The 72,089-nt window shown below is 43.9% G+C and overlaps 1 protein-coding gene and 1 non-coding gene across 3 annotated transcripts; one reads left to right on the forward strand and one right to left on the reverse strand.

The window, feature by feature from the left end:
* The first annotated feature begins 36,454 nt into the window (after nt 1–36,454).
* CX3CR1 (C-X3-C motif chemokine receptor 1) lies at nt 36,455–51,170 on the forward strand. 2 transcript variants are annotated; one of them, XM_059387940.1, is made up of 2 exons: nt 36,455–36,543; nt 48,350–51,170. In XM_059387940.1, exon 2 carries the CDS (start codon nt 48,359–48,361, stop codon nt 49,427–49,429), a length of 1,071 nt encoding a protein of 356 aa, XP_059243923.1. In that variant the 5' UTR covers nt 36,455–36,543; nt 48,350–48,358; the 3' UTR covers nt 49,430–51,170. The 2 variants fall into 2 exon arrangements, with proteins under 2 accessions (XP_059243923.1, XP_059243924.1); XM_059387941.1 differs by having other exon boundaries at nt 36,477–36,609.
* Nucleotides 51,171–63,995: 12,825 nt separating this feature from the next.
* On the reverse strand, nt 63,996–64,182 carry LOC132012589 (U2 spliceosomal RNA). Its single transcript, XR_009402627.1, has one exon. It is a non-coding gene; the product is annotated as a U2 spliceosomal RNA (small nuclear RNA).
* Between the last annotated feature and the right edge of the window lie 7,907 nt (nt 64,183–72,089).

Raw genomic sequence — 72,089 nt, forward strand, 5'->3', positions numbered from 1 at the left:
ATGAGCAGGCCAAATAAATTAACTGCATACATGGTCCTGTTTAATCTTCACCAAAACTCTAATTATTTTTATAATAATATAATTATGAGTTATTTGAGGAGTCAGAATCCTAAATCAGTTAAGTAACTTGTCCAAGACCACGGAAATAAGAAATGTCAAGATCAACTCAAACTCCGTTGGTCAGGCACCAAAGCTCTATGAAAGTGTGGATTTCAGTGGCCATTAGGAAACCTGTTGCAGATTAGATCACTCACCCTAGCCAATCCTTTTATATCCAAGTCATGTCTCAACACTAGCCAAAACACTATGCTCCCTGTGGTGAAATGGCATTCTCTCTGGCCCCGATAACTGCCAGGTGGTAGAAAATTCAATGAAGGGAGGGAAGAATCACAAATTCCTTCACATGAGCAATAGAGATCTAGAAATTTCTGAGGTCATAAATGTAAAGACCTCTTCAGGTATGAGTCAGAGGGCTCACTGAGAACACCAGAATAGATTTATTTCTAGATAAACATTAGAGCAGAAAAAAAAATAGTCATCTGACCTATGAAACATATAAAAATGAGCTCATAAGCTTTTCTGTATATGCAGGGTTTTCAATACTGTTTTTTTTTTAAAGATTTTATTTATTTATTTGTCAGAGAGAGAGCGAGAGCGAGCACAGGCAGAGTGGAAGGCAGAGTCAGAGGGAGAAGAAGGCTCCCCGTGGAGCAAGGAGCCCGATGTGGGACTCGATCCCAGGACGCTGGGATCATGACCTGAGCCGAAGGCAGCTGCTTAACCAACTGAGCCACCCAGGCGTCCCAGGGTTTTCAATATTGTAATTAATTTTTATTTTGGGGGTGCCTGGGTGGCTCAGCCAGTTAAGCATGCCTTTGGGTGATGTCATGATTCCAGGGATTGAACCCCACGTCAAGCCCATCAGTTGGGCTTCCTGCTCAGTGGGGATTCTGCTTCTCCTTCTGCCACCCTCCTCCCATTTTGTGCATGCTCTCTCACTCTCTGTCAAATACATAAATACATAAATAAAGTGAAGGAAGATTGTATTTTGCAAAAAATTTTTTACAATTTTTATCCCAGTAATACATGCATGAGGCTAAGCGGTACTAAAAGTTTTTTTTTCAAAGATTTTATTTATTTATTTGACAGACTGTGGTCACAAGTAGGCAGAGAGGCAGGAGGTGGGGGGGGGGGAAGCAGGCTCCCTGCTGAGCAGAGAGCCTTATGTGGGGCTTGATCCCAGGACTCTGGGACCACGACCCGAGCCAATGGCAGAGGCTTTAGCCCACTGAGCCACCCAGGTGCCCCAACGGTGCTAAAAGTTTATAACAAAATATAACTGTTCCTTGTCCCCAACTCTCACATCGGTCCCACATTCCAGAGAAGATCACCAAAAATACTCTTAGCTACTTTTCCTCTCTGGTATTTACCATTAAAATTTCTAAATAGTATGCTTATTCTGCTATTTATCAACTCATAAATTTTATTTTTGATTTTCTGTTGCGATGGTTGGGGATTTAGTTTTGTTATCCTCTCCCATTACTTTCAAAATAATTATAACATAAAAAGTGTTGTTATGTTTCTTTTTTTCTAATGAATGTGACTGTTACAAGATTTCTTCTCCCTTAGTGCCCATGGTTCCTGATCATGTCCCTTCAAAGAATGAAGAGGAGACCAGACCGCGAGTGGTGGACAGCAATGCAGTTTATTGAATGATAAAATAGCTTATTATTGAGTGAGAGTACAAAGCTCCAAAGAGGGAGGGGATCCAAGAGGGCTGCTCTGTTCTTATGTTTCTTTTCTTAAAATGTTTTTTCCCTTTATTAGGTATTTTCCTCTTATATATTTGCTTAGTATTTTGTGCATCTTTAATTAATTTTTCCAAATGTTCCTATAAATCTGACTTTCAGTAATTTTTCTTTTCTTTTCTTTTTTTAAAATTTTTTATTTTTTATAAACATATATTCTTATCCCCAGGGGTACAGGTCTGTGAATTGCCAGGTTTACACACTTCACAGCACTCACCAAAGCACATACCCTCCCCAATATCCATAACCCCACCCCCTTCTTCCAACCCCCCTACCCCCAGCAACCCTCAGTTTGTTTTGTAAGATTAAGAGTCACTTATGGTTTGTCTCCCTCCCAATCCCATCTTGTTTCATTGATTCTTCTCCTACCCACTTAAGCCCCCATGTTGCATCACTACTTCCTCATATCAGGGAGATCATATGATAGTTGTCTTTCTCTCCTTGTCAGTAATTTTTCTAAATGCCCATTTTATCCTACCCCAGACCAGCCCTGATCCACCTTCATTCCTCCTGCCCCAGTTTGCTCTTTAGGTTATAGTTATTATCCTTGGAGTTCCCTTTTCTGCCTTCCTGAACTTAACTCCTGTTTCTGGGATCCCACGTCATAGTTTCTTAGTTTCCTCTGTTTTGCTGAAGCACACCCTCCAGTAACTTCCTATGAAAGGATGCTTGGGAGGTAATTTCATTTAGTTCTTGCATATCTGCAGAGTCTTTATTCTATTTCTACACTTCCTTGATCATTTGCTGGGTAAGGAGTTCTAGGTTGAATATTAATTTTCTCTTAACATTCTAAAGACTTTGTTCTGGGGCACCTGGGTGGCTCAGTGGGTTAAGCCTCTGCCTTCAGCTCAGGTCATGATCCCTGGGTCCTGGGATTGAGTCCCTTGTTAGACTCTCTGCTCAGCAGGGAGCCTGGTTTCCCCCCTCCCTCTCTTTTCCTGCCTCTCTGCCTACTTGTGATCTCTGTCAAATAAATAAATAAAATCTAAAAATAATAATAATAAAGACTTTGTTCTACAGCTTTCAAGCATTTACTTCTGCTATTGAGAAGTCTGAAAGCATTAGGATCCTTCCTCCTTTTTGAAATGACCTCTCCCTCCCTTGTGGCCTTTCTCCCTCTCTCTCTCCACCACTCTCTTCTCCTCCTCTTAGATTTTTCTCTATTTTTAAAGTTTTGAAATTTTATGATGTGTGATCCTTTGTTATTCATTGTCCTTTATTCATTTGGCATTTTCAACCTGGAGATTCATGCCTTTCAGTACCAAGAAAGCTTTTCTGTAATATACAAGGTTGAATCATATGAAATTGCTTATATATAACTTTTTTGAGCTTATAAAAATGCCAATTTCATGTTTTTCAAGCCAATATCTTTGATAATTTTCTTCCTTCTGTTTTCTCTTTTTCATTTCTGGAACTCCTAATAGTCAAATGTTGAACTTCCTGCATTGAAGGTGCTCACGTGCTCCATCAATGCCCTAGACCTTCCAATGAGAACGAATCTGTTGCAATCTTTCTGAAAACAATTTGGCAGGGAGTACCCAAGATTTTTAAAACATGTATGTACTTTGATTCACTAATTCCATGTCTAAGAATCTCCAAGAGATATTGAAATATGATTTTAAAAAATACATGTTCAAGGGTATTTTTGCAACATTATTTACAACAGAAAAACATTGAAATAACCCCAAATCCAAATTCCAAACTAAAGAATCAGTTAAAGTTAGAGGTTCTGTATGATAAGTTGTTAGGCACTGAAATAAAGAAATTTTCGATGACATAAAAAAAAAAATTCCCTAGGGCTTGGAAGTCTATATATAGTATGATGTTAATTTTGAGGCGGAAAAAATAGCCACAGAAAATACTCTGGATGGTGTAAGGGCAAATAAGAAATAAAAATAAGAGGCTTAATTCTCCCTGTTGCAAATAGGGAAGAGACTTCTCTGCCTTTTGCTTCAGAATTTGCTTTTTTTGTTTGTTTGTTTCGAATGTGTGTAAATCTTCATGATGGCCAGTCTCACAACTGAGGACCAGTTTCCTCAAGGACTTGAGAACCATCTTTTTGAAATGCCACCATCATCAAGGGAGATTGCTCCTAAATTTTGGAGACTAACCTAACATTGTTTTAGGGCCCTTGTTCCAATTTGAAATGAGAAGTTCGTCTTTCCTCTGGATAAAGCCAACACAGGGGGTCCCCAATTACTTTGATAAAGTTATAATGAACTATGTGTGACAAAAGATACTGGAAGACTAGTTATTATTTACCTTGAGAACCTGTATGTAATGGGTTGTATCTGACTGGCTGTGTAAAGGACCTAAGACTGCTGTCTTTGCAATTTTTTAAATGGATTGTCTATAGTGCTAATCACATCCTGCCTATTCAATAATAAAACTGTTTCTGTTCTCCACTACGTTTCCAGAGAGGTTTTTTGGGTCAGGAGAAGATTTTGCTTTTTAAAAATACCCTCCCCCAACAGAGGCATTCTGTTAAAATGATATTAGTGGTTGCCTTTGGGTGAAAGTGGAATCCCACCTGTAGATACCCAGCTCTATGAAGAGTTTTTCATACCAGAGAGCACAAGTTTGCATGTGCACCTGGCCTTGGAAATCTCGTGGCTTAGCATCTCATCCTGCTGCTTTTCAGACCATCTTTTAAAGTAGAACAGCTTCATCCTTTTCAGTCTTGTGTGTGTTTCACAAACATTAGAGATGCCACTAGACGTCTTGTCCATTTCTTGCCTGGTCTTCTCCCCACTGGGAAACAGCTGCTCCTTACAACTTGAAACTGAGGCAGTTTTCACCTCCTGTCTGAGGACATTTCTCTCAAGCACAGAATATGATGAGTTTCCAAAAGACCCCAGCTACAATCCCTTATCAGACCCTATGAGGAAAGAGTCTATCCAGAGTCTGTTGGCAAGATGAATGTGACGATCTAATGTGACATAATCCACAGAAATGACATTCCATCACCTTTGCCATATCCACATGCCATTGGCTAGAAGCAACTTACAGATCCTGCCCACACTCAAGAGGAGGGGATCACACAAGCAAGCCAATAACAGCAAGAGGACTATGGGGTCTGTCTGCCACAGTTTCCTCTGAGACCTTGATTACATGTAGGCTCGTACCTCCTCACTCCATGTCTCCTTCATATTTTCTATCCTTTTTTCTTTCTGCACTGCATTCTGGTAATATCTTGATATTTATTCAACTGCATAAATTCTTTTTCTCCTGTATCGAATCTTGATTCATCTGTTGCATTTTATATTTTCAGTCATTCTGTCTTTTTTTATTTCCAGAATGTCTAATGTTTTTCATTTTACCCAAACTATTTCTGATAGCCCTTCATTTCTTCATCACAATTCAGTATCTTCCTCTATTTCCTTAAATGTACTAATATACCCATTTTATTTTATTTCCTCTCAGTAGTATGAAAATGCCTTTTTTTTTTCATGGTGATAAGAGTATTCTTTAATCCTCATCCCCTATTTGCCCTATGCCCCACCCAACTACCCTCTGATAACCATCAGTTTTGTTCTCTACAGTTGAGAGTCTGTTCTTGATTTGTCTTCCTCTCTTTCTCTATTTTTCCTTTGCTCACTTGTTTTGTATCTTAAGTTCTACATATGAGTGAGATCATATGTTATCTTTCTTTGACTGATTTTTTTTTTGCTTAGCATTATACTCTCTAGCTCCATCCATATTTCAATGGAATGGCAAAGTTTCATTCCTTTTTTATGGCTAGAGAATATTCCTGTGTGTGTATGTGTGTGTGTGTGTGTGTGTGTGTGTGTATGTATACCATATCTTCTTTATCCATTCATCTACCAATGGACACTGGACTGTTTCTATTTTGGCTATCATAAATAATGCTGCAATAAACATATGGCTGCATATATCTCTTTGAATTCATGTTTTTGTATTTTTGGGATAAATACCCAACAGTGTGATTCCTGAATCATAAGGTAGCTCTATTTTTAATTTTTTGAGGAACTTCCATACTGTTCTCCAGAGTGGCTGCACCAGTGCCCGTTCCCACTGTATGAGGGTTCCTTTTTCTTCACATCTTCACCAATATTTGTTGTTGCTCATGTTTTTTTTTTAAATTTTAGCCATTCAGAGAGATGTGAGGTGGTATTTTACTGTAGCTTTGATTTCCTGTAAGATGTGAGGTGATATTTTACTGTAGCTTTGCATTTCCCTAAAGATGAGTGATGTTGAGCATCTTCTCATGAGTCTGTTGGCTATCTGTATGTCTTTGGAGAAACATTTGTTCATGACTTCTGCCCTTTTTTTTCTTTTCAATGTTCCAGAATTCATTGTTTACACACAACACTCAGTTCTCTATGCAACATGTGCTTTCCATAATAACCACTACCAGGCTCACCCAAGTCCCCACCCCCCTCCTCTCCAAAACCCCCAGTTTGTTTCAAGGTCCACAGTCTTTCATGGTTCATCTCCCCTTCGATTTTCCCCAACTCATTTCTCCTCTCCATCTCTCCATGTCCTCCCTGCTATTCCCTATGCTCACAAATAAGTAAAACCATATGATAATTGACTCTCTGTGCTTGACTTATTTCACTTAGCATAATCTCTTCCAGTCCCGTCCATGTTGATACAAAAGTTGGGTACTCCAGGGAGCCTGCTTCCTCCTCTCTCTCTCTGCCTGCCTCTCTGCCTACTTGTGATCTCTCTCTGTCAAATAAATGAATAATATCTTTAAAAAAAATTATAAATAAATAAATAAATAAATAAGTTGGGTACTCATCCTTACTGATGGAGGCCACAATACTCCATTGCGTATATGGACCACATCTTCTTTATCCATTTGTCTGTTGAAGGGCATCTTGGTTCTTTCCACAGTTTGGCAACTGTGTCCATTGCTGCTATGAACATTGGGGTACACATGGCCCTTCTTTTCACTGCATCTGTATCTTTGGGGTAAATACCCAATAGAGCAATTTCTGCCCATTTTTTTTATTGGGTTATTTTTTTTTTTAGTATTGAGCCGCATCAGTTCTTTATATATTTTGGATACTAACCCTATATCAGGTAGGTTATTTACAAATATCTTCTCCCATTCAGTAGGTTGTCTTTTAGTTTTGTTGATTGTTTCCTTTACTATGCAGAATATTTTTATTTTGATGTAGTCCTGGTTGTTCATTTTTTAATTTACCCATTTTACATTCTTTATTTATAATTTCTGTATCCAAAGTCTTCTTCGGTCTGGTCTTGAGGTTTGATGTTTTTGCTAATTATGATTCACACTGTCTCAGTTCCTTGCATGTTTTGATTTTTGAATATGAACTCATATTACTTAGAATTTTACATATGGGTATGCCAGGCAGCTTCAGTTTACACTTCCATGTCCAGCTTCACCATACTTTTTTCTACTCTATTTGGACCACATCAGGTATTTAATTCTCTGGACCCTTCTTTGTGAGGTTGCCTCACCTTGACAGAATTCCTTCCCCAAAGATTCCTGCTCCTTTCAAGGTAATCTGCTCTACATGACTCTCTCCTTCCAGTTCTGGAAACCTCTTCTTTCCTTTGTCCTTTTAAGCCTAAAGGCAGGAGAAGTTCATGTTGCCATTATACTGTAGGGACCAGGTTCCTGCACTAGTCCCTGGAGTGCCCGTACTAGCCCACATTTAGAAGTAACCCTTTTAAATAAACCATCTATTTCTTGTTGAGATCCCACACTGGACTCAGCTTATGTGCCTTCCCAAGACTTAGCCCTGCTGGCCTTCTAAACACTGGCTGCTTTCTACCCAGACCACACCAGTGGTGGCTCATGCACTCACCACCACTGTGAAGTGTAGGCCTCTACCTTCCTAACCTCTGTTCCTAATACTGCCTGTGTCAGCCTCCCCAGGGATGAGAGCAAGGCTTTAGGGCAGCCTCCATCATGCCCACAGCACCAGAAGACACAGTAGCTCTGATCTGCCTGCACCCATGGAGCCTCTGACTTTCCCAGCAGCTCTCCAGAAAGCCCACTTTATAAAAGCTGAGAGTACAAGAAAGTGAATGCCTCATGGAGGGCATATTGACCAAAGAGACATAGGAGAAGAGAAAGAGCTGAGGATAAAATTGCTTGCCCTTTGTCCCTGCAGCCGAGTGTTCTAAGAAATGATGGTTCTGTGGATCTTTAGCGGAGGTCATACAGGAGCAGGTGACCAGCTATACTCTTTCATGAAGCTGTGGCAGCTCAGTCATGTACCACTTTGTATTTGTTTGTTTGTTTGTTTTTATCTCCCAGCTGCCCTTCCTTTTTCCTTTATTTTGTTTCCTTAAATCTTGCACCCCCATTATGGCATTACCACACATGCTGTGCCTTAGTCTCCATCTGCTAGGGAAGGAGATAAGACAGGCATGGAAGGAGCTGCCCTTGGGGATACCAGCTTATGTGGGCCTCACAAGAAAACTCCCAGCCTCACCAGCCCAGACCTTGTCTCCATCCTCCCCATTGCAATAGCATGACCTTCAAAGACCAGACTCCTGGCCCTGAAGGATTGCAGGAGCCCAGGCTCATGTAGACTTTATTTGCCCTCATCTCTCCAGATTTGCTTTCTGGGCTCAGAGGATTTCCCTTACCTTTCTGCCATATTAGTCATTTATTTTAAAAGATGTTTTCAAATAATTATCCAGCATCTTAGGTGTTCTGTACCAAAAGCATGTCTCTAGACATTCTTCTTACCTATAATGCCTAGAAATTGCTTCTTTTCTCCTTTAATTTTTCTCTCTTCCTGTTTGTTTTTCCTTTGGTCCCCAGTCTTCCATGTCTTCCAGAATATGACATAGGTGTGTCTCTGGAAAGCTCCAGACTAAATCTCTGGGATACAAATTTCTGCAACACCCATCTCAGACCAAGCTCAGGGCTCCATGCAGTATATCTACAAGCAAATTTAATAAATGTATTAGAACTGGCAAAAAATGGCAAGGACACTATATAGAGCTGGAAAGGTCCTAGGGGGAGGACATGGTCACTCTTCATTGTGCAGAATGGGAAACAGAGGCACAGCATTTGGGCTCAGTGTCCAGTCAGCAAGCAGTTGCTTCTCACACACAATTGTAGGGAAGGTGGAAAGAATGAGTGAAAAGCACTTTTTAAATAGCTGTCAGCAACCACTACCCGTCAACCTATGTATAGGTCTTATTCACTGTGAAGAAAAACATACACTTAGCCATTTGCTCATAGTGACACACCACATGAAGTCATCCACTGAGACCCAGTGTCAGCCCATGTGTCCTCAATACATATAGGTCAGAATCAATTACCCTGAGCAAATGGAGGGTCAGGAAAATACCAGGTACTAATAAAGACAGGAGAGGAATGAGTAGTTATATGAATCCTCTGTCTGCTGTCTGCTGGAGTGGAGAATTTCTGAAGGATTTCCTGAATGTTCCTCCAGCTCAGGTGTCACCTGAGTGGGAATTCCTTTGTGGCCCAGCCACCCACAGTGCAGTGTCTCCAAAGCCTACCTTTGGAATGGGAGTCCTATGTGTAAAGCTAATTTAAAGGAAATTTCAAGATGGTCCAAGCTGTTTTTCCACCTGGGTCTCACGAAAAATCCACATAGTACAGATTCAACTCTTGTCCTCTTGTGGGGCTGAACATGCATAGGCCCCATGGATATTCCCTAAGACACTGGACAGCCTGCATGTGAACCTCATGGTCTCAGGCTTCCCTTCCCCACCAGATCCTCTGAGGTTTTAACTTCTGTATCTTTCCTCCTCCATTCTCTGCCTCCCTCAGTCTTCAGCAGATGCCTTGTCTACTCTTACCCTTTACCATTTTCACTGTCTTTGGCCAACTTGATGAATCAACATTGGTATCAATGTTAGTATCTCTGTGTGCTTCTGTGCAAAGCAGAACCCTAGCAAAGCAGGTCTTGTGATGTGTGCCCATGAGGTTAAAAGGGGTGAATACATTCAGGTCTGCCTACGTAGGGCTCCCTGTTGTGAGGAGGGCAGGAGGGGTGTGTCAGAGCATCACTTACTTGTTCTCACCACCCCACTTCAGAGTATCATCTCCTCAGCCCTCTCTCACAGAAGTCCTTCCAGCTCAGGCTACTCCCTTCTGAGGCTAGGATTGCTCTGTTCTCACTCACACTCCTGCTTGTCAGACTTGTTTTCTGCCAGCGTGTTCTGTCTGTGCACCTGAGAACGCTCTTCACCAGTTCAATCCACCTGGGATTGGTGGCAATGGTGAGGGTGGGGGCCTCAGAACACGGTGGGGCCTCTAGTTTCCTCAGCTTGGATAGGAGTGGTGACACCTACTGGGCTACTGCTTTATGGAGGTTTCCTGGCCTTGTTCCTGAGCAAAACTGCTACCTGGTCCCATTCTTCCATCTGGTTGGAACCACCTCATGCTTGAAGATCAGGGCCCCTTGCCTCTCTATTCTGTCAGGGATAAAATTTCCCTCTACCCCTCTTAGTTCTTCAACTGCTCTAATAATTAACACAGATTGATAGGAGAAAAAATATTTAAGTATTCCTGGCGACACCTAAAAATATGAGACTTAAAGAAGACACCAAAGCAGACAGCTTTTAGACAAAGAAATGATAAATTTATGAACTGATAAGATGAAGAAACTTAGTTTGGGGTACTAATTAGTGAAAAAACCAAGCAGAGTGTTTGCATAGCCTTCTTGGTCCTGAATTCCCTGACTCTGGTATTAAGAATGTTTTTCTACTTCTTGGTGGAGGGAGAGTGCCTTTCACATGCTAAATGCATTTCCTACCTTCAGGGGGACCAAGAATGTCCTTCTTGCTCTGGCTATTTCTCAAGTAACTTTATTTCAAAATAACCAATACATGAAAGTGGCATACTCTGGTGGCCTGCCCTAAACTCCATTGATGAGGAGATCAAAGTAAGAAAAATGCAGCTTAAATTTAATCTCCTTACAAACTGCAGCCCACTGTGAGACATGCAGACATGACATTCCTTAAGGAACTCATGGCTGCCTTAATGTTGATATTTTGCTGGAGATTAAAAGCAACATTATCTTGACAATAGCCAGACCTCCAAGGTCCTGTAGACCCTGCTTTCAGCAGATAGAAATTCCTTAGAAACTTACGTTATCTCTACCTCCCCTCCCTCCACAAACTTAGAAATATATAATCAGTCATTCCTCACAATCACAGGTGCAGCTTTTTCTGCCCATGGGTCCTGTCCTTTTGCTAAATAAAATACCTTTTTGGACCAAAAATGTCTCAAGAATTCTTTCTTGACCATTTTCTCTCAGACCCAAACTTCAAATCCTATCATTTTATTTCCCAGTGTGGGGCCTGAATCTTCTCATCTGGACTCCGAATCCCGTGCAAACTTGATGAGTACGTTCTCTTCTTTTCCTTTACTTTCCTTTCAGGGACTTTTCAAGAGTATGGTCTTATTGGAACACTTTCATGTCCATGGCTCAGGCTGCAATGCTCTCCCCATGGCTACTCTATGGCAAGGAAAAAATTGCCTTTTGGCTAGAAGTTAGTACCCTGGCCAGAATAATTGACCCAGAAACTTGAGGACTCTCTTTATTCCTATTCTCATACAAAGTTGTCTTTGTTGGGTATGGAACGGCCACCTAAGTCACTAGGATGGCTGCCAATCTTAAGACTTCCATGTGAGGTTTCCTCCTCATTGGTCTAAGGTGATCCCCTTTCTGTTTCTAGTCTAGCTGATTCTGGCCATGAGACCTCCACATGGAGAGGCCCAAAACCAGCACCCAACTGAAATAAAATCCAATCAGGGGCCATTTCTTAAGGGAAGTTGGCTATAAGGACAATATGTGTGGGAATGTCACTTAGATCATGGTGGATTCCCGTTTTTACTAAAGATTTCTGTCTTTACCATATTCCATCAATGTCAAGTACTACTATGTACTTAAATTACAAAATTAGGGGGTGCCTGGGTGGCTCAGTGGTTAAGCCTCTGCCTTCTGCTCAGGTCATGATCTCAGGGTCCTGGGATCGAGCCCTGCATCAGGCTCTCTGCTCATCAGGCTCTCAGCAGGGGAGCCTGCTTTCCCCTCTCTCTCTGTCTACCACTCTGCCTACTTGCAATCTCTCTCTTTGTGTCAAATAAATAAATAAAATCTTTTTAAAAAATTATAAAGTTGGGTAATTCCCCCTTGTAAAACTTTTTTTCTTTTTCTTTTTCTTTTTTTAAAAGATTTTATTTATTTATTTGACAGACAGAGATCAAAAGAAGGCAGAGAGGCAGGTGGGGGTGGGAAGTAGGCTCCCTGCTGAGCAGAGAGCCGGGGACCCTGGCATCGTGACCTGAACTGAAGGCAGAGGCTTTAACCCACTGAGCCACCAAGGCACCCATCCTTGGAAAGGGAATTCAGGCTAACAATTATCCAGGCAATAGCTAGGTTGGAGAAAGCCATAGATGACGAAATGGAATTGATTAGGGCAGAACTGAAAGCCACCAGGGATGATGTACACAATGTTAGAGCAGAACTGAAAGCCACCAAGGATGATGTTCACAATGCTCTCAATGAGTTCCAATCTAATATAAATTCTCTAAAAGCTAGGGTAACTGAGACAAAAGATAGAATTAGTGATCTGGAGGACAAACAAATAGAGAGAAAGAATCAGGAGGAAGCCTGGAACAAACAGCTTAGAAGCCACGAAAACAGAATCAGGGAAATAAATGATGCCATGAAACATTCCAACATCAGAATTATTGGAATGCCTGAAGAGGAGGAGAAAGAAAGAAGTCTAGAGGATATAGTGGAACAAGTTCTCTGTGAAAATTTTCCCAATCTCGTGAATGGAACCAGGGTTCATGTACTAGAGGCAGAACGGTCTCCCCCAAGATTATAGATTCTAAAAAAACATCAAGGCACCTGATAGTAAAATTGAGAAATCATAATTGTAAATATAATCTCTTGAAAGCTGCTAGGACAAAGAGGCTCCTTACGTACAGAGGAAAGTCCATCAGAATAACATCAGACCTGTCCAAAGAAACCTGGCAAGCCAGAAAGGGCTGGCAAGATATATTCAGGGCACTAAATGAGAAGAACATGCCACCAAGAATACTTTATCCAGCAAGACTGACATTCAAAATAGATGGAGAGATAAAGAGTTTCCAAGACCGGCAAGGCTTAAAAGAGTATGCGACCACCAAGCTGACACTGCAGGAAATATTAAGGGGGGTTCTATAAAAGAGGAAAAATCCTAAGAATATCATTGAACAGAAATATAGAGACAATCTACAGAAAGAAAGATATATAAATATAATAAAATATATTATATCAATAAAATATATATATCAATATATATATATCAATAAAAATATATCTATCAATAATCACTCTCAACGTGAATGGCCTAAATGTGCCCACAAAATGACACAGGGTTGCAGATTGGATAAAACAACAGGACCCATCCATATGTTGTCTACAAGAGATCCATTTTGAACCTAAGGATACACCCAGACTGAAAGTGAAGGGATGGAGAAGCATCTTTCATGCCAATGGACTTCAAAAGAAGGCCAGGGTAGTGATTCTCATATCAGATAAATTAGATTTTAAACTGAAGACTGTAGTCAGAGATACAGAAGGACACTGCATAATTCTTAAAGGGACTATCCACCAAGATGATCTTAACACGCTTCTCTCAGTAATAGATCATCCAAGCAGAAAATCAATAAAGAAACAAGAGCATTGAATGACACATTGGACCAGATGGGCCTCATAAATATATACAGAACATTCCACCCTAAAACAAGAGAATACTTTTTCTTCTCAAGTGCACATGGAACCTACTCCAGAATAGGCCACATACTGTGTCACAAATCAGGATTCAACCAATACCAAAAGACTGAGATTATTCCCTGCATATTCTCAGATCACAAGCTTTGAAACTGGAGCTCAGTCCAAGGAAAAGTTTGGAAGGAACTCAAACACCTGGAAGCTCAAGACCACTTTGCTTAAGAATGCTTGGATCAACCAGGAGATCAAAGAACTTAAACAATTCATAGAAACCAATGAGAATGAAGACACTTTGGTCCAAAACCTATGAGATACAGCAAAGGCGATGCTAAGGGGGAAATACATAGCCACCCAAGCCTCCCTCAAAAAATAGAAAATCCAGAATACACCAGCTATCTCTAAACCTTAAAGAACTGGAGAATCAACAACAAATTAAATCAACTCCACACATAAGAAGGGAAATAATCAAGATTAGAGCTGAGATTAATGAGGTAGAAACCAGAGAAACAGCAGAACGTATCAATGAGACTCAAAGTTAGTTTTTTGAAAGAATCGATAAGATCAATAAACCATTGGCCACACTAATCCAAAAGAAAAGAAAGAAAGCCCAAGTTAATAAAATTATGAATGAAAAGGGAGAGATCACAACTAACACCAAGGAAGTAGAAACAATCATCAGGAGTTATTATCAACAGTTATATGCCAATAAGTTAAGCAACCTAGATGAAATGGATGCATTCCTGGAAACTATAAACTCCCAAAATTGAACCAGGAAGAAATTGACAACCTGAATAGACCGATATCTAGTAATGAGATTGAAGCAGTGATCAAAAAGCTCCCAAAAAACAAAAACCCAGGACCTGACGGATTCCCTAAGGAATTCTACCAGACTTTCAAAGAAGAAATAATGCCTTTTCTCCTGAAGGTGTTACAAAAAATTGAAGCAGAAGGAATTTTTCTAGACTCTTTTTATGAAGCCAGTATTACCCTGATCCCCAAACCAGGCAAAGACCACACAAAAAAGGAGAATTTCAGACCAATGTCACTGGTGAATATGGATGCTAAGATTCTCAACAAGATCCTAGCAAAAATGATCCAACAGCACATTAAAAAGATTATCCACCATGACCAGGTAGGATTCATCCCTGGGTTATAAGGATGGTTCAACATTTGCAAATCAATCAGTGTAATAGAACAAATCAATAAGAGAAGAGAGAAGAACCACATCGTCCTCTCAATTGATGCAGAAAAAGCATTTGACAAAATCCAGCATCCGTTCCTGATTAAAACGCTTCAAAATATAGGGATAGAGGGAACATTCCTGAACTTCATTGAATCTATCTATGAAAGACCCACAGCAAATATCATCCTCAATGGGAAAAAGCTTGCAGCCTTCCCGTTGAGATCAGGAACACAACAAGGATGCCCACTCTCACCACTCATGTTCAACATAGTATTAGAAGTCCCAGCAACAGCAATCAGAAAACAAAGAGAAATAAAAGGCATCCAAATTGGCAATGAAGAAGTCAAACTCTCTCTCTTCACACATGACATGATTCTTTATATGGAAAACCCAAAAGACTCCACCCCCAAACTACTAGAACTCATACAGCTATTCAGTAATGTGGCAGGATACAAAGTCAATGTACAGAAATCAGTGGCTTTCTTATACACCAACAATGAAAATACAGAAAGGGAAATTAGAGAATCAATTCCATTTACTATAGCACCAAGAACCATAAGATACCTGAGAATAAACTTAACCAAAGAGGTAAAGGATCTGTACTCGAAGAACTACAGAACACTCATGAAGGAAATTGAAGAAGACACAAAAAGATGGAATACCATTCCATGCTCTTGAATTGGAAGAATAAACATTGTTAAAATGTCTATACTGCCTAGAGCAATCTATACTTTCAATGCCATTCCGATCAAAATTCCACTGGTATTTTTCAAAGACCTGGCGCAAATAATCCTAAAATTTGATGGAATCAGAAGAGATCCCGAATTGCTAATGAAATGTTGAAAAACAAAAATAAAACTGGCGGCATCACATTACCTGATTTTAAGCTTTACTACAAAGCTGTGATCACCAAGACAGCATGGTACTGGCATAAAAACAGACACATAGACCAGTGGAACAGAGTAGAGAGCCCAGATATGGACCCTCAACTCTATGGGCAAATAATCTTCGACAAAGCAGGAAAAAATATACAGTGGAAAAAAGACAGTCTCTTCAATAAGTGGTGCTGGGAAAATTGGACAGCTAAATATAGAAGAATGAAGCTCAACCATTCTTTTACACCATGCACAAAGATAAACTCAAAATGGATAAAAGACCTCAATGTGAGACAGGAATCCATCAGAATCCTAGAGGAGAACATAGGCAGTAATCTCTTTGATATCAGCCACAGCAACTTCCTTCAAGATATGTCTCCAAAGGCAAAGGAAAGAAAAGCAAAAATGAACTTTTGGGACCTCATCAAGATCAAAAGCTTTTGCACAGCAAAGGAAACAGTCAACAAAACAAAGAGGCAACCAACGGAATGGGAGAAGATATTTGCAAATGACAGTACAGACAAAAGGCTGACATCCAGGATCTATAAAGAACTTCTCAAACTCAACACACACAAAACAGATAATCATATCAAAAAATGGGCAGAAGATATCAACAGACACTTCTCCAAGAAGACATACAAATGGCGATAAGACACATGAAAAAATGTTCATCATCACTAGCCATCAGGGAGATTCAAATTAAAACCACATTGAGATACCACCTTACACCAGTTAGAATGGCCAAAATTAGCGAGGCAGGAAACAACATGTGTTGGAGAGGATGTGGAGAAAGAGGAACCCTCTTCCACTGTTGGTGGGAATGCAAGTTGGAGCAGCCACTTTGGAGAACAGTGTGGAGATTCCTCAAGAAATTTAAAATACCCACAGCAAATATCATCCTCAATGGGAAAATCTTGCAGCCTTTTTCAATACAGATGTAGTGAAAAGAAGGGCCTTCTGTACCCCAATGTTTATAGAGCAATGGCCATGGTCGCCAAACTGTGGAAAGAACCAAGATACCCTTCAAAGGACAAATGGATAAGGAAGATGTGGTCCATATACACTATGGAGTATTATGCCTCAATCAGAAAGGATGAATACCCAACTTTTGTAGCAACTTGAACGGACTGGAAGAGATTATGCTGAGTGAAATAAGTCAAGCAGAGAGAGTCAATTATCATATGGCTTCACTTATTTGTGGAGCATAACATATAACATGGAGAACATAGGGAGATGGAGAGGACAGAGAGTTGAGGGAAATTGGAAGGGGAGGTGAACCATGAGACACTATGGACTCTGAAAAACAACCTGAGGGTTTTGAAGGGGAGGGGGCTGGGAGGTTGGGGGAGCCAAGTGGAGGGTATTAAGGAGGGCACATATTGCATGGAGCACTGGGTGTGGTACAAAAACAATGAATTCTTTTATGCTGAAAAGAAATTAAAAAATAAATAAAAAATAAAATAAAAAAAGATTTTATTTATTTATTTGGCAGACAGAGATCAAAAGAAGGCAGAGAGGCAGGCAGGAGTGGGAGTGGGAAGTAGGCTCCCTGCTCAGCAGAGAGCTCAATGTGGTGATTGATCCGAGGACACTGGGATCATGACCTGAACTAAAGGCAGAGACTTTAACCCACTGAGCCACCAAGGCACCCAGCCTTGTAAACTCTTTTTTTTTTTTTTTTTTAGCATTTTCCATGGATTAGAAACAGGTGGGTTCCTCTTGGCATGGAACAACATTTCAGTCCATTCACCAGCACCCATTTGTAGCCTAGGATGCAATGCAGAAGTGAGGAAATGACGGCTTCCTTCCTATAAGGCAAGGTGGTGTTAAGCAGTTACTTAGAGGGATGCCATTGGTCACTTTGGCACAAGGAACCTCTGACATATACTTCTGTGGAATGCCCCCTAGGAGTTGGGTGGAATTTGATTGGTAACGGAACTTCTTTATTACTTTTTCAGTTCCCAAGGACTTTTAACCCACTGGAAACAATTCAGATTGCAAGATTTAAGAAAGGCTCCCTGCTGAGCAAAGAGCTCAATGCGGGGCTCGATCCCAGGACCCTGGGATAATGACCTGAGCCGAAGGCAGAGGCTTTAACCCACTGAGCCACCCAGGTGCCCCAGGACTGGTCTTCTCTAACACTGCTTGATATCAGTACTTCTTAGGGCACAAGGAAAAATCGCCCATTAATGGGACATTAAACTTCAGTACCATCCATCCATTAGATCTCTTCTGTAGGAAACAGTGCGAATAAACCGAGATAACCAATGTTCAGGACTTTGTGGCCCTAAATCGGGACCTTGACTTAAGGGCCTTTTGCAGAATATATTTAGCCACTAACCAGGCTAGAAAACCCCCTCCTAATATATTGGATGGTGACTGTCTGAACAGGTTTCTTTCAAATAAATCCAGGTTGCCGGAGGAATCCCTGACAAAGGGAACACTGACTCTCTCTCTCACCGTTCCTCCTAATAAACCCAGATTACGCTAACTGTACCTGTGGTCTTCTTCCTCATTTATTTCCCAGGTTAATGGCTGTGATGACTGGAGCCAACTGTGGTTAGTCTACCTTGGGATGGGAACTTTAAAGAATATAAGCAGCTGCTCAAACTCCTTTTGTTTTGTGGAAGCTCCCAGAATTCTCCAACCCAACATGGACTGCTTTCTCCACCTGTTGGTAGAAGGAAAACCTGTTCTTTCATACGTCTAAGATGAGCTTTAAGACCAGGAATCCTCTTTCTCTGTCCTCTGAGCTTTTATCACCTCCAAACTTGCTGGCAGTGCCTCACCTCTTCTGCTTTCCCCTGCCCCTCCTCCTATTTCTGCAACACCCTGGGTGCAACCTGTGTAACTAGCTTCTACCATTCTGAGTGTCTCTGGCACCACTGGCTCCTGCTCCTCCTACCTCACTGTCAAGGAGCAAGAGCTCCTTGCTCTTAAACCACCCACTTCAGATTTTCCTGCCAGTACCCCAGGTAAAAATTGACAATGGAGAACAAATTCATTGACATATAGGTGGACCCAGGTGGGATATATTCACTCTTTAAACTAATTTAAGTCTGTTGGCTTAATTAAGATGGTGCATGTCTTTGGAGTTGTCAGCATTAAATATAAAACTTTTATTCTACCAAGGTTTGTTGAAGGTCAAATAAGCTCATAGTCTCTTTTGCAATTTGTCAGCAAAAAGATGACTTAAAATGATGGCTCATTTTGTAAGTTTTCATGGGTAATTGTTAAGATAGCTTTCAAAGTCTTTGATAACCTGAAACCTTAAAGTTCTGCTTGAATGATAAATTGGATTGAACTCATTGGACACTTATGTTTTTTCCAAAGGAAACAAAATACTAAAGTGTTGATTATTGAAGATAGGTTCATGCTTTTGACTTCTTATTGCAGAGAGACTGAGGATGCTTGGGTCTATTGTTAAACTTGCTTTGTGCTTTATTAAAAGTTTGCACTATGGAGAAACAGGTCTTTAAAATTATGAAATGTATTTATAAATTTGCCATCTAAAGAATTCTGGTGTAACAGCCTTAATTGGTTACACTTAGTTTCCCCTGGAGACTCAGGTTCTAAGAGTTAAAATTCTGCTAAGTGTAATTAAACAATGGAAATAAGGAAAGCAACTCTGAATAGAAAACGTCATAGGAGGTTTATGAAGGGAAATCTTTGGAAAGGAATTTTATATGTGGCCAAGACGGACTAAGAAATTTATTATTTATTTATTTATTTGAAATGAATGGATTTTAGAAGTACACCAGTATAAGATTGAAATTCTGCTTTTCTCTCTCTCTCAAAAAGAAAGTTTTCTTGGATTCTTGGTCTGTTCTTGATAAGAAAATGTAAACAAAGTTTTCTGCCTGGAAAGCCAATTTTTTAAAAAAGATTTTATTTATTTATTTTTCAGAGATCACCAAGTAGGCAGAGAGGCAAGCAGAGAGAGAGGAGGAAGCAAGCTCCCTGCAGAGCAGAGAGGCTGATGCAGTGCTCAATCCCAGGACCCTGGGACCATGACCTGAGCCCAAGGCAGAGGCTAACCCATTGAGCCACCTAGGCACACCCGGAAAACCAATTTTTTGTTTTGTTTTTATCAGGTCTTTGATGAAAGTTAAAACTTCTCAATATTAAAGGAGCTAAGTTTTGCTAACTACTGTATAACCCTACATATTTGCCTTTGGAATCTCTCATTAAGACCTTGGTTAACTAAATAACGAACTTCTAAGTTTTGTCATGACCTATAATACTATCTAAACATATGCTTTATAACTTTAGGAGGTTTTTTTAAAAATTTATTTATTTGACAGATCACAAGTAGGCAGAGAGGCAGGCAGAGAGAGAGGAGGAAGCTGACTCCCCGCTGAGCAGAGAGCCCAATGTGGGGCTTGATCCCAGGACCCCAGGATCATGACCTGAGCCGAAGGCAGAGGCTTTACCCCACTGAGCCACCCAGACACCCCACTTTAGGAGGTTTTTAAACAAACTATCCTGAGATTTAAATTGTAAATGAAGTCTCTTTGACTAATTTGCTTGCTCATTTCATATGTTATGTTCTGGTATACAGCCATCACTCGATATTCTGATTATTGAAACGCTAGGTGTCACAGAAATAACCAGATTTCCTTGTCAGTTATGTTATAATAAACTCTCATCAGATCTTTAACTAAATCTGTTTTTGAGTCTTTTGTCATTTGTAGTTATTATTCTTATTTTCTTGTGAAACATGTTGCATCTTCAAGGAGATTCATAAAAAGGGCTTTTGATAAATATAGGTATTTTATATCTTTACTATCATAAAACTAAAATTGATAAGAATTTCCAAAACTAGCTAAAAAGCTTCATTTGGAATTGAACAAGAATTAGTAACATGGGAGTAAATGAACTGAGGAGGATGATTGTAGTTTTTGTGACTCCTGTTTGAAACATCGCTGGTTCTCTGTTTGCTCTTCTGGATTAAGGAAACTTTCTCTTAAGATATCCATGACTTAAACAAATATGATAAAATATTTCTTACTGAACAATTTGAATCCCTTAATTTTTCTCTCTACCTGAAATTCAAAAACTCTCAGTGAGCATTCTTTCTTCCATGGCAATTATAATCATTTGCGTAGTTCAGTAAGAATCCATTCTTCTTGTAACAAGACACCTTTGTATTTTACCAAGTCTTTTGACTAGAATGTCGTATTTGAGAGACATGCATGGACTCAGATATGACTATCCAGCTTTAAGGAATTCCGGTTGACTTTATGAAGCACGAAGCAAATATAGCCCCTTAGAAATGTTAGCCTGATACCTTGCTTACAAAATTCCCAACAGCCTTACCTGGTGCACCGCCGTAACGTCAAGCCAACAGATGGTCTTCCTACCCAAGGAGGTTAATGTATGTTGTCTGTGTTGGATTTGGCTGCCTCCTTTGGTAACTCCTATATATAAGTTCCCAACTGACCAATGTTAACCCATAGGTAGGGACATTTCTACACTCCTATTTGGCAGGAACAAGTTACAGAAGATAAGACCTTCCACTGTCAGCAACTTTAAAGATTTAGAGGTCAAAATTGCTCAGGGGGGAAAATGATCAGAACAAAGGCAAGAAAAATGCAGCTTAAATTTAATCTCCTCACAAACTGCAGCCCACTGATAAATACTTGAGACGTGCAGAACGTGACATTCCTCAAGGAACTCATGGCTGCCTTACTGTTGATGTTTTGCTACAGATTAAAAAAGCAACCTTATCTTGACAGTAGCCAGACATCCAAGGTCCTGTAGATCCTGCTTTCCTCATACAGAAATTCCTTCAACACTTACGTTATCTCTACCTTCCCTCCCTCCACAACCTTAAAAGTATATAATCAGTCATTCTCCACAATCACAGATGCAGCTCTTCTTCCCACAGGTCCTGTCCCTGTGCTATAACAGAAACACTCTTTTGCACCAAAAGAGTGTTGAGAATTCTTTTTTTTTTTTTTTAAAGATTTTATTTATTTGACAAGACAGAGATCACAAGCAGGCAGAGAGGCAGGTAGAGAGAGAAAGAGGAGGAATCAGGCTTCCCATGAGCAGAGAGCCCAATGTGGGGCTCGATCCCAGGACCCTGGGATCATGACCTGAGCCGAAGGCAGAGGCTTTAACCCACTGAGCCACGCAGGCGCCCCAAGTGTTGAGAATTCTTTCTTGACTTTTCACTCTCAGACCTAAACTTCAAATCACATCACCATCAGTTCTTTGCCTGTGTAGGGAAAAAAAAAAAAAAATTAATCCTTCATAGTCTAGGTTCTTTGGCTGGTCCAAAAATTAAATTGATATGAGACAGATTAGTAGGAGAGAAACAAACAAAAGTTTAATAACATGTATTCCTCCTGTATACATGGGAGAGACCCAGAAAAACTGAATAACTCCCGAAATGGCAGAAACCATCCTTTAAACCCCATCATCAGCTAAGGACAAAAGAAGATGTTGAGTGTGGGGGTTCTGTTTAAGGAACTTACCAGGAAAAGGACAGTGAACATGGGTAAGGGCATTATAAAGATTTAGGTCCCTGCTTCTACACTGAGAAGAGGTCTAGAGATTTAGAGTCAATCCCTTCTTCCTGGTAGAGTGAGGGACATGCACTTAAAAATTGAGACTTCCCTTATAAATGTCAATGTCTCTCTTGCAAAGAGTAATGTACGTCCAGTTTTTAGAGGTTCTCCAGTGTTTGCAGTGTTTTCAGAATAATCAACGTAAAATAATCCTTATGCCAAAGAGACATACTTTTGGATTAGCAAATTCTGCTACCTATTGCCTGCACACACCAGCCATCAGGAGCTAACGGTCTTCTCCCCTTGGCTTGTGGGGTCACCAAGACAAGCACAAACCTCTGAGATTTCAGGGCTTGGATACTGTCCACCTTGGGAAGCATGGGTTCTCCCAAAGAATAGAGTAGAGCTGTGTTTGAAGGTATGATCACAATTCCTCTGAGATGGAAAATGGAGCCAGGGGCCAACCTCTGGTGAAGTGGAAAGCACTGGTGTGGGAACCTGCCAGGTCTGGCTTGTAGTCCTGCTCACTCACTCACCCCACAGTGACCTTGGGCAGGTGGCTTTCCCTCTCAACATAGTGTTCCGCCCCGTAACTTAATTGTGACAGTGGCTCTGTGTAGGGCCTGCTATGGGAAGAGATGACAAGGTGACATAGTGCCTACTGCAGAGTGGGTGCCTGGCAAAGAACCATGTCTCCCCTAATTGTGCCAGGAGTCCATGACAAATCTTTTCCAGAAGTTGATCATGTTGGTACAACTACAGCAGTGGGCAGACAGAGTCCCTGGTCCCTGCCCCCATGATGCTCCTGTCATGAGCAGACAGACATTAAACACATTCCATATACAAGAGGGTAGTGGAAAAGTATGCTCTGCTTTTGAAGAGGAAAGGATGGACTGAAACAATCAACAGGGTGGGAAACCTAATACAGCTTAGAGGGACAGGGAGTTCTCTTTACAGAACCAACTTTCCATCTAGAGAGATAGCCAAGTAGAGCATCCTATTCCCTGCTCCCCTGTCACCTGGCTACAGGAACACTTCAGTTTGCCTATCTGGCAGAGAGAGAAGGCTTTAAGGTCATCTCTCCTCCAACCTCAGCAGTAACCCCTAAATACTTCAGCAGAGAATGAAACAAGCAGGGCTGTATTGTAGGATATCTCCAGGGCCTCCAATATGTCACATGTGTATTAAAAAGAAAACCGCAGGCCTGGGGCACCTGGGGGGCTCAGTCTGCTGAATGTCTGACTCTTAATTTCAACTCCGGTCATGATCTCAGGGTCATGGGATGGAGTTCTGTGTCGGGCTCCATGCTCGGCAGGGAGTCTGCTTAAGATTCTCTCTCTCCCTTGTCCTTTGCCTCTCCCCCCACCCCAATAAGCACAGGCTCTCTCTCTTAAATCAATAAATCTTTTTTAAAAAATCATTTAAAAGAAAAGAAAACCATGAGCCCTACGATGGGAATTTAGGCTAGGCAAGTCACCACACAGGCTTAACACCTAACTTAACTACAATATCACACTCCCTGAGAAATATAGTCTAAACTGGTCAGCCCAGAATTTTCTGGTTGGCATCAGTGAGGTAATCTGTCACCTGGGCTTCCCATCTCTCAAAGGAAGATGACATAATCTGCATGATAAGATCCTCTATGCTCATCCCTAAACTAAAGTGACTTTGCCTGGAACAATCCTCTCTTTCTTTTTCCTAATATCTTCTTGCCCCACCCTCCTTCCTATAAAAACCTTTCACTTTGTACAAATCCTCAGAACATCTCTCAGGTTGCTGGACAGTCTGCTGCCCCATTCAAAAATCACTTAAGAAAGCCAATCAGACCTTCAAATCTACTTGGTTGAATTTTGCTTTTTACTAAATTTGTCAGGAAGCAATAAGTAAGCAAAAGCATTGATTTGGGATCAAAGAATTGCAGTTCAGGATATAAAGGTTTAGGAGGCAACTAAATTGTGTCCCAGTAGGGAACAAATATCCCAGGTATGCAGAGGAGAACGGAATGCTTATAGATGTTGTTTACCAAGAATTATGACTGATGCTGTGGCAGAAAGCTGATCTTCACTAAATGTAATTCTTTGCTAAGGCTCTCACTAAGCAAAAGTCCATCACTATAACAAGCCTCAGGTGCTTATGCAGAGCCCTTGGAGTAGTTGTCTTGGCAATTCACATGGTGAACATGTGCATCGAGGATGCATACATGGTCCATCGCTTTAATGGCCTCCTGGCTCCATTTTAAAACCCCTAGACATAAGTGGCCTCATTTTACTTCAGCCATTATATAAGTAAATTCACCAGGACCAAAGCTCTAGATCAGTGATATCCAATAGTAACATAATGTAAGCTGCATAGGTCATTTAAAATTTTCTGGTAGTGACTTTGAAAAAGAGAAAATGCTAAAATTAATTAATTTTTGAATTAATTAAACCTCTCTGCTGAGCAGGGAGCCTGATGTGGGGCTCGATCCCAGGACCCGGAATCATGACTTGAGCCAAAGGCAGACACTCAATGACTGAGCCACCCAGGCACCCCAAAAATTAATTTTAATAAATATTTTTTAAACCAAATACTTCTAAAATACTATTTCAACATACAACTAACAAAATTATTGCATATATATTGTATGTAACATATTCTACATATTATATTATATGATATTATTATATAAAATATAATGCTACATTATATTATAATATATATGATACATATATTATACATTATATTACATTACATATATATGACAATATTGTCGGGTTTTTTTTTTCATACTAAGTCTTCAAAAAATCTGGTAAATATTTTACATTTCAGTCGAGACTAGCCAAACTTCAAGTACTTGATCACTAACATGTGGCCAGTGCTAGACCTTGTGATGTTGAAGCCACAGTTTCCAGGAGACCCAGGCCCATCAGAAAAGGCTTTGGTCACCTGCCAGAGCTGCTCTAGATCCATACTCACAGATGCAGTCAGCACTTAACAGCAGCTTGTGTGCAATGATAGGACCTTCCTTTCTCCGGGGACATGCAGCCAGGCCCGGAAAGCAACCTTGACCTCCATCCCCTGTTGCAGTGTCCCCTTCCCCAGGAGTCCCAGGTCTGCTCTCATGCATCTTTCCAACTTTTCCAACATCCTTCTCCCCAAAGAACTGACTGTAAGTCATCTTTTGAGTTCTAAGCTCTCACCTGTATTGTTACCAGCAGATACTGCAAGAGGATGTCACAGCCAGGGTGAGGTAGTAGAAGGAACATGATCTAGGGTGTCGAGAACAAAGGTCCCAGTTCCTGCCCATCTTTGACCAGACATCAGTAAATAGTGATCATTATCACCATCGGTTGTAAAGGGGAATCTCATGAACCTGCTTTATAGGGTTCTGTGAGGACCACGAGAAATGACAAATATGGAAACACCTTGTAAACCAGGGAAGCCCTCTGTAAAGCCAGGAATCAACTCTTGAGTTCCACAGCCTCCCCCGGGGTTTGCTGTTAAAAAACCATTACAAATTCGCCACTGGGAAGGGGAGTCTGTGTTAGACCAGGAGCTCCCTTCCTGGATGAGGTTTAAAGCCCAAGCTTCAGCATTCTCTTCCCAATTTAACTCTGATTTCAGTTCTGTCTTCTCATTTTTGTAACATGCTAAGAACACCCAGCTCACAGGTCAGCAGGCTGAGGAGCAAATGAATCCCCCCACTCCCTCACCCACCCCCAAACTCTCCATGGGGGTCTTCCTCCCACCCCCCACCTCCCGCCCACACGGCCCCCGCTTGGCCCGCCGCTCATGTGACAACCACGAGGGGGAGCCCCAAGACTTCCATTTAGAACACGCCTCCGCCCACCGGCAATTTCAGCCATTCCCCTGTTGAGCCAGGCTTGGTCGCTCTCCCAGAGCCAGGAGGAAAACCCTTCAGGAGGGAGCTGTGGTTGCCCACCCTGAGCATGCCTGGAAGGCATCTGTTCTGTGTTCCATAAGATCAAGAGAAACAGCCAGACACTGCATGTAGGGAAATTTCTGACCTCAGGGGACTCCCTGCCCACCCACCAAACTACCAGCCAGGTTATTCCTCTAACCTCCTCACCTGAAAAGGGGCCGGAGGCTGTGGGCAAGCTATGTAAACCGTGGCCTGAGCTGCACATGGACATTGTGGCTGGCCTGTGCATTGTTCCCATTCCGTGGGCTGTACGATGTGGGATTCCCTCATATAAGAAAAGAGCGGGAAAACTCACCTGTCTGTGGCCTGACCATGAAGTTCCCCTTGAACATCAAGATGCTCAGACAAGGCCACCCCAGAACTGCAAAATTACCAAAACACCCCTCATCCCCGGCCAATATCAGTAAACACCACCTCTTTACCAGTGAAGACTCTTGGCCAATTCCAATCCCCCTCCTCCCAGGTGAAATTTCATAAAATAGCTAGTCACTGAATGCCTCTGTGTCCTCCCAGTATCTGACCCAGAACTGACCCTGTCTCCTGAGTCCCTCCTGAGCCTCATCCAGCAGGGCCCAGATCCTCGATGTCCTTCCCAAGTGTCCCTATGGAGCTGCTCCCTGGTTCCCCTGGCCTGTGTCCTCCCTCGCTGTTGCTGCCAGGCTTCTGTCTGTAAACACTGAGAAGGAATTCCATTCTGATTGGCATCAAACTTGGGGTATTTGTTCACTAGGGCTCCCAAAACAAAATACCACAGACTGGGTGGTTTAATCAACAGAATTTATTTCTTACATTTCTGGAGGCTGGAAATCCAAGATCAAGGTGTTGGTGGGGTTGGTTTCTCCAGTGTCAATGACCACCTTTGTGCTGTGCCCTCACATGGTCTGTTCTTGACAGGTACATCCCTGGTGTCTCTTCCCCTTCTTGAATGGACACTGTTCCTCCTGGATCCAGGATCAATGAGTGTGGACTCATGATCTCACTGAACCTTAATTACTTCCTTAAATATCATCTCTCCATTGCTTCTCGGCCTTTTGACCGAGAAGATCAAGTGTGTTATCTGTTCTTATCGGTTTAAATATCATCTCTTCAAATACAGTCACATTAGACGTTAGGGCTTTAACACGAATTCTGGAGGGATGCAAACATCCAGTGCATTAACACTTGCACTTTAATTTTCTCTAAGCACAGTGCAAGGGTAATTTGGGGGAGGACGGGGAGAAGACTGTCTGAGACTTAGAAGAGTCCGTCGCTCAGAAATCCTTGCTGAGAGAGCATTATGGGATGGACAGGACTTCTAAGGGGACAGACAGCTACGCATCAACAAAGCCCTGGAGACCCAAGGAGAAGGGGACACATTGAATGGCTCCAGGCCTGTGTGAGGCTTTTAACCCTCTTGACCCTCTGCACAGCGTGGTCTGTCTGCTGGCATGTCCCCATGGGGTGCATGCATCCACCAAGACCTCTTGGGAAGAGATTATTCCTTGCTCTGCGTGTCACCTGCATGCAGATTTCTAGGACCCATGACCCCGTTAGGGACCTCCTTGCATTGAATAATCATTGATCATCTCCCACCATGTGCCACACACCGTGCGAGTTACTCAACCTGTGTGGTTGCTAATCCTCATCCCACCCTCCACGTGGGTTTCATTATCTTGACTTTCCCAGTAGGACCACTCAGGCTCAGAGAAATAACTTGACCGAGGCCACACAGCTTGAGAGTGGCAGGGTCAGCCTTTGAACAGCACCACATGACTCCAGATAACCGTAGGTCTGCAGGTTCTACATAAAATCGTAATCCAAAGGCTCCCAGTGTCACCCGCACATACCACTCCTTCCCAGGAAACTCAGCTGCAACAGATGTTTTGGTCCACAAAGCCAGGAGCTTCGAATAAAGCCAGTGAACTGGGAAGAGTCCTGAAGACCAAAGTTGTCCTTGACGCTGGACCGTGTCTGCTGATGGGCAGCTCAGCCTGATGCTCTTGACCCTGGGGAGCACTGCGGGGAGGTGGGGCTGCGGGGAAGGGAGCAACGGAGCTGGCTGGGCAGAGGCAAGACAGAGCACTCTTACATTCTGACCCCTGCCTGTTACATTCCCTGAGCTGTCTCTTTTGCAGGCTGGGGGAGTGGAAGGCTGCCCCATTCATCTTTGTGCTGCAAGCAACCAGCCCTGAGTACGAGCTATGGCGCAATAAGTACCTGAGCAAGCAGAGTCAGGCAGATGACAGACAGCCTGTGAACAAAAGCGTAACGCAGAACATAGGACTTACCAATGACTGCTGAACAGTTAACATGCAAATGATGACTTGTTTGGGAATAAAAGGGCACTTCTGTTTTAGTTTGCAATGATCTTTTAGGACTTCTGCCTCCACCTACTGAGACTGAAAAATAATTCAATGCAAAGTTTTAAAAGATTTTATTTGGGGCGCCTGGGTGGCTCAGTGGGTTAAGCCGCTGCCTTCGGCTCAGGTCATGATCTCAGGGTCCTGGGATCGAGTCCCGCATCGGGCTCTCTGCTCAGCAGGGAGCCTGCTTCCTTCTCTCTCTCTCTCTGCCTGCCTCTCAGTGTACTTGTAATTTCTCTCTGTCAAATAAATAAATAAATAAATAAAATCTTTAAAAAAAAAAAAAAATAAAATAAAAGATTTTATTTATTCATTTGAGAGAGAGAGAGTGAGAGAGAGTTAGCACTGGCAGGGTGAGGGGCAGAAGGAGAAACAGACTCCCCGCTGAGCAGAGAGTTTGACTGGGGCTCGATCCCTGGACTCAGATCATGACACCAACCAAAGCCAATTGAGCCATCCAGGCGCCCCAACATTTTCTTTTTTTAAAAAATTCCAGGGGCACCTGGGTGGCTCAGTTGGTTAAGCGGCTGCCTTCGGTTCAAGTCATAATCTCGGGGTCCTGGGGTGGAGCCCCGCATAGGGCTCAGATGAACTTATTCATCTTACAACTGAAAGTTTGTACCCTCTGAGCCGTATCGCCCCATTTTCCTCACCCCTCACCCCCTGGTAAACACTGTTCTGCACTCTGTTTCTCTGAATTTGATATTTTTAGATTCCACAGGTAAGTGAGATCATACAAGTATGTATCTTTCTCGGTCAGACACATTTTCACAGATGAATCACAGATGGATCACAGATGGATTTAATTTACTTTTAAAAAGCACACTAATACATACACACACATACACATATACGTGAGCTTTGGAATATAAAGAAATGTTATGAATCTGCATCTTAAATGCTCCATACAGAAAAATGTCATAATCCAGGATTTATAGTTATGTTGCTGTATGTATGATTTCAGCCAGTGCTGGCTCCTTTACAGAACCCAGAGGTAAAAGCTGCTGGACATGTACTGGCTTCCTCAGCGTCTTTTGCAAGCAGGTTAAATTAACTTGACATTGTAGGTTTACAAAATCTTGGTCATTGATCAAAAACATTAAAAAAAAATATTTCTTATTTATTTATTTGTTAGAGATAGAAAGGGCACAAGCAAGGGAGCAGCAGGCAGAGGGAGAAGCAGGATCCTCACTGAGAAGGGAGCCTGATGCAGGACTCAGGCCCAGGACCCAGGGATCATGACCTGAGCCAAAGGCAGATGCTTAACCAACTGAGCCACCCAGGCACCCCAAAAACACTTTTGAAAAGGGGATTTTAAGTGACTTTTCCGTTTAATCCACTCAAAGTATTTAAAGATATGTCTCTTTGGGGCCAGTTCAGATTTGAGGATATTCTGAATTCGTCAGAAGTGAAAATACTCACTGTTCGGGAACGGTCTGAGGTATAGTCACCAAATAGAATGCTGAAGCCTTTGAAGGAAGCCTGGTGTCAGCATGTGGCTTGGTTTAAGCTGAAGTGTTACTGCAGACTCCATTACCAAGAAGTGTACCAACTGAGTAAAGTGACTCACAATCGCTCCCTGGACACCAAGTGTGCCCTTCTTGCCAGCTGTCACTTGAGGACCTATCAACATCCCTATGGGATAGCCAACAGACCAATAAATGTCCTCTAAGGGCACATGCAAGCCCAAGCCTTCATTACGTGCAAAGGTGGATTGAAATGTAACTGGGATTTACTCAGAACTGATTCTTTGGACAGCTGATTGAAGCAGAAATAAATATTGATATACTGTTACAGAATTGAGAGACAAAGGTGGCTCTGAGTAAAATAGAGATTGATCTATTATAACAAGATTTTTTTTTTGCTATAAAAGAATAAAAGCCTACAAAAGTCCCTAAGAAGAAAGCATCTCACTGTAACAAGATAATTGTTGTGCAGAAACCCTGCAATCTGGCTTGCCTGTATTCACCTATGATCACAGCTACAACTTCACATTGTCCCAGTTTGCAATGACAGGTGCTGCCGAATGGCTGTTAATTTCAGATGCTCTGCCTGTGATGAAACTGGATGGTCAAACATTTCTTTCACAGTCTTTGCTATCTTTGTACCTTATAATGTACCTTTGATGCAAGTGTCAGTCACTTCAGGTGACATTATTGGTCCTAACGGATTAAAAAGCATATCTGAGGGCGCCTGGGTGGCTCAGTGGTTAAGCCGCTGCCTTCGGCTCAGGTCATGATCTCAGGGTCCTGGGATCGAGTCCCGCATCGGGCTCTCTGCTCGGCAGGGAGCCTGCTTCCTCCTCTCTCTCTCTCTCTGCCTGGCTCTCTGCCTACTTGTGATTTCTCTCTGTCAAATAAATAAATAAAATCTTTAAAAAAAAAAAAAAAGCATATCTGAGGTGCCCAAAATCTTGGTTGAAGTCCATCCAACCGAGGAGGTTCATCAGGGGCTAATCTGGGTGCGCCGAACATCAAACCCCACTTTCTGTTCATGGTCCAATTATAATCTGACATTAAACAGTACCCACTCCAGCCCCCGCAGCACACCATGACCCCATAACACCCTGCCATCAGTTTCTTAGGGTCAAGGGGACCTGATGCAGACTAGTGGGGCTGCCACTGGATTTGCCCCACTGCCTTTGTACTTCTCTATGAAGTTTTTGTTATGTTTTGAATGACAGTGCTCGAAGTAAAGAAGATCCTCCTGGATATATGAGTTCACCCACCACTACTAGAATCACTGAAGCCACCTACAAGCTCACCCTGTAGACGAGCATATACACAGGCAACTGGCTGACCTCGCAGCTTTTTTTTTTAAAGATTTTATTTATTTATTTGACAGGGTAAGGGAGAGAGAGAGCAAGCAGAGGGAGCAGCAGGCAGAAGGAGAGGGAGAAGCAGGCTCCTCACTGAGTGGGATCCCTGGACCCCGGAATCATGACCTGCCCAGAAGGCAGACAAACGCCTAACCGACTGAGCCACCCAGGCATCCCAACAACTTATTTTCTTTTCTTTTTTTTTTCAGTATTTTTTTTTTAAGATTTTATTTATTTATTTGACAGAGAGAGATCATAAGTAGGCAGAGAGAGAGGAGGAAACAGGCTCCCCGCTGAGCAGAGAGCCCGATGTGGGGCTTGATCCCAGGACCCTGAGATCATGACCTGAGCCGAAGGCAGAGGCTTAACCCACTGAGCCACCCAGGTGCCCCCCAACAGCTTATTTTCAATAGGTGGTCAATGATGGGGACCCAGGAGCTCTACTTTATTGCCCCTGGATGTTGAGCCCTAGACCATCCTGACAGCAGCAATGAAAAAACTGTTTAAGAGCATTGCCTGTGAAAGACAGCTATTGTGTTTTTTTCACTAAAGCAGACCCTCCAGAACATCAGAAAGCAATATAAAGACATCTAGGAATTAGTTTGAATTCCTTATGTAGTTCAAAGTGTTAAAATAAAAATATTTTTATAACTCAAGTTGGCAGTTCATTTGTTCATTTTCCATTATTCTCCATTAATAAGTTCTTACATGGCTGGGAACACACACCATGTTTGAAGGGACCAGAGTGGAATTTTTTAATATTTCCAAGAAAATAATTTAATGATGTCTAAAAATATTTTATCCAAAAAGCTCCTGGAGCTCTTGGTTAGGTCATTACCTTTGCACTAGAGAGGAATGTTTTTGTCCCTGTTAAGCAGAAATTATGAAATAAGCCTAAGAAATTGCAACCAGTGGTGTTAAAATGTAAACATTAAGGCAGAGGGAACAAGTAAATAGCATTTCTTTTGTTAGCTTTATTTCTTTCTACCTTCGCAATTTTCTACATCTGGTCCTTCTTCTCTTTGTGGGGGAAGAAGAACTAGGAACCTCCTCCTGCTTCTAAAACCTTCTTGTATAATGATACCGACTTCCTGGCTGCAAAATGATCCCCAGCTGCTCCTTGTTCCTAAATCGGCCAGATCTTTCACCGATTGGAGAGTGCACCAATTCTGTGCACTCTCCATTAGCAAAGTCACCCTCCCCTGACATCCACCCGCTCCAAGGCCCTCTCCCAGCTTTCATTCAGAATCAGGAAGTTCCAGCCCTGCCCTGACCCTTTTCCCCCTGGTGGCTGAGCACTCACTGCTCCTGTCTCCTCATTTCCTCATCTGAAAACATGAAGATGAAGATCAAAAGGAGACCTCACGGGCTATGTACACATTCCAGTCCCCAGCACAAAGGAGCACCTGACATGCCTCTGCTCCTTCCCTTCTACTCCAGCAACTTCCCCTTACGTCCACTCAACCACTGGTGTGTTTTTCTGAAGATGTCACTTTTGTCCAGTTACTCCCTGACCCCAGGTTTTAAGCACGAGACACAGCTCTGTGGTCTGATTAAAAGCAGAGACAATAGTTTCTCAACCTGTTTCCATGATCGTCCTCCGCGAAGGTCTTTTTACACATTGTATTCTTAAGCACCTCTCATGAAATTTTTACAACACAGATATGCTATCTGTTTATGGACTATGTGTGTATCTGCACAGTAGACACAAAGCACACGAATCAATGGTCACCCCCTGGGAAGCGATGTCACCACCCCCCCCCCCCCCCCGCCGCCTTCCCCTGAGGATACGTGGCACAGACCAGGAAACCTAAAGGCTAAATACAATCCTGGCTCTGCCATTAACAAATTTTGTGGCCTTGAGCAAGTTTCATCACCTCTCCTCCCCTCAGTGTCCTCATGTGTGCCACAGGTGCTTCTGGGTCACTGGGTTACGTGAGTTCATGCACACAGAGGACTTAGCTCTCTGCCTAGCATGTTTGCTATTCTATGTAAAGGTTTGCTGTGCCTATCCCCAAAGCACTCCTCAACCTGTAGCATAAAGTGGGAACATCCTAGCCTGGCCTTCAAGGCATAATTGTATCCTCATTTCCTTTTGCCGGGTCTCTCTTACGGAGCTTTATTGAAACCAAGTCTCCAGTCCTCGCCTACCTTGTGTGTCTGTGTGTCTATGTATCTGTGTGTCTGTGCCCATCACTGCCAGGCTGTCCCCACCATCCCCATGGCTTCTCTTACCTGGAAGCCCACCCAGCACCTCTTCCCCCTCCACCCAACAGAAATCAAGCTACAGTAGGTAGGCAGTTACCATCTCAACTGGAAGAGAAACCGAGGGTGACAAGAACATACAAGCAAGTATGGGGAGTACAAATAATTCTTATCCTTCACTGACTTTTGCTGGTGTTCCCAGAATCCCATCTGTAAGGTGTCTCAGAGATCCCATCTGGGTCATCAGAAACTGTCGGGGAAGTAAAATAATTTTCCCTCTACTCTTCTGAGTTCTAGGCTGAGGCTGTTGTCATAAAAGACAGATTGCCAAAAGAAACACAAAAAGGTTATTAACACATATGTGTCGTATACACATGGGAGGTAGGCAGAGAAAAATGAGTGCCTCCACAGAGTGGTTTAGAATTCAGACTTAAATACCAGCTTCCTAAGGAAAGGGTGGGGGTTGTTCTTCTGACAGAGTAAATGATTTGTAGGAAAGCGAACAGGTCCTTAGAAGAATAGATGGGAGGTATGTTGGTTTGTGACCAAGTGTGTCGGGGTGTGGTGGGGACTTCCAGTTCCTTCTCTTGTGACAAATGTCAATGATCCCTGGCTCTCGAAGCTCCTGGGGGAAAGATCTGTGACAACCAAGCTCCTTTTAGAGGCTCTGTCTTGAGGCAGACAGGGAGAGGTCAGAGAATGCCCCCGCCTCCGCATTTGCTACTTCTAGAGGACCTACAGCTCACAATAATGGATCTAGCCACGCAGAAAATTTGGTGCTCGTGCACTGTTACCCTTCACAAGGAACATCTCAGACAAAGGGTGAAGCCAAGGGGCTGTGAAAGTGAGAGATGAATACAGGCCCAAGGCAGCACAGCATGGGAGCACTGGAGAGGGAGGAATAGGGGTCCAGGGAGAGGAGGTCCACAGGGTAGAACCTGAGGGGCCTTTTCCGAGGTCGGCAGAGGTGTGGCCTGAGTGGGAAGGCTATCAATCTCCCAGCTCTCAGAGGACACCGAGAATGGAGAGCCCCAGCTGCCCTTTCCTTGGCCCATTTCTCAGGGTGGTATCTGCAGCCTGAGGAATGAGGTCATGTCTCCCTCAGTCAGGGCCATTGAGCAGGCTTGCTCACTGCCGGCTATAAAATGGTGTGCTCCTCAAGCTCACGGTTCCTCTCTCATCATGCAACCTCCTTCGTGTGCAAGCATCCATCTGGGTCCACCATGCACGTCCCTCTGGAATTTGGGAGGCCAGGGAACCGGCACAAGCATGCCACTCGTTGGGCTGTGAGTCACAGTCCTTTCTGCTGCCAGCTCCTACAGGGCAGCAAAAGCCTGTTAGCATCAAGGAAGTGAAATCAAAGCCAGGTCCCCCAGCCTGGTGAAGTGGGAAGAGAAGAGCAGCCCAAACATGCACTTGGGGTGGGGGTGGGGTGGTTAGAACAGGTTAGGCCATCCAAAGGGGTGGGATCATGCCAAGGCCACACTTACAAACCTGGGACTGAAACTCACAGTGAGGGGAAGCTCTGGAGGGTTTAGGCAGGCACTTGCACTTGGGAAAGCACTCTCTGGCTTCCAGATGGAGGAGAATGGTCAATGGGGTAAAGGGCAAGAGGTGTGAAGGACACAGATGGGCACTGGAGGTTATTCAGGCCCTGGCTGGAGACAGGGAATCAGAACACAGAGGTGGTCAATGACGTGCAGTGGATGAGGTTGTCCAGGAAGACTGTGTGACCGGAAGAGAGAGTGTCTTGGCAGGATCCCAGAGAGGAGTATTCAGAGAAGCAGGAGGGGAGTCTCAGGCAGGCAAAGGGAGGTTGAAGCAGCTGGCCCCGCTGGGTGGGCCCTGGGACAGGTGGCTGTGGGGTAGAGATGAGGAAGGCAGGCATGGGGGAGGGGTGCTACAGGCTCCTGGCCAGAGGGAAACAAGGAAGGGAAACCGGCTGCAGACTTCCTCTAACGCCAGCAGGTCACCCAGCCTGGGCCACTGCAGTCCCACTCACAGCTCTGTCCTGGCCATCAGGACAGAGGAGGCCAGGTGGGGAGCACACAGGACAGCCCTGCCTGCTACGACACAGCTATGAGGACCACAGGGGTGCTGGGGCGCAGGCTACAAGACATGCAGCAGGGAGCCAGGAGGGCCTTAGAGGGGTCCCTGACCCTTTAATAAAGGTGTGCTGGGGGTGCTAGACCCAGGGTGGGCCCCAGCTGAGGGAGCCATCAGTAGTGTTTGCCTTGTAGGTGAGCCAGGCGGGTAAGGAAGCGGTGGGAAGTTAGTGAGGCCGTGGCGGTGGAGGTTTGGGCTGCAGAGGGGCAACAGGCCTGCCAGGGCCAGGAGCAGGAGCTCGGCCCAGAAGAGTCTGGTGCAGCTGCTCCCCCCCAGCCGGAGCAGCGCGGGCTGTGGGAGACAGTGGGGAACAAGCCTGTGCCAGTTTGCCCCAGAGACATATACCTTAGACTTGACCACAAGGTAGAGGGAGCCTCTAAAAGCCCTGGAGGAGGAAGGTGGGGAGTAAAAAATTTGGAAGCTCCTACCAGGTGTCAGGTACTCACTAAAGTTTTTGTGCCAAGCCTTCTCAAAATTCATCAATTTAGGATTTTATGATCAATTTTAGGATCAATTTCCTAAGAATTTCATCAAAATGCAGAGTCTCATTCAGTGGCAGGGCTGAGGTGCTGCATTTCTAGTAAGCTCCCAAATATGTCCTCTGAAGAGAGAAGCTACAGTTCATTTACTGTGCACTCCAGTGCAGCCTGGTGAGTGCTGTGGACCCCTTTTTACAGGTGGGAAAATTGAGGTTCAGTGGGTGTTAGTGGCTCCTGAGAACTGCACTATTCTCTGCCCTCCCCCAAAGGTGGCAAATAACACGGCCTCCACATTGTTGCTTGCCTGGTGGGTCTGCCTCCGGCTCTGTCCTCCAGGCTTGTGAGTTTAAACCCCCCTGCCATCAGCTGGCCTTCAGCCTGGGAGGTTCTGAGCCTGCCTGCGGCAACATCTAAAGATAGTCTACCTCACAGGAAACCCGCTACTATTGGCTAACTTTGCAAATAAAGATGCCCTCAGAGGGAGGGAAAAGGAAATACTCTGTGACAGAGGCAGGGACCGTGGGACCGAGTGGTTGATTGTCACGTCCGGAGGTTTCCTTCCCAGGCCCTGCCCAGGTAGGAGCAGAAAACTTGCCAGCACCTGTGGGCTCGCGAGGTGGGGCATGGTGGCCAGAGATCACGGTGGGTATGGATGCTGGTTTGCTTTCCACGCTAAGAGAGACCATTTCCCCAAAGCTGTTGCAGCCTAACGTCCAAGGGGCTTGAGGGGTGGCAGGCAGCGGGTGATGAGACCATCGGTGATTGTTCGATGCAAAATACCTTTAGAAACATCGGTGATTACATGTTAGGGGCATGGAGAACTGCTCATGGGTAGGTATTACCTGAAAGAAGCATCATTTAAAATTGGATACGGGTGAGAGTGAGGATTTTGTAACTTCTTAAAGTGAGAAATAGTAACAAAGTTATTATTTTGTTTAAAAAGAGTTCTTATACTTTTGGAGACCCACACTTACCTGTTCATGGTACGACACCTGGATTTATTTTGAAATAATCTAGCAGAGCATGGAGTGGGGAATAGATGAAATCGGGACCATGAGCTGCTAATTGGAGCTGTGTGGGGCGTGTTTGGGGGTGCTCTCTGCTTTTATGTATGTTTGAACTTTTTATAATAAAAAATGTTTAATATAGCACTTCCATCTTACATATAAATATAATTACACTTGATATAAATATAAAAACATGAAGTGCCATTGCACGGGAACGGGTGAAAGCCAGCTGTGTTTGATTCTGGGACGTTGGATGGTAGATCATTTGCTTCTGTGTTGTTTCTCTTTTTCCCTTTATTATTGTTGGTGGTGGTTTTTTTTTTTTTTGGTGCCACCTACACTTGTTATAAAGAGCACCTACTGCATTTACAATGACAACTATTTCAATGAATAAATTGCCAACACAAATTCGATGTTCACTATTAATATATGCTGTTATAATCATTGTGAGGACTCGGGCTCAGAGGGTTTGTGTTGTGGGAAAACAGTCTCAGGGATTCTGAGCAGACACATGCTCAGAAATGGTGTGCACTCATGGGTGCACCAGAGGAGGAACTACATGGAGGTCCCAGGACTGATGAGACCTGTCATTTCTCCTTGCTTGACCTTTATCCGGCCATCTTGGCCTCACAGATTCTGCGGTCTCTGCTCTGGAGGTTCTCAGCCGCACTCAGAGAAAGGCCAGGGAGTTTTAGGATTTCCTCTCCCCGCAAAAAGGCTATTTTCTTTTTCAAATACTTCAGGTAGAAAACTCACGGTAGAAAAGTTGAACCTAAAGGAGAAAAAAAGACTGGATTGTCTGAGAAACAGACTAGAAAGTTTCCCCTGATGCCTCCCCACCCATGGTTCAGTTGTTTGAGCCTCTGACTCTTGGTTTGGACCCAGATCATATCTCAGGATGCTGAGATCCAGCCTAGCGTTGGGCTCCAAATTCAGCGCAGTCTGCTTGTCCCTCTCCCTCCCCATCTGTTGCTGCCCCTGCTCAGTGTGCTCTCTCTCTCTCCTCTCTCAAATAAATAGAATCAGAAGAGAAAGAAAGAAAAGGAAGAAAGGAAGGAAGGAAAACAAAAGAAAGGAAGGAAGGAAGAAAAGAAAGAGAAGGAAGGAAGGGGTAAAAAAAAAAGAAAGGACAAAAGGAAAAAAACAAAGAAAGCCCACGAAGCTTCTGCGGGCTTCCAGGGTTGCATGGGGGCAGCTCACCCCATGCCTGGGAGTGCCTGGGAGGGGACTGGGCTCTGTAAGAGGAGCCACGTGACAACTGGGCACCCCTGTGTGAGTGTGTGCATGTGTGCGTATTCATGTGTACGTGCACAGGTTTGGATTTGCTTGCCTCTTAGCTTGGCTTCATTTCACACGTTTCAAGAGCCGGGCAGGATGTGGCTCTTGCTCATACCCCCAGAAGGGAGCTCCAACGGCGTGTCAGCCCCATGCTGACCATCCCCAAAGCCAGGCTCCACAACTGTCACTCTCTCTGTGGGTGGGAGAGGCGGCTTTGCTTATAATGAAGCTCTGGCTCGGCCCTTGCCTTGCTGAGCCTCAGGCATTGCTTTAACATGAATACTGGCCATGAGTTGATCTTCGATGAAGCCAAGTCAGGAATATAGGTTGTGTATCTGTGAGTATTAAGGACAAAGTGTGTACAGTTCTGACCACACTGTCTGGCCATATCTGGTGCTCAGTAAACAATATGTGTTGTCATTGTGGGAAGCTGAAGATCAGGTTTGTGCACCTTAAGACTACTAATGACGTTCAAATGAGGTTGTGAGGGGCAGGGAGAAGGGGTATGCCAGACCCCAGCCAGGTCAGAACCAGCTTCCATTCCTTACCCCACCCCCTTCCAGGAGACCCCTCATTCCCACCCTGGCCGGGCTGTGGAAAGGCAGCAATATCACGTATGGTCCTGGCCTCAAAGACCTCCCTTCAGCTTACCCAATCCCCGACCTGACCTCTGACCTGGAACAGAGTCCTTGGCTACCCCTGTTTTACTCAGGCCCCAAGATCTCCCCCTTGAAGATGGCCAGAGTCAGCACCCACAGCAGCGGAGCTGGACAGGGACGGGATCTCCCGCTGTCCTACAACAGGTCACTGTTAGGAGGAGGTAGAGCCCAGAGTGGCATAAGGCCAGGTTCTCTGCTGGCTTTTCTGGGAACTTGCTCGGATTCCCAGCAGCACAGTCCAGGGATTCCCAGGACTTGCCTCACCGACTGCCCAGCAGCACCGAAGCTGGGGCTTCCAGCCGAGTCCTGATACTCCCTGCCCTTGGTGGAGACTCAGAATGCCCTGGTTATCCCAGGGGGTGCCACAGTCGGGCCTCAACCACCCCCTCTTCTGATCTGGCCAAAGAGCAACTCTACTGGGTTATGTATCTTTGCAGGGAGGAAAACCTATAGCACATCTCTATAAATACATATTTTAAAAGATTTTATTTATTTATTTATTTATTTTAAAAGATTTTATCCATTTATTTGACAGACAGAGATCACAAGCAGGCAGAGAGGCAGGCAGAGAGAGAGAGGAGGAAGCAGGCTCCCCACTGAGCAGAAAGCCCGATGCGGGGCTTGATCCCAGGACCCTGAGATCATGACCTGAGCTGAAGGCAGAGGCTTTAACCCACTGAGCCACCCAGGTGCCCCAAGGACTTTATTTATTTATTTACTTGTTTTTATTTGAGAGAGAGAGACTCCGCACTGAGAGCAGAGCCTGACGTGGGTCTCAATCTCACAACCCCAAGATCATGACCTGAGCCAAAATCAACTGACTGAGCCACCCAGGCACCTATCTTTAAATATTAAAATAAAAAAAAATTTGCAGGCCCTCTTTGCCCTTTTCCTTAAACCTATGCTCACTATGAAAATACAGCACACTCAAAGAACAGTGTGCAGGTTAACACCTTATAAATCAACTTCCACCAAACCATCAACCAGGCTACAGGAGAAACCCAGGCTGGCCCCCAGCAGCCTCCTTTATGTCCCTTCCTGACTGCCCTCCCATCCTTAGAATTCTACCACCTAGATACGCATCCCTAAACAATAAGCATTATCGTTGCCTGTTTTTTACCATCAGAGGCATGGATTCACACAGTAGGTCTTTTTTGGGATCTGCATTTTAAAAATGCATCCCATGCTGTGGGAGATGTAGATGCGCATGTACAAATGTTCATGACGGTGCTGTCCACAGCTACCCAGGGGTGCATTGACAGTGGAGGAGATGACCGTGGAACATTCACACGGTGCCTGCCTATTCAGCAATGGCAATGAGCAGACACCAGCCTGGATGTAAAACTTCTAGAAATGTACAGACTCAAGCAAAACTGGTACCTAACCACAGGTAATTATCAGGCACGTTTCCACCAGACAGTTTCTATTTCTGCAAACAAGATCATCGCATTGCTATCAGTCTCCCAAACTTACAGAGCTGTGTACTGGCCAAACAATGAAAGGGGGAGGTAGCTCTGAAAGGTATGCTAGCCAGGACACTAGCACAGGGCAGTAATTCCCCCCCTCTTTCAAAGTCCTATAATTTTCCTACAGTTTCTTAGAGTGGAATCTGAGGGCCCTCTGTTCACCTCTCTTCTGCCTTCTCAGTCGTTTCTCTGCATCTTTTCCTGAACCTTCCACACAGACTAAACTTGACTTCTGTGAAGACTCCAGGAGCATGCCAGCCACTTCTATTCCCACCATCCTCACCTCTGTCTGTTTCTAGTATATTCCCTCACACTCCCTTTGCGGAGCCCTGGTCCTGGGATACATCCCTGTGTTTAGACTCTCAGTGCCTTTGGCTTCAATACCCCCATCCCTGCTTCCCACCACCACATTTGTCTATCTGGAAGATCCCCCCAGCTTTAAGACTCAGCTGAAATGATACAATCCTTTGGTTTCCCCTAACTTTTCTTATATTCTGCTACTGCACATTAACAGTAACTTGGAGCCTGTATCTTAGCCATTCTTACCTCCACCAAATGGAGTACAGTGCCTAGCGTTGAGGAAATAAAATTAAAAATAAGATCTCCAATCCAGAAAAGACTCTCACAGAGATAATAGAGAAGGAAAACACTTTTATTATTAATGAGGTATGAAACCAGAATGTGGTGCACATCTCAGACAATCTGCTAAGAGATTGCAGAGATGGGGTAAAAAAAAAACAAAAAAACAAAAAAACAAAAAAAACCTCACCTTTTCGTACAGCCAAGCAGATACAATCCATAACATGAGAGACACATACCTAGTCCTCACATGAGAGAACTCGACAGTCACACACAGTCATCCTAACTTTACCATGGGAACTGGGATGACCATCTGTGCTAGCTGACTAGCTTCATCCAGAGAAAAAATAGACTCATATCTTTATGATGAGAGGTATCTTTGCAGCTTGGAACAAAGCACCTACTCAAGTTAGTATCCTACCCTTCCACAGAAACTGGGTGACAGGGGCGCTAATTCGTTGTTTTTTTTGTTGTTGTTTTTTGTTTTTAAGATTTTATTTATTTGAGAGAGAGAGAGCACAAGCAAGGGGAGGGGAGAGGGAGAAGCAGATTCCCCACTGAGCAGGGAGCCTGACATGGAGCTCAAACCCATGAGCTGAGATCATGACCTGAGCTGAAGTCAGCCGCTTAAGGGACTGAACCAGCCCCATGGGCCCTAATTCTTGATGTTTACTTTTCGAAGAGAGGGCCCCCAGGTCCTTGAGAAAGATTCCTGGGTCATAAAGCTGACAAAAGAGGTGATCACATTTTCAAAAGGACACAAACCCACATTTCAGAGAGAGGAGAATGTACTTCCGGTGACAAGTTTTCTAAAGTAAGCATTGAAAGAATCCCAAAGTAAGCAAAAAAGAATCCCTTCCTTTACTTTCAAGGAGGAGAAGTAGGCCTCTTAGATATTATTTTTATTTGTCCTTTTTTTTTTAAAGAGTTTATTTATTTATTTGACAGACAGAGATCACAAGTAGGCAGAGAGGCAGGCAGAGAGAGAGAGAGGAGGGGGAAGCAGGCTCCCCCTGAGCAGAGAGCCTGATGTGAGGCTCAATCCCAGGACCCCAGGATCATGATCTGAGCCGAAGGCAGAGGCTTTAACCCACTGAGCCACCCAGGTGCCCAATTTTTATTTGTCTTTATACAAGCATATGGTTAAGATACATAACAGAGGGGCACCTGGGTGGCTCAGTGGGCTAAGCCTCTGCCTTCAGCTCAGGTCATGTTCCCAGGGTCCTGGGATGGAGCCCCACATCGGGCTCTCTGCTCAGCGGAAAGCCTGCTTCCCCTTCTCTCTCTGCCTGCCTCTCTGCCTACTTGTGATCTCTCTCCCTCTGTCAAATAAATAAATAAAATCTTTTTAAAAAAAGATACATAATAGATATTGGCTTAGTTAATAATTAATTTAAAATCCTAAAGTATTTCCCTTCAGAATTTCACAGTGTGGCAGAGATAAGTGAATAGCTTAGTGTTCTTAGAAGAGGAAACGAGATGTAGGTGTATCAAACCCTAACCCACTGCGGCTTGGATGAGGGGCTGGCTCATCGAGCAGCCTCAGGGCTGTTTTCTCCCACTGCTGGTCTTGACTTGAGGTGTCCATTTTGGTGGGTGCAAACACTGGTGGGTGGGTGAGGCCACGTTGTCTCAGGTGGGCTGCTTGCTGACACAGAGAGCCACTTGGGTCACTTGCACAGGGGAGGGGCTCCTAGGTGTAAATGGCCCTTTAGAGTTCCTCTGTGTGCAGTTTGGGGCCCCTGAACCTGCCTCTCCTTTCCCTTCTCCTCCTCACCTCTCCCTGCATCCCACAGGGTGCCTCAGAAAGTTGGCTGTCTTTATACATGGGAAAACCATCAGGATCTGGTAAGACTCCCGCGCCCAAACAGCGGGGGTTGTGGGCTTGGGCTCAGACCCAAAAGCCTCCTATCTACGACAAGGCAAAGCTCAAGAATTGTCGGGACCAGAGTCAACTGCCCCAGCTCTCTGTCTCCAAACAGAAACCCCCTGAATGCTGGCAGACTGTGAGCCCAGAAGTTTCATGTTCATGAGCAGTCACTTCCCTTGACGCTAGGCCACGCTCTCACTGACACAGGACTTGTGTTGTGCTTGGAGACTATTTCCTTCTGCTTGGTTCTTGTTGAAAATGTAAGCATGCCAGAGCTGTCTGGGCCCTTAGGGACAGTCTGGTCCGATGCTTTCATGTTACCTATGAGGAAACTGAGGCAGAGTCAGAGTGAGCTGCCCAGGGTCTCTGAGCTGTCAGTGGGATGTGGGGCCCCTGTGAAGCACATGGCTCAGAACAGCATCACCCTGCCCTGTTTCTTGTTAACTTTTTATTTTAATTCCACTATGGTTACTATGCAATGTTGTATGAGTGTCCGGTGTACCAAATAGTGATTCAACAATTGCATTCATTACTCAGTGCTCATCATGAGAAGGATATGCGTCACCGTATAGTTGAAGGCAGAATATTAGCCTACAGCTTTCAGCCTCTTCTCTGGAGAAAAGAGTTCCAATTTTCTTTGCCAGCATTGATGAGAGCTATATTCTGGGGGTCTGGCAGTGAGGATCCCCTAGTCATGGCTGGAGAGGTGAATATCTCCCCACTTCATCTCCCAATTACCAGCCTTTCCCCCCAGGGTCAGCCCTATGGGTTCTGAGTCCAGAGGGGAGAAACCCAGCACAAGTGTTCAGGCTGGCATCACGGGTCATCTTCTTTCCAGTGGGGACTGAGTCTACTATTTCTCCATTCTAGATCTAGAGAAGTGGTCTGCGATAAGCTTCAGGCTTCTGCTCCAACAGGAAGAGCCTGGTGTCAGGCCTGGAGCATGTCTCTGTGGAGAGGCTCATGTGGGCTGAAATATGGGCTCGGTTGCTCCTTGGACGAGTGTCCTGATCTCTCCTAGCTGCTGTTGGTTCTGTCACACAAGAAGGGCAACCATTCTCATGGAGGGCTGTTGAGGGAAAGAAATAGGGTCTTGTGTACAGAGCGAGGCACTCGGGGTATCCAAGAATGGCAGCCTCCTCCCCTTCCATACTGGGCTTGCCAAAGATAGCTTCAGGCTCTGGAACATTCTCAGCATGGTGTCACCCCCATGGAGAATGTTGGAGTCCGGGCTTGAGCAATCTTTACCATCCTCTAATTTCCTTTGCAAAGGAAAAACTTTTCTTGGTGTTAGAAACCAACAGAACCTCAAACCTGGTCTTCACTCAGGGTTCTAAAAAGCCGTAAGCAGAGAGCAAAGGAGAAAAAGCCAACCAACACAAAACAAGGAAAGATGCATGGGGTCTAGCAGATAGTAAGCAGAATGTGAAGCCAAAAGATGGGGGAAGCAGCCTGAAAAGGATGTGGAACAGAAGAGGAAAGTGGATGCAGGCCACATAAATGAAAGGGGAAGTAGAGAACAAGGAAGCTGATTGGAAACAATGGGTAAATGATGACCCAAAAACAGTTGAAAAATAAACGAGCAGACCTGAGAAAAGGAAGTGGGCCGGAGGAAGCAGAGAAGGAGCGGAGACAGAGGCAAGCGAGCAAGTTGACAGAGCAGGGTCGTTTCTACTGGAGTATGAAACACACGTGTGCACAGAGCTCTGCGTCTGGGCTCAGCACATGTGCGCTCAGAGCTCTGCGTCTGGGCTCTACTCAGACTTTTGCAGTTCAACACCATTTAGCTTGTCCCGCACGCATCTCTCGTCTCACAGTCCCATGTGTAGGAGACTAGGCTGAGGAGGCCTTGCAAAGAAGGCTTATCTCCTTGGATCCCTGCACTTGGTTCCTGCTGTCCTCAGGGGCCAGGAATGCCTGTGTCCAGCCAATCAGATCCCTGGTGGCTGTTCAGCCTGCCCAGAAGCCCACTGTCAAGGACTGGCCCTGCTCCCGTCTATTGCCAGGAGGCCCCATCATTAGGCTTGTCTCCCAGTCATGGGACATCTCAGAGGATCCAGGAATAATAAGAGGAATAATAAGCTCAGGCCTACCCTTCCTAAAAAGGTCCTTCTCTTGATCAGTCTGTCAAGTTCAGTGGAATAATTCAGTGACATCCTTCCTGGACATCAGGTTTCTGTTGTAAATGGTGCCCTCGCATGCTCTAGGCTTCTTAACCAGCAAAGCTGGGTTCAAACTGGTGGTGGGCTCAGACTACATAGAAGCCTGGGCCACTCCCAGCCATGCAGTGAGGCATAGCTGGGCCCTGATGCTGGCATGGAAGAGCGTTTTGTCACGGCAAGCTGTGATTTCTGACCCTGGAGAGCTGGTGGGTCTGTGCTTGTCTCCAAGGGTTCTGCAGTGTGGCAAAAGTGACTTCTGCTTCTCTATGTCTTCTATTCATTCATTTGCTCACTCACTCATTCCTTTATTCAACACACTAGGCGTCCACTAAGCACTAGGAGTTCAAACAAGGGTCCCTGGCCTGGGATCAGAAAGGACACTCAGGGGCCCTGTGGGCACCTCTGGGAACTAGACAATCAAAAGGCCACTGTCACTATTTCTCCCACAGAACAATTGGGAATGAAAGTTTAGGAGACAGTATTTAGCCGCCTGCAAATATTCCTGTGGCATTTGCTTGGTGCTAGGCCTCTCCCTCTCTGTCAAATACTAGTCTGCAGAGCTGAAGAAGATCCTGTTCCTCCCTCAGGAACTCCCAGTCGAAAGCAGGCAGGGCAGATAGGCTGGCCACACGTGGGCCCAAATGGCAGCCCTGCCACACGCCAGCTGTGTGGCATTGAGCAAGTTACTCACCCTCTCTGAGTGCATCTACTTGCCCATAAAGTAGAGGTAAGTATACTGTTACGTGTTGGCTACCATTTATTGAGCATGCACTATGTGCTGGTTATCATATTCAACTATTCAACTATTTGCTTGTTTATTTATTTTAATTTTTCATATAACTCATATTTTTGTGTATGTTTACTTTTTTAAATTTCAAGTCAATTAATGAATTTTTTCCCAAAATAAGTAATGTGTGTTTAGCAATGAACCTGACAGCTGAGTGAAAACTCAGTAAAAGTATTCTTTACTCCCTTCCTCCCCCATACCCCCAAAAAAATCTGAAAAGAAAATATTTTTTATTTCAGGAAAAAAAATAAAACCAACTTTACAGACCAATGCCTAGGGTGGGAGTGAGCCATAATACAAGAGTTCACAGGAAACCTGGATGATTGCAAAGGTCCAAAGTGCTTCTGCTTCCTTGCCAATTGCATTTATTAAGAGCCTGCTATATGTAACACACCATGCCAGGTGCGCTCCTCAGAATAGCACTGAGCACAGACATGAGAATGAGTTGCAGTCTTGCAGATGAGGAACGTCAGACTCAGAGGTTCCAAGTTCACCCAAGGTCACTTGGCTGGAGAAACAGACATGAGATTCAGCCTCAGGAGAGCCCGAGTCTGCCCACCTGTCTGTTCTCCCTCCTCAGTGACCCAGGGACACACGCTGGAAGATTTAGAGGAGGTCCCTGTGTATGAGCCATGGTGCCCAGAGTGGAAATTAAACCTATATCATGCAGATTTGGCAAAATCAATCCAATGCACCAGCACAATGTTCCTGAGCCACAGGACTGAGCACAGTCCTGAGCACTGAGCACTAAGATACCACACAATCTTCCTTATCCTTGGCCTCCTCTCAAGGCCAACTGTGCCAGCTCTTTCACTGGGGAAAATAGAAGGAGGAAGAGGATGGTAGCTCTAGGTTCCTAAACTTACGATCACTGAGGGCTTGACAATTTCCACTCTCACAAAGCTGTGTGTCTGGGAAGATGTGCCGCTAACATAAGCTACCTGCATGGAGTAGGAATTTCCCCATCTCCCCATATCTCAGCTTGAAACTGACATTGTGTATCTCAAAAGGGGCAGTATATCAGCCATTTTATGTTAACTGAATATTATTGATTAAGGTCACAGCCAGGGTTTCATCTCTGAGAAAAGGGCATTGCAGCTTAAGGCAAAGAAAGCATACACCCTCCCTGGGGGTTGAGAAGTCCATCCCAGCCTGAGACGCCCAAGTCAGAAAGGCTTAACCCACTTTTTCCTGGAAGACTCTGGGGACGATGCAGAGATGGGCCAGAACACAATGCAGAGGCTGGGAAGGGAGTAGCAAAGCCCTGGCTGGGAGGGTGGACACTCACCTTGGCAGAGACACAGTCTTGGTAAAACCACTATGAAAAGGATGCAGTGGGGTGTGGAAACTCCATTGGTTAAAGAGGTGTGAATTTTGTTTTTAGTTGTGGTGGAGAGGGAGGCAGTGACAATCAGGAGGTATGCTCTGAACATACTTGGGGGTTCTCAGGGATGCCTGTATGGGGCATCACAAGAATGAGGAGGAGGCCCCAGTGGGCCAGAGTGAAAGGATTGCCCTTGTTGCCTCTAGAGTGACAAGCGAGTCCTGGCTGAAGAGCTGAAGAGAGAAGGGGACAAGTGTTACTTCTCAACCTGTGCAGAAATATCTTCTCTTTTAATTTTTGTCCTGAAAGAACAAAATTCTTATAAATCACTAGGGCACAGTGAGTGCAGGGCTGGTAATTATGGGATGAATTAGCCACCTGGACCCAGTACAACAGGTCCATACAGGATCAGGCATTCCTTTCATAACAGCAGAGGCCCTCTGAAGGCAATGGCGACACTCCTCTTCATTTGAATTTGTGGGATGGTCATCCATGGCTGTCTGCTTAGAACTGAAGGGTTTCCAACTTTTGATGCTAAAATCAGGAAAGTCCAGGGCAAACCGAGAACAGGTGGTCACTCTAGAGTGTACAACTCTGTGTCTTATCCCTTAAGGAAGAGAAGGACCTGTTGGTTCCAAGAGGAAGAAAAAGAGAAAGAGCTCTCAAAAACAAAGATGAGGGGCTTCTGGGTACAGGTCTGCTCAGGGCTCTGTGTGTCTGAAGAGTGTCTGAGACCTCTCTCTTTAGTCTGTCTCCTGCAAGAGAAATTGGGATCCAGAGGGTAGGGGAGGTGGAGAATTGTTTCAAGGAACTTTGGACTAGACATGGGAATTATGGCTGTATCACCTCACTCCCTCTTAGCCATACCCATAGTTCTCTCTCCCGTTATCCACACACTGGTCAGCCTTCTGGATAGTTGTTTGAAAATCAAATAAGAAAAGATCTGTCTCAAGCTTCAAAAGGTCTAGATTCAAATGCTAGCTGAGCCATTCACTGTGTAGGTCTGGGCAAGTCTCTGAATCTCTCAGAGACCTGATTTCCTCTTCTGTCAGAGAAATCTATTGCAGCTTCCATCAAAAGTCTGTTGTGGAGATTAAACAAAATGACATGTGTGACATTGAGAAGTGTCATTCATTAGGCATCCAACCAATATTTGTTTCTTCCAGCCTGCTTATATGTGGGACCAGACAGAATCCCAACTTTGTTTCTCTGAGAATTAATGCTGTTACTTGTTTTCCTTTCTGATCCAGGCCCTCACCATGCCCACACACTCCCCTGAATCAATTTTGGAAGACTTTGAGTACGATGAATCTGCTGAAGCCTGTGATATGGGGAACATCGTGGCCTTTGGGACCGTCTTCCTGTCCATACTCTACTCCCTTGTCTTTGCCTTTGGCCTGCTGGGAAATTTGCTGGTGGTGTTTGCCCTCACCAATAGCCAGAAGCCCAAGAGTATCACTGACATTTACCTCCTGAACTTGGCCTTGTCTGATCTGCTCTTTGTAGCCACCTTACCCTTCTGGACTCACTACCTAATAAGTGAACAAGGCCTTCACAATGCTGTGTGCAAACTCACCACCGCCTTCTTCTTCATTGGCTTTTTTGGAGGCATATTCTTTATCACTGTCATCAGCATTGATAGGTACCTGGCCATTGTCCTAGCGGCCAACTCCATGCACAACCGGACCGTGCAGCATGGTGTCACTATCAGCCTAGGTGTCTGGGCGGCAGCCATCTTGGTGGCAGCACCTCAGTTCATGTTCACAAAACAAAGAGAAAATGAATGCCTCGGTGACTACCCTGAGGTCCTGCAGGATCTCTGGCCTGTGCTCCGCAACGTGGAGGCAAATTTGCTTGGCTTCTTGCTACCCGTGCTCATTATGAGTTACTGTTACTTCAGAATCATGCGGACACTGTTTTCCTGTAAGAACCATAAGAAAGCCAAAGCCATCAAACTGATCTTTCTGGTGGTCATCATGTTTTTCCTCTTCTGGACACCCTACAATATCATGATTTTCTTAGAGACTCTTAATCTCTATAACTTCTTTCCCAGTTGTGACATGAAGAGGGATCTGAGGTTGGCCCTCAGTGTGACCGAGACAATTGCGTTTATCCACTGTTGCCTCAATCCATTTATCTACGCATTTGCTGGAGAGAAGTTCAGAAGATACCTTAATCACTTATATCGGAAATGTCTGGCTGTCCTGTGTGGCCATCCTGTCCACGTCAGTTTCTCCCCAACTGAATCACAAATGAGCAGGCGGGAAAGCATTTTGAGCAGCAATTTTACCTACCACACCAGTGACGGAGATGGGTCCATCCTTCTCTGAAAAAGGAATACCCAAAGTCTTATCTCTTGATGAACTGAATGCCCCAAAACAACCCCAAAGCATTTTTGAGAATGTAAGAATGTCAACTGCAAATGCCAGGGCTTTTTGTTTACAAATGATAAAAATTTAACTCAGACTACCTTAATGAAAGAGGAGGTGGGGAGTATTATTCATATGGTGGCTTGCGCAAGAGAGTGGCTGTGCCCTCAAAGTAGAAACTAGAGCTTGAGTCCAGCAAGAATTTCCTCTCTCTGGCTCTCAGCTCTCTGAGTGGTGACACAGCTTAGCCAATAATGAGACACTGAGACCCATCCCTCTCTGGTCCCAAGGTTAAAATTCCCAGGGAAGGGTTTTCATTGGCCAAGTCTGAATCAGATGTCCATCCCCAGACCAGATTGTATCCATGCAGGGAGAATAGATAATATGGCAGCTTCCATTCCAATCTCATGGTTAAAAGTGCAGAGAGACATAGTTCCAAGAAGCTGGAGGGCTGGGTGCTTTTTTGATCTGATAGAACAAGAGCTGTCCATTAACCTATATGTCTGGGCCAACCTCCTCACTGATCACACCAGCCAGCACACCTTGCCAATCTCCTCTCCCTGAAACCCCTTTCTATCATGCCCCCAAACTTACAATGGTTGCCCAGTGCCTACTGCATCAAATTTGAGATCCTCCATCATGCAGTCCCACCAACAGATTTCCCATTTCTTCCCCTTTCTGAAAGAATCCCTCCTCTCAGCCAGCCAGGTCTCTTCCATCCAGCCATATGCATCATCACCTGCTTCCAGACCCAGGAAGATAAATAGAAAGAACCCTGGCCCAAACTAAGAAGGGATGGCTTCCATTCCCAGCTCAACACTTGGCCCACTGAGTAGTAGCTTGAAGACAGCTTCAGCTTCCTCATCTGCAGAATGGAGATAGAGGTACTTTTCACATAAGGAGCATCCTTCCCAGCATGAGGAGCCAGCCACCAACTCTTGCAGGTCGTATCCCTCTTATCTGGTTCCCAGACTTCAGCTTTCCCCTCTATCTGGCACAGTGCTTAAGGGGCAGTGTTGGCAGACTTGGCTGTGTTATTCGAGGGAGCTCAGATACAGAGGAGGCTGGTTCCTACAGTGGCACTCAATGGACAGTCCTGGATATATAAGTTGATGGTCCTCCCTGACCCAGCCCTCCAGACTGGCTTGAATGTTCTTTCCAATTGCCTTGTGGCAAGCCCCTTCCCATCTGGAGAGAACCTCCATCATTCATGCCACTACCAACCTGGAGAGCCAGGGTCCCAGGAGCAGCTTTCTCTCCTTTTCAGTAGACATCTGGGTTGTTCTAATACTTTAGAGCTTGAAAAACAATTGTAATGCTAAAGAGAATGTCACCTATAACCTAAGCATGTAATACCTTCATTTTTCCACCCAGAACTTGTTCACACTTTCACGTTTAGAGTTGAAAGCATCATGTACAGACTGTTTTGTAATCTGCTATTTTTCTCTTAACATTAGACCACAAATAGTTCCGTTTCTGTATAGTTTTTAATGATGGCTTTAGAAGGCTCTGTCAGGTTGTGTACTCATTGAAGGCAACTGACTCACCGCTGTATTTCTGACACCCTCTTGGCAAAGTCAGTAAGTTGGTTTAAACGAGAGAATGAATTATGTTCCATCAATATCAAGTACTGTAATTTACTCACCATTATCCTTTGATAAACTTGTTTCCAATATTTAACAAATACATATTACAGTACTTATGTCTGTGTAATTCCTTTTCTCCTCTTCAATGATTTCCTTTGGATAGATTATTCATCATGGGGGTCACTGGGATGAAGGCACAGGAAATGTTTGGCTTTGGACACACACACAAAATTATTATGAAATCATTATTGCACAAAAATTATATGCATTACGTGGGCTCAGATCCAGAGTGGTTCCAAAGATGAGTAAGGCCTCTGCCTTCCTTGATTTAACATTCAGGTGCAGAACAGAGAAGTGCATTAATTGGTCACAGAGGAGCAGTCAGACCTGAGTCTTTAAGGGTAAGGAGCTCTCCTGACAATGGAGGAGATGGCATTCTAGGCTCAGTGAATGGCATATGTAAAGGGGGTATATGAGAGCATGGGGATCTTAAGATGTAAGAAAAGCATGTGAATACTGAAATGCATTAGGAGCAGAATGGGTGGGAAGACTCTTCTGGAACATTGGCTCAAACAACTAACAGAGGGGCATATTCTCTTCAGGCTATCCACAGGTTTGTTCGTTATCACTTGAACCTCATTGCAACTGCTGAATCATAAAACTTTAAATAAATTTTAGCTTATTTCTGGACTCCCAAGAAAAGAGGGAAAAATTCTTTGGGCTTGAAAAAATCAAAGTAGAGAGATAAGTACTTTCATTTCTAAATGGAAATTAAATTTGTATCATAAGAAACATTCAGTCAGTCATTTTGCTGAATAAGACAGAGTAAGGAGAAAATAGGGAAGTTCATTGAAAACCTTAAATAGCAATGATGCTGGTGGCTAAAGGAAGGCACATTTGAAAAAGACAGTTGGTCCTAAGAGCACAGCTGGATCAGACCCACTACTGTTTCTGAGTTCCAGGCTTCCCAAAAGCAGAGGGAAATGGACTCCAAAGACAGAGAGAGATCTGTGATTGTGTCCCAACATATTAACTCTGTGAGCTTGGGCAAGTTACTTGACACCTCTGAGGCTCAGTTTTCTCATCTGAAAAATAAGAACAAAAGTAGTGCCTACCACCTAGGATTATTGGAGGATTTAGTAAGATTGCCTTCACAATGCTCACCAAGCTCACCTGGCAAAGCAAGATCAAATAAATGGTGGTGACAACTTTTGGATATTTCCCTCTTCTCTTTCTTCTCCTCCTTCTCCTCGTCATCCTCCTTCTCCTCTTTTTTCCTTCTCCTCCTTCTTCTCCTCCTCCTCCCTCTCCTTCAGTTGAAACTTTCCCAGTGAAGAAATGCCTACTTTCTTGCTCTTGCCTCTGGGACTCTTAGTCCCAGAATCGCAGAATTGTAGGTGTCAGTGGGAGACAGGAGACCCAGATGAGGGCAGAGGCTTGTCCAAGATCATGCAAGGAATTAACGAAAGAGGTAGATCCTTTGATACTCTATCTACTGATTTTTTTTTCATCTTGATAAAAATAGAACCCAATCCTATTATCTGCGGTTGACAATGTTGTATTGTATATTTTAAAGTTCCTAAGAGAGTAGATTTAAAAATTCTGATGACACACACAAAACTAAAACTATGTAAGGTGATAAATGTCTAAACTAACCTTATTGTGGTAATCATTTTGTAACATATACATATATAAAATCACTACATTGTACACCTTAAACTTATGCAATGTCATATATCAATTATATCTCAGTAAAGCTGGGAAAAAATCAGACCAACCCCTGCCTCAGAGCAGAGAACACAGGTGAGCAGGAAAAAAAATATCCAGAAGGAAGGTCTGCAGATCTGGGAGGGGAGGTCTGCCCTTCAGAATGCCAAGTTTAACAGAATCAGTCCACTCACAATGACAGATGGCAGCCTGGGTGGGGCAGCTTTTGTCAATAGCTCTTCTGTGATATCAGTATCTCTAATGAAGGTGGTAAACAGACACTCATCAGCAAGGATACCAGGATTCCCAGAGGGAAATCTATCAATAGGATCTGAGTTGGTAGGCAGAGTCTTAGTTGAGAAGGGCCACTGTCCAAGGATGGCCACCCTGGAGGAAATGCCCAGCCCCTTCCAGATAATCGTACACACATTAGGCTTATTTATGCTCATCAAATGACCATCTGAGGGAGAAGTCGTCTTTGCAAGGATGTCATCACCAAGAAAGGTGGAGCATACACTCCTTGAATTGGTGGGAAGAGCTACTACCTCTATAATCCACTGTATCTGGAGAGTATACAAGGTCTGGTGGGCTTTCCATTGTCTCTCTCTCTGTGTGAGTCTATCCCTGAGGAGATAATTGACCTCTGGTCCCACAAAGCCACCAACTATTCATGGAAATATGGCAACTTGACTGAGAAGTCCACCTTGGGTATACCTGGCCCCAAGTTGATGCCTCATTAGTGCCCTCAAAATTAGGGTAGTCTGTCCCAACCAGAAGTGGATTTTCTTCTCCATCCACACCCACTTCCCTGGCCCGTGAGGACCAAACCAGTTTCAACATGAGTTGTAATATAGCTATGCTGGCAACCCCATGGTGGGCTACCCCAAAGTGGTACTATCTGACAGCAAGTGACAAACAGTTCTTAGCAAATTTAGGAATATACGGTTTCCCTTCAAGACACTCTCCATCCATAGGAGGGCCAATTTGTTTTCTCAAGGATACAGGCACTATGTTTCCATTTCTGTTGAATAAGACATGTTATTAGGCAACAGCCACAGTTCCTCCACAGACACACCCTAGACAGCTCTAGAAACCACAAAACATGTTCAGCAGGAAAATTACTCTTTTCCTCCATATTTCCTCATTTACTGAGGTAGAAACAAAAATAAATTTTAATTTATGTTTCTTTTTTTTGTAATCATTATTTCAGTTTAAATAACTTCTTGCCATTTACAACCTAAATCCAGTTTTCTCTTTTTTTTATTAATTATTTTTATTGGGTACAGGTCTGTGAATCGTCAGGCTGACCCACTTCACAGCACTCACCATATCACATACCCTCCCCAATGTCCATAACCCAACCACCCTCTCCACACCCCGCCCCAGCAACCCTCAGTTTGTTTCGTGAGATTAAGGGTCTCTTATGGTTTGTCTCCCTCTCGATCCCATCCTGTTTCATTTTTTCCTTCCCTACCCCCCAAACCCCCCACTCTGACTCTCAAATTCCCCATATCAGCGAGATCATATGATAATTGTCTTTCTCTGATTGACTTATTTTGCTCAGCATAATACCCTCTAGTTCCTTCCATGTCATTGCAAATGGCAACATTTCATTTCTTTTGATGGCTGCATAGTATTCCATTGTGTGTGTGTGTATCATATCTTCATTATCTATCCATCTGTTGATGGTTGTCTAGATTCTTTCCATAGTTTGGCTATTGTAGATATTGCTGCTATAAACATTCAGGTACGCATGCCCCTTCGGATCACTACATTTGTATCTTTAGGGTAAATACCCAGTAGTGCAACTGCTGGGTCATAGGGTAGCTCTATTTTCAACTCTTTGAGGAACCTCCATGCGGTTTTCCAGAGTGCCTGTACCAGCTTGCATTCCCACCAACAGTGTAGGAGGGTTCCCCTTTCTCTGCATCCTCTCTAACATCTGTCGTTTCCTGACTTGTTAATCTTAGCCATTCTGACTGGCATGAGGTGATTTCTCATTGTGGTTTTGATTTGTATTTCTCTGATGCTGAGTGATGTGGAGTACTTTTTCATATGTCTGTTGGCCATCTGGATGTCTTCTTTGCAAAAATGTCTGTTCATGTCCTCTGCCCATTTTTAAAAAGATTTTATTTATTTATTTATTTGACAGAGAGAGAGAGAGAGAGAGATCACAAGTAGGCAGAGAGGCAGGCAGAGAGGGGGGGGGGAGTACGCTCCCTGCTGAGAGCAGAGAGACTGATGCAGGGCTCAGTCCCAGGATCCTGAGATGATGACCTGAGCCAAAGGCAGAGGCTTAACCCACTGAGCCACCCAGGTACACCCTCTTCCCATTTCTTGATTGGATTATTTGTTCCTTGGGTGTTGAGTTTGATAATTTCTTTATAAATTTTGGCACTGGCCCTTTATCTAATATGTCATTTGTGAATATCTTCTCCCATTTTGTTAGTTGATTTTGCTGACTGCTTCCTTTGCTGTGCAAAAGCTTTTGATCTTGATGAAGTCCCAATAGTTCATTTGTGCCCTTGCTTCCCTTGCCTTTGGTGATGTTTCTAGGAAGAACTTGCTGCAGCTGACGTCGAAGAGATTGCTGCCTATGTTCTCCTCAAGGATTTTGATGGATTCCTTTCTCACATTGAGGTCTTTCATCCATTTTGAGTCTATTTTTGTGTGTGGTGTAAGGAAATAGTCCAGATTCCTTCTTTTGCATGTGGCTGTCCAATTTTCCCAATACCATTTGTTGAAGAGACTTGTCTTTTTCCCATTGGACATTCTTTCCTGCTTTGTTGAAGATCAGTTGACCATAGAGTTGAAGTTCCATTCCTGGGCACTCTGTTCTGTTCCATCCATCTATGTGTCTGTTTTTGTGCCAATGCCATACTGTCTTGATGATTACAGCTTTGTAATAGAGCTTGAAGTCTGGAATTATGGTGCTACCAACTTTGGTTTTCTTTTTCAACCATTTCTCTGGCTATTTGGGGTCTTTTCTGGTTCCATACCAATTTTAGGATTATTTGTTCCACTTCTTTAAAAAATTGATGGTATTTTGATAGGGATTTCATTAAATGTATAGATTGCTTTAGTTAGCATAGACATTTTCATAATATTTGTTCTTTTAATCCATGAGCGTTGAACATTTTTCCATTTCTTTGTGTCATCCTCAATTTCTTTCATGAGTACTTTATAGTTTTCTGAATACATATTCTTTGTCTCTTTGGTTAGGTTTATTCCTAGGTATCTTATGGTTTTGGGTGCAATAGTAAATGGCATTGACTCCTTAATTTCTCTTTCTTCTATCTTGCTGCTGGTGTATAGAAATGCAACATATTGCTGTGCATTGATTTTATATCCTGACACTTTACTGAATTCCTGTATGACTTCTAGCAGGTTTGGAGTGGAGTCTTTTGGGTTTTCCACATAAAGTATCATATCATTTGCAAAGAGGGAGAATTTGACTTCTTCTTTGCCAATTCAAATGCATTTTATTTCTTTTTGTTGTCTGATTGCTGAGGCTAGGACTTCTAGTACTATGTTGAATAGCAGTGGTGATATTGGACATCCCTGCCATGTTCCTGACCCTAGAGGAAAAGCTCTCAGTTTTTGCCCAATGAGAATGATATTCACTGTGGGTTTTTCACAGCTGGTTTTGATGATATTGAGGTATGTACCCTCTATCCCTACACTTTTAAGAGTTTTGATCAAGAAAGGATGCTGTACTTTGTCAAATGCTTTTTCAGCATCTATTGAGAGTATCGTATGGTTCTTGTTCTTTCTTTTATTAATGTATAGTATCATAATGATTGATTTGTGGATGTTGAACCAGCCTTTCAGCCCAGGAATAAATCCCACTTGGTCATGGTGAATAATCCTTTTAATGTACTGTTGGATCCTATTGGTTAGTATTTTGGTGAGAATTTTTGCATCTGTGCTCATCAAGGATATTGGTCTGTAATTCTCCTATTTGTTGGGTGTTTGTCTAGTTTTGGGATCAAGGTAATGCTGGCCTCATAAAATGAGTTTGGAAGTTTTCCTTCCATTTCTATTTTTTGGAACAGTTTCAGAAGAATAGGTATTAATTCTTCTTTAAATGTTTGGTTGAATTCCCCTGGGAAGCCATCTGGTCTTGGGCTCTTGTTTGTTGGGAGATTTTTGATGACTGCTTCAATCTCCTTACTGGTTATGGGTCTGTTCAGGTTTTCTATGTCTTCCTGGTTCAGTTTTGGTAGTTTTTACATCTCTAGGAGTGCATCCCTTTCTTCCAGATTGTCAAATTTGCTGGCGTATAGTTGCTCATAATATGTTCTTATAATTGTTTGTATTTCTTTGGTGTTGGTTTTGATATCCACTATCATTTTGGATACACTTGGATAGAGTCATCTCAGTGTCATGGGGAGCTTGTTACCTACAAAAATGAAAGAAAGGAAAAAAATAAAGCACAGGGAACTTTATCTGAATCTCTAGTAAATTCTCTTCAGTATGTATTTCACAAATTGTTTATACCTTACATGGAAGTGAATTTATTACAAATCCAAACCACAATGGCTTATGGACATCCTATATCTTGGGCTTCTGCTGACAGGTATGATGGCTCCAATGAGCCAGGGAACTCCCATTTGTGCCAACTGGGTAGCCCTGGTGTATCCAGGTAGCCATGTTTGGGGACAAGAGGATGCCTAGCTGCCAAGCTGGGAAGCCCAATACCAAATGGCTAATTTACACTTTTATTGATAAGGGATAAGTGCCCATTTCAAGGCATCTTGTTTCATTGAGAAATAGAAGGAACTGGAAAAGAGTTCTACAGGCTTCCCAAATCACATCTACCTACCTGCAGCTGTTCCCACTTGCTCTTCCTTCTCTCCAGGTTCAGTGGGAGGATTTTCTTTGCTCTTATCTAAAGCCAAACCCTCCAGTTATGCACTAGATTCACCCCATCTTACCTCCCCAAGAATTGCGTTCCTGCATTCCTCCCCTCTCTGCTGAAGAATTCCCAGTTAGCACATGAGCAGACCAGAGTGCCTCTCATTTTTAGAACCTCCTCTGAACTCCATACCCCCACCAGTGATACTTGCTTTCCCTTCTCCATCTGGAGACATCCAAAAGGCATCTCTAGTCCCTTGGCCCCCATTCTCTCTTGCTCTGGCTCCTCAACACTTCCCCAGACACCTTTAGCAAAGTCACAGATGTTTTCCAAGTGGCTAGATCAGAGGGTCCACGATCAGGCCCACCTCAGCCACACAACAGCAGAATTTGACAAAGTTTATCTCTCTCTCCTTGCTGAAGCACCTTTTCCATTTGGCCCTGGAGATACTACTCTCCCTCTTGCTTCTCTGACCCCATCATTGGCCACCCTCCCAGTCTTCTCTGGTTCCTTTCTGCCTCCCTGACCTCTAAGCAACGAGGGCTTTGAGGTACATCCTCAGACTTCTTCTATCTACACTGACTCCCCTGGAGGGATCAGCCAGCTGCAAATCTGTAAACACCATCTCTCTGCACTGACAACATCCAAACAATTTTCTCCATCCCATACTTCTCTAAAGTCCAGACATTATAGTCAATTCCTTACCCACTTCCCTTGGATAGACAATAAGCATCTCCTGGCCCTTATCACAGAACCCTACAGTCTTCACTGTCTCCATAAATGACAAGTCCATTCTTCTAGTTGTTCTGGTCAATAGCCTTAGAGTTCTCCTGGATGCCCCTCTTGCCCTCTTCCATTTCCAACACTCCACCATATTCCAGCCAGTACTTTTTTTCCAAATCAATCATGTATCAGATGGCTTCTCAAGAACGTCCAGCACTGCTCTGCTATCTGGTTTATCTGTCTCTCCCTTAGAACACTCCACAGGCTCCCCTTTCTCTGCTCTCACTCTACAGTCCCTTCACTGCCCCAGCCCTGGGGGGGCTCTTCATGCTCCATTCAGATCATGTCACTTCTCTCCTCGGGGTCACCCAGAAGCTACCTCCTCCCTTAGGATGAACCCAACCCTCTGCTGGGATCCAGGCCTAGCCTAATTTCTAGTCTCACATCCCAAACTTTCCTCCCATCTCTGTTTAGTCACTCTGGCCCCTGAGCTCTTAAAACAGGCTGAGTTCTTCTCTACCACAGGCCATTTGTACTTGCCCCTTTCTCTGGGAACTTCTTTTCTTGGGAGTTGTGTGGAGTATCTTTTACCAGATCTGTGCATGGCTTACAACCTATCTTCACTCAGTCTCTGCTTCAGTGTCACCTCTGCAGATAGGCCTTTACAAATCTCCCTGTCTAAAATATAACCCCTCTCCACCATCCTCACTCCCTATCTCTATCCCCACCTTTATTTGTTTTCTTATCCTTATCTCTACCTGACATTATTAGATTATTTGCCTATTTCTGATTTCTCTTCCACATTAGCATGGAAAGACCAGATCCACAGTCCCTCAAATGGTGTCTGACACATAGTAGGAACTCAACAAACATTTACTGAGGTAATTAATTTATGTTTTTGTGTGAATTGTCTCTTGGTGGCATTTGCACATGCTTATTGGTATGTTTGACATTTTAACACTGATTTTAATTTTTTTAATTTAAATTCAATTTAGTTAACATACAATGTATTATTAGTTTCAGGGGTAGAGTTCAGTGATTCATCAGTTGTACATAACACCCAGTGCTCATGTGTCTTCCTTAACACCCATAACAAGTTACCAGATCCTGCCAACCACCTCCCCTCCAGCAACCCACAGTTTATTTCCTATGATTAAGAATATCTTATGGTTTACCTCCCTCTCTGTTTTTATCTTATTTTTCCTTCCCTTTCCCTATATTCATCTGTTTTGTTTCCTTAAAGTCCACATATGAGGGAAATCAGATAGTTGGTCTTTCCCTGAATGACTTAGGTCACTTAGCATAATACCCTCTAGTTCCATTCATGTCATTGCAAATGACAAGATTTCATTTTTTTGATTGCTGAGTAATATTCCATTGTATATATACACCAAATCTTCTTTATCCACCATCTTTCAAACGACAACTGGGCTCTTTCCATATTTTGGCTATTGCTGCTATAAACATTGGGGGATGCATGTGCCCCTTTGAATCACTATTTTTGAATCATTTGGATAAACACTTAGTAGTGCAATTGCTGGGTTGTAGGATAGCTCTATTTTTAACTTTTTGCGGAACCTCCATATTGATTTCCAGAGTGGCTGCACCAACTTGCATCCCCACCAACAGTGTAGGAGGGTTCCCCTTTCTCTGCATCCTCGCCAACATTTGTTGTTTCCTGTGTTGTTCATTTTAGCCATTCTGATGGGTGTGAAGTGATATCTTTTTTTTTTAAGGTTTTATTTATTTATTGTGTCAGAGAAAGAGAGAGAGTGAGAGCGAGCACAGGCAGAACAGAGTGGCAGGCAGAGTCAAAGGGAGAAGCAGGCTCCCTGCGGAGCAAGAAGCCCGATGTGGGACTCGATCCCAGGACACCAGGATCATGACCTGAGCCAAAGGCAGCCGCCTAAGTGATATCTTATTGTGGTTTTAATTTGTAGTTCCCTGATGCTGAGTGATATTGAGCATTTTTTCATGTGTCTGTTGGCCATCTGGATGTCTTTTAGCAAAAGTGTCTGTTCATGTCTTTTGCCCATTTCTTGGTTGGAGTATTTGTTCTTTGAGTGTTGAGTTTGATAAGTTCTTTATAGATCTTGGATTCTAGCCCTTTATCTGATATGTCATTTGCAAATATCTTCTCCCATCCCATAGATTGCCTTTTAGTTTTGTTGATTATTTTCCTTTGCTGTGCAGAAGGTTTTTATCCTGATGAAGTCTCAATAGTTAATTTTTACTTTTGTTTCCCTTGCCTTCAGAGAGAAGTCTAGCAAGAAGCTGCTGTGGCCAAGGTCAAAGAGATTGCCGCCTGTGTTTGTGTCTAGGATTTTGATGGCTTCCTGTCTCACATTTAGGTCCTTCATCCATTTTGAGTTTATTTTTGTATGTGGTATAAGAAAGTGGTCCAGTTTCATTCTCCTGCTTTTCTGTCCATAAAAATTGAATTTTAAGAGCTTGTTACAGTGGAAACAGAATTATCTTTTGTCTTTCATATATATTACAAATGTTGTTACCTGATGTCATTCACTATTTTTTTGTTTCATAAGGCAAAAGTCACAGTAGTTTCTCTTTTCAATTGACCCTGCCTTATAGTCAATGCAGATTTCTCCCCTATTCTGTCAAGGTTGTGTTTAGTCTTCATCCATGGCATTACTTGGCATTTCCAGTTTGTCCTATGTGTTCATTAGCATTTGAATGAAATATTGCAAGGAGCTGTCCCAGAGGCTGCTAGCCAGATTCCTTTCAAACCTGAGTCAAGAAAATGACTCTTTGGTGACAACAAAGAGGCAACCCACGGAATGGGAGAAGATATTAGCAAATGATGGTGCAAACAAAAGGCTGATATCCAGGATCTATAAAGAACTTCTCAAACTCAACACACACAAAACAGATAATCACATTAAAAAATGGGCAGAAGACATGAACAGACACTTCTCCAATGAAGACATACAGATGGCTAACAGACACATGAAAAAATGTTCATTATCACTAGCCATCAGGGAGATTCAAATCAAAACCACATTGAGATACCACCTTACTCCTTACAGTTAGGATGGCCAAAATTATTAAGACAATAAATAACGTGTGTTGGAGAGAATGTGGAGAAAGGGGAACCCTCTTTCACTGTTGGTGGGAGTACAAGTTGGTGCAGCCACTTTGGAAAACAGTGTGGAGATTCCTTAAGAAATTAAAAATAGAGCTTCCCTATGACCCTGCAATTGCACAGCTGGGTATTTACCCCAAAGATACAGATGTAGTGAAAAGAAGGGCCATCTGTACCCCCCTACTATTGTTCATAGTAGCAATGGCCACAGTCACCAAACTGTGGAAAGAACCAAGATGCCCTTCAATGGATGAATGGTTAAGGAAGAGGTGGTCCATATATACTATGGAGTATTATGCCTCCATCAGAAAGGATGAATACCCAACTTTTATATCAACATGGACGGGACTGGAAGAGATTATGCTGAGTGAAATAAGTCAAGCAGAGTCAGTTATCATATGGTTTCACTTATTTGTGAAGCATAAGAAATAACATGGAGGACATGGGGAGATGGAGAGGAGAAGGGAGTTAGGGGAAATTGGAGGGGGAGACAAACCACGAGAGACTGTAGACTCTGAGAAATAATCTGAGGGTTTTGGAGGGAGGGGTGTGGGGTGGGAGGTTGGGTGAGCCTGATGGTGGGTATTATGGAGGGCACGTATTGCATGGAGCACTTGGTGTGGTACATAAACAATGAATCCTGGTACACTGAAAAGAAATTAAAAAAATAAACAAAAATCTGGGTACTAAAAAAAAAAAAAAAGAAAAAAAAAAGAAAATGACTCTTTAGCTACAACCTGGTTATCATGGTCACGATCTCAGTTAATCAGAGGTAGCAGAAATCATACTGCATTAATTCATCATTACTCAAAGCACAGGCAGATACACAGTCTGGGGAATAATGGCCATGGAATGCTGATGCCCATTCTTTGGAGTGTTTATCACAGTTTGTCACACTTTAAGGCATCCAGGTATTTTACTTGAAGAGACATAAACCAGTAAAATCGCAGCAGAACCTTACAGAAGGAGGGATATTTGAAAATGCTCAGTCTAGGGATAGTGCAATGGCAATAGTGTAGAGTTGAGACAATATCTGAAATCTGTACCTTACTGGCCACAAAGGACAATAAAAGCACTGTGTGGAGACACTAAATGTAATGTCAGAGCAACCCTAGGAGATGTAAGGACCCAGGTAATTAACCTTAGTCTCTCAGGACGTTCTATTCCACTTACCCTGATAACCTTTGTCTACTCGCAGGCCTAAGGGAATGCCTGCCCCACAGACTCCCTCTTCTTTCCAAATATTACAGATGTACCACCTCTGAGACCAGCACTTCTGCTCTGCAGAGCCTTCTGTGAGACCAGAAAGAGCCCAGGGCCATCTTGCTACAGTCTTTTCCCTGAAGATCTACCCTCACCCTTCCTAATGAGCCTGGACTTGAAGGTTAAGCATCCCTGCTCTGACTGTGTTTAACTCATCAGAACAATGGGGTGTTGGTGCCTATATACACAGGAGAAAATGAGAGATCACTATGCAAGCAGCTGCACCAGTGTCTAGCCCAAGGGAGGGACTAACACAGACTCACAACTCATTTCCTCTGTCAGCTGCCCCAGATGGCACAGTTGAGCTGCTCTTACCTCAAGCCCTACTGGCCTTAATTCCAGTATTTAGGACCCTTCCCATGGGCATCTCGGTTCTCTTCCCTCCATAAGAACAGAGTGGGAGTGAGAATATGTAGCATGAGACCTCGTGTCCACAGGTATCCCAAGGAACCTTTGGTGGTATCCCAAAGTCCTAGAGCTGCATATTCAGGTTTGGACCCACCACGGGTCTCAGGCAGGACCTGAAGTTTTGCATGTATTTTCATGAACACAGTTTTGCTTACCAGAATATTCAGGGAGAAATGCAAGAGGTGTTATTCTGCTCTGTAGTTAGCACAAGTTGACCCTTGGAAATACATGACTTCTGTGTTTACTGACTGACATATGCTGGGTACATTCAGCAGCTGCTATTTAGAATGTGCAAGATGTTGATAAAGTAGTAAAGATTTACAGGGGTAAAATAAATGGAGCAAAAAAAAAAAAAAAATTAGGGGCACCTGGGTGGCTCAGTGGGTTAAAGTCTCTGCCTTTGGCTCAGGTCATAATCTCAGGGTCCTGGAATCCAGCCCTGCATCGGGCTCTCTGGTCAGCGGGGAGCCTGCTTCCTCCTCTCTCTCTGCCTGCTTCTCTGCCTACTTGTGATCTGTCAAATAAATGAATAAAATATTTTTTAAAAAATAGTGATAGGGACACCTGGGTGGCTCAGTTGGTTAAGCCACTGCCTTCGGCTCAGGTCATGATCCCAGAGTCCTGGGATCGAGTCCCGCATCGGGCTCCTTGCTCAGTGGGGAGCCTGCTTCTCTCTCTGCCTCTGCCTGCCGCTCTGCCTGCTTGTGTTCTCCCGCACTCATTCTCTCTCTCTCTCTCTCTCTGACAAAAAAATAAAAAAAATCTTTAAAAAAAAAAAAAAAAAAAAATTAAAAATAGTGATAATCCAAGCAGAAAATGGACAAAAGACCCAAATAGACTTTTTTCCAAAGAAGACATACAGATGACCAACAGATACATGAAAGGTTGTTCAACATCACCCATCATTGAGGAAATGCAAATCAAAACCACTACAAGATGCCAAATCACACCTGTTTGAACAGCTAGTATCAAAAGATAAGAGACTGGTGCAGCCACTGTGGAAAACAGTATGGAGGTTCCACAAAAAAAAATTTTACACTTGATCTTAGCCAAAGGGCCAAGAAGCGATCCACAAAAAAATTTTAAAAAGAACTACCATATGACCCAGCAATCCCAATTCTGATCATTTACCTGAAGGAAATAAAATTATTATTTTAAACAGATATCTGCACCTTCACGTTCATTCCATTACTCACAACAGCCAAGATATGGAAACAAACTAGGTGTCCATTGATGGGTGAATAGATAAGAAAAGATGTGATATATATATTCAATGGAATATTATTCAACAATAAAAAAGAAGAAAATCTTGACACGTGAGATGATATGAACAAAACTCAAGGTCATCATGTTTAAAAAATTAATGAGACACACAAAGACCAATATTGTATGATCTCGCTTATATGTGAAGTCTAAAAAAGCCAAATTCATAGAAACAGAGTGGAATGGAGATTGTCAGGGGCTGATGGCAGGGGGAATGGAGAGACATTAGTGAAAGAATATGAACTTCTAGCTGTAAGACTAGTAAGTTCTGAGGATCTAATTGCAGTATGGTGATGACAGTTAACAATACTTGGACTTTGCCAAGAAAGGAGATCTTAAACATTTCTCACCAAACACAAAGCAAGATAAGTACGGTGATGGGTACTTGTGGTAATCAATTTGCAATATCTATGTGTGTCAAATCATCTAGTTGTACATTCTTTTTTCCCCAATATAAAGATATTTTTTATTTATTTGAGAGAGAGAGAGAAGGGAGGGAGAGCGAGCAGAAAGGGGGGTGTGCCAGAGGGAGAGAGAAGCAGATTCCCAGCTGAACGGGGAGCCTGATGAGGGGCTCAGTCCCAAGACCCTGAGATCATGACTTGAGCCAAAGGCAGACACTTAACCCACTGAGCCACCCAAGCACCCCCAGGCTGTACATCCTAAATGTATACAATGTTACATGTAAATCATATCTCAATAAAGCTGGGCAGGTGGTGGGAGGGTGGAGAAGAGGGGAAATAGTGACTTTTTCCACTGCTACAATGTTGCCATTTGGCTGAGTAGAAGGCAACTTGAAGTTACAGAAGTAGCTATAGTTAGCTCGCTCATATTTGTGAACTATATTTAAATATAACCAAAGAAGAATATACTTCTATAATCCTAATTCATTTTTTAAGGGTGTATCAGTTGTGTGAACTAAATTTATTTCCTAAATCAAAACCCACAGCTTGCTCCTTCTTTTTCAGAGAAAAAGGATGATAAAGAAGGAAGGGGTGAGGTGCCGGTGGCCTGCGTGACACTGACAGTGCTGTATGCACTTGGGCTGCCCTAGTGTGGAAGTCATAAAGCTGTCGACGCCACCAGGAGCTGGATTTTCTGCTGCTTGCAGCTGCTTGCAATACTACCCAGTAGCTGTCCTTGCCTTCATACCTTCTCTCCATGCACGTGCCCACCAGACAGCTACCTTTCCCTCTACACACCAGCCACTGAGCCATGCAAGTAGACCAGCTCCCCTTCTGGTCTGCCTTGGTCTTCCCATCCACCTTCTGTCCTCACTTGTCTATGCCACCCATGGGCCCAGAATTCCCTGTGCTGCACCACAACCCAGTATGGGTTATGCTGGTTATGGCCCTATCTGCCTAGATCCATTCCCTGTTTAGGGGTCTGCTCCTTTCCAGGCCTCTGACCAGGAAGCAGGGCACAGATCCCTTTTGTCCCCAGGCCTCCGGACGATTAAAGACCCTGCAGCATGTCCAGGCCTCTGCCACGAGGCAAGGACTGTGCCTTTCTCTTTGGGACCAATGTCTATACATTCCCAACGTCCTCCTCCTGCCCAAGGAATCTTCTTAGATTCTAGACAGAAAGAAAAACAGAAACTTCCCTTTTTACCATTGCCTGAGAAATTTAAGTGTTTGAAAGGTAACCAGAAAAATATTAGGTGAAAATCCCCTGATTTTTCCTGCCCTATAGGGCCTGGCACACATTCCAAATGGCATGGATCTGGAGAGAGGGAATGAGAGAAAAGATGTACAGTGTGTGCCCCTACCCCAGGGTGGCAGAGCCTCAGGGGGGGTTGTCCAAGGTCAGAGGAGGAAGGTGGTAGGCAGAGGTGTTAGGTAATGTGGGTACTGTGGTGGCAGACTTAGAAACCAGCTAGATGGGAAATTTTTCAGCCTGGTGAGGAAGAGGCTGGTGTGCTAAGTGTGGTCTCACAGCACAGGAGGAGGAGGAACCACAAAGTCACCAGACACAGGGGGCTGAAGGGACCCATTGGGTCCTGCCCCTCTCCCCCTCCACAGCCAGCCCTGAGAGTGGCCTGCTCACCACTGTCCCATACTCCTGGACCCTCGGCCAAACAGCCCTTCCCTGCTGTCACTCACAGCTCCCTCATCTGCCAGATGCACTACCTCTGGGGCCCATGAGGCTGGCCTCCCCTTCCCAGCACTGCCCACTGACCTCCTGCAAAGCATAATCTCTTGCTCTAGCTTCCTACAGCCCAGTCCAGACCTCACAGCCACTCCTCCTCAGGCCACTGCAGTCAGAGGCCACCGCCTGAGAGAGGACACAGGGTTCGCCTTTGTGGGGCAAACTTTTCTCTGTGTCAGCTCTTTAAAAGACCCACCAGCACTCTTCCTGTCCTGGGGGCTGTGCAGCCAGGAGCGAGTGGGGCAGAGAGAGAGCCCCAGATACAACACACACGCATGCGCACACACCTAGTCATGCGTGCACATGCACACACACACACAAGCCAGAAAGTAAGGCAAGTTGGTACAGGGCAGTGGCAGTGGCTTTATAACTTGGAAGTGTGGATTTTCTGTCTGCAGAAGAGGAAGAAAGCAGCCCCATAAAAACCCAACCTCGAGCGAGCTGAGAAGGTCAGCGATGGATGAAGAGAGCAGTGATCCTGGGGTCTCAGAACTTCTGGCTGACATGCAGGCAAAACCACCCAGCAGCCTTCAAAGTCCAGACAAGCCAAGCAAACATCCCTTGGGCCTGCTGCCATCTGAAGGACCTGCTCTGGGTGGGGACTTGACGTCTTTGGAGATGTACCCTCCCTTTTGTCTTCTTCTCTCTCCTTGTTTAATGTGCATTGCTATCCCCATATCCAAGTCATCATTTTGTATACTAGCTACTGTTACTTCCCTGTCTTCCAGGTCTTTCCAGCACTGATTCCTAGAGGAGCAGGGCTTTCATATACCAAGGCAGATGCAAATCTGAACCTCTGCTGGGACAGAATAGGCCGTCCAAGCCCTCCCAGAACCCAGACATGCACTGTTCCCTGGTGAGCAGGATACAGTCTTTTGGGGGGTGACTGGTGAGTACCTGCTTCTGTGGGCCTGGTGATGCAAAAGGAGAAGGAGAAGCAGGAGGCATGTGGCCCCAGCCCTTTCTGGGACCTTGCCAGAGACCCTTTGAGGAGCAAGACAGTTTCCCCAGATGCACATGGAAGCCAGCAAGCCCGCAGATACTCAGAATCTCCAAGGTATCCTGCGTACAGCTTCCCAGGAGACATGGATGCCAGGCAGGGGATGGCTGGTGTCTGGTGAAACATGGGGGATGCCATCCAAGAGCACAGACTTGACCCTAGACCCTAACACCTGTGAGCTGCCCCTGTGACTCCAGGAAGGCACAGGGAGATGTCATCCCCACCCAAGGGAACCCAAGACCCCAGACTGCTGAGAGACTGCTGTTTACTGGATTAATACATACTCTGGGGCATCTGGGCCACAGTAGCTACATGACAGCGGGTTCGCCTCTGAACTTGCCTCAGACTCTATCACCCCCTGTGTGAAAGGGTAACTGAGAGCAGATGGTGGGTACGCAGGTGGGTTCAAGTCTCAGTGTGGCCTCATACTGGCTGCAGAACTTGAGGCAATTCACTGTAGCTCTATGTGCCCTGGTGTTCCCAGATGGCAAATAAACCTAACACTATTGCCTAGAGTTAGGGTTTCTGCTACTTCAGGCCCTCAGAGAGGCAGAGCCAGGCTGGGAAGGGATGAGATACACAGGGACCTGCGAGGAAGTTGGGAAGCATGGGGAGCTTGGACAGCTTTCAGATCATCAGGTAACTATGTCCCCTGCTGGACAGAGGGATAGTTGGGGCAAGGCCACTGGGTGTCATGGAGCCAAAGTCACTGCCAGAAGAGCCCCGTGTTTCCTGGGAAGAGATGCCCTGGTGCTGGGTGCCACCTCAAAGCACAGTGGTCCATAACACCCCCACAGCCAGAGGTCTGAGAAAGGTTGGCTGGTGCCTTCTCGCACCTGCTATCATGAGAATATACGCATTTGCTTGGTTCTGGTCAGAGGACTTAGAGTGGACCTGGGTCAGATCTGCAGAAATGTCCCCAACTTCTATCCTTCTGGGCCCACTTTCCTTCTCCCCACTCTCCCTGCTCCTTGGACTTCAATGCCCCCACCCTTTTTTTTATTCTTTTCCCTCTCTCTTCCACAGTCCCTGGCCTGATTGTTATCCAACCACAGGGCAGCCTCCAAAGCCTGAGAACTGTCCCTTCAAATTTTTTCAACTTTACATTCTGAGAAAATTAAATGAATCACTTTAAGTCTGAAAACTGACTTCTGGATATTTAACCAGATTAAGAATTAAGAATTAAGAAAGTTTTCTTTCACTTTCTCTCCCAGCTTTTTAAAAAGATTTTATTAATTAATAAATTTATAAATTTATTAATTTATAAATTAAATTTATAAATTTAGAGAGAGAGAGAGAACAAGCACAAGCAGTGGAAGAGGCAGAAGGAGAGAGAAAAAGATAAGCTTACTCTCGCTGAGCAGGGGGTCTGATGAGGGACTCGATCCCAGGACCCCAGGATCATGACTTGAACCTAAGGCAGACACTCAACCAATGGAGCCCAGCACCCTTCTCCCAACATTTTACTTGGAAAAGCTCAAAGGTAAAAAGTCAAACAAGTTACCATAACAAATGCCATATAATATTTATCTAGGTTTACCAATTCTAACACTCTGCTATATTTGTTTCTTTATAAACACACACGCACGCGCACGTGCACACACACACACAGAATTTTCTTTGACTGAAGAATAAGTTACAGACATCCTGATATTAAACTCCTAATTGTGTCAGCACATATCTTCAAAGAGGAAGGACTCCTCCCACATAACCACAAAATCATTACCACACCCAAGAAACTTAACATTAATTCAATAATATAATTTAACATATGATAAATAACAATATAGTTCATATTCGAAGTTTCTCCAGTTTTCCCCAGATTTTCTTGTACAGTCTTTTAAAATATTCAGGATCCAATCAAGGTTCAGCCTTATACACTTGATAGATCATCATGTTTCTAGTCATCGTTAATCTAAGGCAGGAGTTGGTAAACATTTTTGTGAAGGGCCAGATAGGTGTCTGCTTCAATGACTCAACTCTGCTCTTGTAGCTCAGAAGCAGCCAAGGTCCTTTGCAAACAAATGGGTGTGGGTGTGTGTCAAGATGTGACCTATGAATTACAGTTTGTCAAACCCTCATCTAAGTCATTCTTCCCATCTTTTTTGTCCATAACGACATCACCATTTTTGATGAGTCCAAGCCTGTTGTCTTATAGAATATCCCATACACGGTTTTCCTGATTGTTTCTTCATGATTAGATGAGATTAGAATAGGGGCACCTGGGTGGCTCAGTCAGTTGAACATCAGCCTTCAGCTCAAGTCATGATCCTGGAGTCCTGGGATCAAGCCCAAGGTCGGGCTCCCTACTCAGGGGAGCCTGCTTCTCCCTTCCCCTCTACCTTTCCCCCAACTCATGCTCTTTCTCTCTCTTTCTCAAAGAAATAAAAAAATCTTAAAAAAAAAAAGATAAGGTTAGAATGGTGGGCAAAAATTCAAGATAGAAGAAGCTGTGGACTTCACATTACATCACACCAGGAGGCATGTAAGGTCAGTTTGTCCCATTACTGGTGTGATGAAGTTTGATCTCTTAAAGTGGTCTCTGTCAGATCTCTCTTGTAAAGGTAGTTTTTCCTTCTTTATAATTAAAAAGTAATTAAATTAAAATAACTAAAAAGTGAGGATAAATTTCAGAACCATGAGAACATTTTGTTCCCCCATAACTTTTCACCAAATCCTTTTAGCATTGATGGTCCAGGAGTTGATAATCTTAGCCTAGGCCAATGAATACATTGACATTTGCAAAATCATAATTATCAAATTCTGTCATTTCTCCACATTTATCATCTGGCATAGTGGATGTGGTGGTATGATGCCTTCCTGGTTCCCCCTTGAGGACAGGCACTTACTCCTCCAGCTGGTCGGTGTTGTCTGCTGAAAGCTCTTAGGTGAGACCCTCCCCTAAAATCACCTTGTATGGAAAGAAACTACTTTCTCCAAGGTTACTGCTGCTCCTTGAGGATGGTCCTCATCTCTAAGAATGTAGTGGGAGGGAATACAACTGCTGGACCTTTGCCCCAACTTGGGACAACTCTGATGAGTCATTCCAACCCCAGAACTCCCTATTGAGAGCAGCTGTTGGGGCCCCTGGGCTGCTCAGTGGGTTAAGCATCTGCCTTCAGCTCAGATCATGATCCCAGGATCTGGGATTGAGCCCCACATCAGGCTCCTTGTTCAGCAGGGACCCTGCTTCTCCCTCTGCCTGCCATTCCCCCCGCTTGTGCTCTCTCTCTCTGTGTGTCAAATAAATAAATACAATTTTTTAAAAAAGAAAAAGAAAACAGCTACTAGTCAGCTATGATGACATTACAGATTACCTCCCCAGTCTGTCCAGTCCTGCTTTCTGAGGTGCCCAGAGTGTTGATCATAGAAGCCTTCCCCCATGAACTTTCTATATACAAATCTCTATTCTCCAGTCTGGGAAACTTAATCTGTGACCTTTATTCTTCTATAAAAGGGGCCTTTCTCCCAAACTTCCCTTCTTCCATCCCTCCATCCAAAGTATTACTATGGATTCATGGGGGGTTTTATTCAGTATTTTATGTTCCATTTCCATTGTTATTCCTGTTATTCCGGCTCAAATTTTCCCAGATTTGGCCAGCGCGAGCCCCTTCAGACTGTCTCGTATGTTCTTTTCACACGTCTCTATTTGTATTTGAGTACAAATGCTTTCTGGAGCAAATAGTGCTCCAAATACCCTTTCACTTCCTCAGACATGGAATTAGCCATTTTTCTCAAAGAGTCCTAGTTCTTTCAGTGAGGAATGGAATTTAGAAACCAAAATCTGGATGCTAGGCATCTATGTGTTATGGGATATTATTGCTTCTAGACTCTTTTAATGGACAGATCTAGGATAAACACACACACACACACACACACACACACACAAATGCACATACACATGTAAAATCAAGAGTCCACATTGATACTGATTTCAAGCTAACATTACAGGTCCCCCATTCCATATTTGTATTTCCCTTTTCTCACAGTAAAAACAAATAAAAATGCTGAATAAAAGGGCACCTGGGTGGCTCATTGAGTGTCTGCCTTCAGCTCAGGTCATGGTCCTGGAGTCCTGGGATCAGGCCCTGCATTGGGCTCCCTGCTCTGCTGGAAGCCTGCTTATCTCTCTCTCACTCCCCCAGCTTGTATTCCCTCTCTTGCTGTGTCTCTCTCTGTTAAATAGGTGAGTGGAAACTTTGAGGGGGAAAAAAAAGTTGAATAAAATACAAAATCCACCTTCTTGAAGGAATACATGATCTGAAAAAAGAGGAATATGCATGCAGGGACTAATTTAGTATATATAAATAGAGCCCCGATGCCAGCTTCAGTCTTAACAGCATTATAAAACTTTGTGAAATTGAGTATGACTTTTTCTAGTTGAGGAGCAGAGAGACGGAAGAGAAACTCGTGATCTGCCCAAGACAGTCTAAGAGATTAACAGCTCTAAAGCTGGATTCTCAAAAGACTGTATCCACAGTAAAACAGTGATCTAATACAGACCTGCCTACAGTCCTACATTCCCAGGAAAGTGAATGTTTCAATCCTTAGGGTGGAACAGAGAG

The sequence above is a fragment of the Mustela nigripes genome, chromosome 2 (assembly GCF_022355385.1).
Source record: "Mustela nigripes isolate SB6536 chromosome 2, MUSNIG.SB6536, whole genome shotgun sequence".
Taxonomy (NCBI): Eukaryota; Metazoa; Chordata; class Mammalia; order Carnivora; family Mustelidae; genus Mustela; species Mustela nigripes.

Bases quoted from the DNA above. Each gene is read 5' to 3' on its own strand.
- CX3CR1 (XM_059387940.1), top strand. From the start codon at position 48,359: ATGCCCACACACTCCCCTGAATCAATTTTGGAAGACTTTGAGTACGAT.